General features: G+C 34.7%; 1 protein-coding gene across 1 annotated transcript; it reads left to right on the top strand.

Moving 5' to 3' along the window:
* Positions 1 to 27,816: 27,816 nt before the first annotated feature.
* On the top strand, positions 27,817 to 62,734 carry PPP1R3A (protein phosphatase 1 regulatory subunit 3A). The gene is made up of 4 exons (XM_061197954.1): positions 27,817 to 28,604; positions 58,153 to 58,211; positions 58,308 to 58,432; positions 60,353 to 62,734. The coding sequence occupies exons 1-4, from the start codon at positions 27,817 to 27,819 to the stop codon at positions 62,732 to 62,734; spliced, it is 3,354 nt and encodes a 1,117-aa protein (XP_061053937.1).
* Positions 62,735 to 72,089: the final 9,355 nt, after the last annotated feature.

The following is a 72,089-nucleotide window of genomic DNA, read 5'->3' as shown; positions in this document are numbered from 1 at the left end:
GTTGGTGGGAATGTAAATTGATACAGCCACTATGGAGAACAGTATGGAGGTTCCTTAAAAAACTAAAAGTAGAACTACCATATGACCCAGCAATCCCACTACTGGGCATATACCCTGAGAAAGCCATAATTCAAAAAGAGTCATGTACCCCAATGTTCATTGCAGCACTATTTACAATAGCCAGGACATGGATACAACCTAAATGTCCAATGACAGATGAATGGATAAAGAAGATGTGGTACATATATACAATGGAATATTACTCAGCCATAAAAAGGAACAAAATTGGGTCATTTGTAGAGATGTGGATGGACCTAGAGTCTGTCATACAGAGTGAAGTCAGAAAGAGAAAAACAAATATTGTATATTAATGCATATATGTGAAATCTAGAAAAATGGTACAGATTAACCTATTTGTAGGGCAGGAATAGAGACACAGACATAGAGAATGGACATGTGGACATGTGGGGGGGAGGGGAGGGTGGAATGAATTGGAAGATTAAATTTGACATAAATACACTACCGTGTGTAAAATAGATAGCTAGTGGGAACCTGCGGTGTAGCACAGGAAGCTCAGCTCTGTGACGACCAAGATGGGTGGGATGGGGGGGGGGTGTGTGGGAGGGAGGTCCAAGGGGGAGGGGATATATGTATACATAGAGCTGATTCACTTCATTGTACAGGAGAAACTAACACAACATTGTAAAGCAGTTTTACTCCAATAAAAAAAAAAAAAAAAAAAGACCTGGGTTTGAGAGTTGAATGTGACTTTCTTTGCAAACTGAGGCAGGTCATCTGAATTTTCTGTAACTTAGTTTCCCGCCTCACAGTGATATTGTGCAGAGACTCATACAAGTATGTTATGATATACTTTCTGTTTTTTGTTTTAGGGAATCTTCCTCAAGAGACAACTCTATTTTCTCAAAATACTGCTCATGGTTTTAATGTTGTTTGAGGTAAAATAAGGAAATATAGAAGCCAGTTAGTGCCACAAGTTACCTACTCTAAGAACAAGCTTATTCTGCAAATTGCTGTCCTTCCATTGGCAAAATCACACATTTGTTTCTGTTGTGGGGTTGAGGTTAATCCAAGAACCAGTAAATTTTGACTGTGGCTGCCACTTACTGCCAGCCTTCATCTCTTACTGCCTCCTAAACACATGCTTCACTCACAGTAAGGTTATTTAACACCGGTTCTTAGTTCTGCCTAGTGATCTTCAGTGACAAAATTCCTGACAATAAAATAAAATAGAAGCCAAAAGACAAAACCAGCATGAAATCTGTAGGTAGCACGATACAACACTAGGACAATGGGGATGGGACTGGTAAAGGTCATTCTCTGGCTACACTATCAGTAGAAAAAACATGGCAACGGTAATAGTAAATAACAGCTGGAGAGGAGTTGGCCTTCACTTATTCTATGTCGTGGTGGGAAATGGGGTGGGAATTGACAGGTGAGTAGTAAGTAGAGGGAGGGGAAGAACAGTAAAGGAGACTAGAGAGACTGGGCAGAACATGAGGAATGGGAGGACAAACAGTATCGGCATCCAAGCACAACTGAGTTTTAATTAGATTCTAGTTTAGATTATGTCAAATAACACTTTCACCCATGTAGCAATTGGGAACTGACATTTAATTAGTGAATGACAAGCAAGATATAGCAAGGTGACAAGGAACCACTAAAGAATAAAGCCATCATTATTTCTCTTGCAGTTTATACTTGCAAAAGTTTTGTATTGTCCTTTATTAAACCTTTGAAATATTACTGTGAGAAAGATGGATAACGAGAACTAGCTATTGACTCTCCCTTGTGGACTAAACAAAAGGAAGTTGGCTTAAATTGTAGTCAAGTAAAAATGTCGTGGCTAAAAAGCCCATATCTGTGCTAAAAAGTATTCCTAAATGAATTGCCCTTTCAGTAAACAGCTATTGAACCTACTAATTTTTATCTTTACAACACATCAGCTTTAAGCCAGGGTGATTACACTGGAAGACCCAGGGTTGAACACAGACGTAGAAGGCAAAGGCAGCTTTCTACACTGTATGTTTAACACTCGCTTGCCCTCAAATTTTTCCCAGAAGACTGTCACATTTCCTGAAATTTTCACATTTTTGACTCTTTGGGATGAGTCACTGAGAACCCCCACCGTGGAAAATTGTATTTGGATTACACTGCACTTAATTTTAGCCATCTGCGTTCACCTAGATAATTTTTTTTAAGAATAATTCCCAATCACCTAAAAAAATTCCAAGAGAATGGAACATGGGAGTGGGGAAGTGAATCAAGAATCGCTTAAGACAAAAGTTACCAGGTAAAATTCCCCGGTGGTGGCTTGTGAGCATGAAAATCCCTAGAGAAGAAGGCCATCCATTTGAGATTACAAAGAACATGTCCAGTAATTGAATTATTCACTCAACAAATATTTATTGAGCCCATATAATAATGCAGAAGACACTGTCCTTGGTGTTGGGGCTAGGGTAGTTAATAAAACAGACAAAAATCCCTGTCTTCATGGACCTTGAATTCTAATGGGGAAGACAGACAAACAACAATGATAAATGAGCCAACTATATATAGAGAGAGAGACAGAGTGACAGAGAGAGACACAGAGACACAGAGACAGAGAGAGAATGTGTGTTAAATATTGACATGGGTTAAGGAGAAAAAGAAAGCAGGGAAAGGGGACAAGAAGTTTGTGTGTATGTGTGTGTGTGTGCTTCCCAGAGAGGAGCTTGTAATTTTAGAGAAGAAAGTTGTTTTATAGTTAAGGTTAAAGGAAACCAAGGAATGAGCCATCAGATATCTGGGGAGAAGATCCTTCAAGCAGAGGAAACAGCCAAAGGCATTGGATAATCTCATGAGGGTAAAAGGAAAGAGGAATTCTAAAAGGAATCAGGAATGCTGAGTTAGGACTGGTTCCAGAATATGATACCTACCTGGGTGCAAACCCCTCAAAGGAAGGTAATCTTTCATTTTAAAATTCTCAAGTAATTTTTCCTTAGGTAATGGGCTGCTTGCCTGCTTTACTAAGGACGCTACCCACAGGGACTCCATGGTGACTTGTCCCCTAAGGGAGGTTCTAGGTAGGAGGGCTTGTTCAAGGATACAAAGGTCATTCTCTGGCTACACTATCAGCTGAAAAAATATGAGAAACATCCCCCTCATCACCCTCCAACAACGTATCAATTTCATCTCTCCTGGGGTGCCCAGCCTCACAACAGTAAAAAGGAGAATTGTTCTAAATTTTTAAGGAGTTTACAATCTAGTTGAGAAGACTAAGGTTAACTTACCTTAAGGTTAACTTACATAACCTTACCTTTTTTTTTTTTCTTTTTTTTTTTTTAAACTATGGAGACAGTAAAAAGATCAGTGGTTGCCAGGGGTTGGGGGGAGGGAGGGATGAATAGGCAGAGCACAGAGGATTTTCAGGGCAGTGGAACTTCTCCATATGATACTGTAAGGATGGACACGTCATTATACATTTGTCCAAACCCATAGAACATACAACACCAAGAATAAACTCTAACAAATTATGGACTTTGGGTGACCGTGTGCCAGTGCAGGTTCAACAGCTGTAACAAATGCACCATCTGGAGGGGATGTTGATAATGGAGGGTGCTGTGCAGGAATGGGGCAGGGGAGGAATGCTGTCTTTCTTCCCAGTCTCTTCACCCAAAGTTCTCAATTACTTGCTGAGGCTATTGCCACATAAAGTAAATGAGAGAAGATAATGTATTCAGTTTCAGATTTGTAAAATGTATCAAAGGCCATTCAAGTGGACACATCCAAATAAATAATGAAGATAAACAAGGCATAGGTGAGCTTTATGACCTGAAATGAGGACTAGAGTGTCATCACTATAGTGATGAGAGGAAAAAAGGAGTAGACTGTTATGCTAAAGGAAGTGAGTTCTAGTTAAATATTACACTGCAAGAGGTTTCAAGATGTAATAATAAAATCTGTTTATTTTCTCCCCTGGCGTTATCTCACTTAAACCTCTCAACAGTCTTATGGGGTAGATGGTATTATAATCCTTGTTTCACAGATGAAGCTCAGAGTATGTAGGTTACTTTTCCAAGACCATACAGTATATGGCAGAGAGTAAGCTAGAACCTAAGAATTTGAGCTTCAGAGCTGCACTGAAAAAGACTAATGACTTGATGGCTTCTGCAGTTTTGTATATTGCCATATACTGTGAATTTTTTTGTTTTATATTTATGTGTATGTATGTGTATATGTATGGATGTATAGGTGTTTGTTTGGTTCTGCCTCTGATCCTTAAACTAATCTTGTCTCTAATCAGAGGAAATGTATAAGATCCTAGCCTCGTAGCACAGAGCCTTAAACTTGTCTTCTATTCTTGACTCCTTCAGGTCTTATACCTAATTTTAGGGATGGAGTTTTTGTCTCGTGATCTACTTCCAGGACCTTCTTGTCCCTTTTTATTTCCATTTTGGCTACATGGGCAGCATTCCAGTTCTGCCTTTTGCATACTCTTCTGCTATGAAATTAAAGTATTCAAGTGTGTGAACTCGATTCTTAAATACGTGAATCTTCCAAGTATTCAAGTTTACACAGAGCTCAGTTTGATCAACCCCTCTACCATGTGAGAGAATAAATCTAAGCAAATTTTCCGATGGTAAGATCTACCAGCTTTGGTGACTGATTGCACTGGGTGGGGAGAAAGTACTATCTACATTGCTGCTATCACTTTCTCTCTAGCTAGATAGATGGGATATTGACATGAGCCTGCTCCATATTTCTGGCCTGAATTGTTGGATGAATGTTGATGCCTCCATCTGAGATACAGAAGGAGTGAATAATAGAAGATGAGGCCAAGAAAAGTACTAAGAATGAAGCCAGTCTGCTGACTGGCTGGCTGGTGGTGCCATCAACTAACTAAAATAGAAAATCTGAAAGAGAAAAATGTTTGGGGAGACTGTAGTAAATTATGAACATAATTTTGGATATAAGTTTAATATGCCTTTGAGAATGAAGGTAAATATATAACTCTTGACTTTAGGAGAGGGTTAGTATTAGAAAGATATGGGAGTTATTCACACATGATTTTATGTGTCTACAGTGGCAGTACCACTGAATGGCTTGAGGGAGGGAGAACATATTATTTCCCAATAATATTTTAAACTATATCTTACATAAAAATATGGTTGACCCTCTGCATCCATGAGATGCAGAAACTGTTGATACATAAGGCCGACTCTAGTATGCCAAAAGAAACTCCAGTATCGTTGGATTTTGGTGTCTTTGAGGTGGTCCTGGAACCAATCCCTTGCAGATATCGAGGGACAACTGTAATGATAATATTTTTCATGTGAAGATTTGTGTTTTCTTAAACTTATGTAAAAGCCAAATAAAAATTTATAAAATATTGATGTTTTTATCCACTATAATTAACAACCTAAATAAAAGTAGTGTACTTGTTCTGCAAATGTAATTTCAACACAAGACCCTTGGCTTAACCAGATTTCTGTCCTAAAGCCTCACTTATGTAGAATTTCGAAGCCACTATTGATTGTGTTACATATAAATTTCTGGGCTTCACTTTCATCAAGATATTCAAGACTTTGCTGGTTACAAATTCAGTATATTTTAAGAGGAGGTTCTACTTTTATTTGCTGTTGAACAGTGTATGAGATAATTCATGAGGACAATAAGTAATTTCTCCCTAAAAGTATGGAGTCAATAGAAGCAGAATACAAGTACAGCATTATTTGTTTCTGAAACCCAATCTTGTCCCCACCAGTTGCAGTAATGATGAAAGTTATAGAATGTCATTGATTTAAAAATACTTATAGATGATAATTTTAATACTTTATTGGTTGGTTAATCAGACAATATTTGTTTTCAGTCATAATACTATTATTCTATAAGCTAGTTTTTCTACCTGCCTCATTTCCACTTATATCCTGTTACTTTGTATTCAATAAAATACATTTTACATAAAAAATAGTATTATAGGTTAAGAGAAAGAATTTTTACTCAATAAATGGAAAATGATTATTTACATATTATACCTTTAGAATTGTATTTTGTGAACTTTTCTTACAATGTTATGAAATTAAAGAATAATGAGTATAAACTTATAAACTTAAAAATACCTATTGGACAGGTGATTAAAAGTCTTAGTGATTATTGTAAATAGAATTTCAATAATAAACATGTGTGCCAAAATATACCCTATTCTACTTATAATCTTTCAATAAACTTTCCTGTACTGGTCATAATCTTTCAGCATGTTTCTTCTCATGGAATGCAAGGGAGGTTCCATCTGTGACTCTCTGAACAACTGGATAGATGGGACTCTAATAAAAGGATTAGTCCTGATTTTACTATGAAATACTTGACTTTCATCATTTGGAAAATTATTTTTTAACCCTACTCAATGATTACAACTCTTCTTCCCTTCTAAAATGTGTGTGCTGCACTGCAAGCTAAGCATTTTCAATAGTATGCTTGTATGTTGCCTGATAATAGGGATTGTGTCTTTTCCATTTTTGGTAACACCTGGCACAATTCATAGCATGTAATAGGTGCCTTATAGTGTCTGTCAACTAATGGAAGAGGTTTTTTTTTCAGATTTATTGAGTTTGATCCATAATTGTCAAGTGTTCTTGTTGCTGTTGCTGCCTATTCTCTGGTGATACAAAAATGTGCCCAGTTTAGACAAAACCCATGGCTGTGCATTTTTAAACTGAGCCGATCCTAAAAATATTTTAACAAATATTCTTTTCTTCCTTCTAGATTCAGCGCAAAGGTTATCTCTTCTGGGAAGCATTTTTAAGTCAGAATCAATCATTCACCTCTAGCTACTCAGCAAGAGTATAACAGGATCTATATGTTGAACATTATTTACGTGGCTTACTCTCTTGCCTTTCTGAACTACATTCCATCAAAGAGATCCTTCTGCTTTGATTTGGTTAAGGTTTCTTCCAAAAGGAATGAAAAGATAAACTTTGAGGTAGTAATTAGTATTCAAGAATAGAATTTGCAGCACGGCCATAGTCTGCAGCTCAGTGATTGAGAATTGGACTTTCCAAATTTCATTATTTATTATTAGCATAGACTTAGGAACTTAGTCCATAGATATTTACATAAGCATTCTAGACAGGAAGAGGATGGAAAAGAAGCCTGTCCCTTTCAAATCTTAGAGAAATGTGTCAAGAAAAGAGAGATGTGGGAGAATATGACGAACAGATCTATCCTTTCTATGAGTAAATATCACTGGGAGCAGAGTGAGGCCTCGCCCCCATCCCCATTTGGGACTTTGGGTGGAGGTCCCCTCATACTTTTCTTTGTACCATCCTGTCTGGGACTCAGCCATAACAGAATTATTTTAAAGGCACAACTTGATATTTTATTTTTCCAATTCACTCTTACTCTTTCCTGTGTAGCACAGGCCCTTGGGTGGCTAAGAGTCTGATTGGCGATGTTTCAAGACTTGGCAGTGTGGTGTACTTCTGTGAGTGGACCACCTAGGCTTGTATTGAATGTAACATTCAGCTTACTGTTTATATCAGCAATATGGACAAAACCGAGGCTGAACCCACTAGGGGAGCAATCTGTACATTGTAGAGGCCAAAAGAATGGTTCACAATTTTCTTGCTCACATTTTAGCACTGGAGGCCCATAGAGCATCCAGAAACTGGGCACTCAAGGAACACCACCAGGAGGCTGGAAGAGCCAGACTACTTCACCAAAAGAACTTCCCACCCCTGCCACCCTTACGCCACACCCAGATGCCCTGTTGGAGATGAACCTGAGAGGCAGAACAAAGAGTAAGAAGTCTGAGAGACTGATAACAGCTTCTTGGAGTTCCTGAACAGTACCCCACTATATTACTTCAATTGTTGGATTAAGTTTTAGACTGGATTAGACAATTAGTTAACACTTCTCTCAATAAACCAGAGGGGGGCCTCTTGAAGAAGACCATATCAGCTATAGACAAAAGTAAAAAACTGCATCCTCTCTAGGGATTAAATTTTGTAACCCATCTTCATATTTTTATTAGAAAAAAATTAAATTTATTCTTTCCAGATATTTGATTTGTACATCTATTCTTTTCATATTCTTTTATAGAAAATGATATATGTATCTGTCTTTGTACTAGTCTTCAAAGCTGCCCTAAAGAATACCACAGACTGGGTGCCTTCGACAACAGAAATTTACTTTTGCACAGTGCTGGAGCCTGGAAATCCAAGATCAAGGTGTTAGCAGAATTGGTTTCTGGTGAGACCTCTCTCCTTGGTTCCTTCTCACTGTATTCTCAGATGACCTTTTCTCCATGCATGGACACTCCTGGTGTCTCTTCCTTTCCTAATAAGGACACCAGTTGTATTGGATGAGGGCCCCACCCTTATGATCTCATTTAACCTTAATTACCTCCTTAAAGACCCTATCTCCAATACAATCACACTGAAGAATAGGGCTTCAGCATAGGAATTTGGCAGGGGGTGGGGGGAACACATTCAGTCCACAGCAGTCTCCATTACTATATTAGTTATCTGAAGACAGGAACCTTATCATTATATCCCTAATCCCTAGCTGACACATTTTAAGTGCTTAATAAATAATGAATAGACACAAAGGAAAGTAATACATGCAAAATGCAGTATAATGTGGTGATTAAGGACAGACTTTTGAGGCTTTTCTTCAAGTTCCAGCTATACCTCTTATACAAACCCAGTTTTTAAATCTGTAAAATAGGCATATATAATGCCTCTCTTTTTTAATTGTAGAAGATTAAAGGAGTGTGTCTGGTAAATTATAAGTGCTCAATAAATGTTAGTTGTGATTGTTATCATTTAACTGTGCTTCATTTGATCAGCCTATTTTCATTTGCATGTCAGCTAAAACCAACATCGTTCTTGTCTGATAAGCAGGATCAGAGCACCCTAGGTTGTAATCAAGGGCTGCAGACAGGAGAGTAGAGTGAGCATGTCACAGAGCCATCATCCTGGGCAGTCATTCTCCAGGGATTGTTTCTGTCTGCTTGGGGGCGATACTTCGGCTCTTGTGATGGGTAATATTCTTAGTGTTTTCAGGCAAAGTTAGGCTGCATTAATTTTAGAACTGACCCACTTACATATTTTTAAACTTTGGGCTACGGCAGCTGAACAGCTAAGTTGGACAATTTACAAACTGTATTATGGCTTATATGGGGCAGGCCACTCTCAAAATAGGACCAAGAGGCTCGGGAGTCCAAGTGAGTGGTTCTTGACCAATTCAAAATATCAATTAAGTACTTAGCTCTTAGTTGTCTGCTGGAAATCTAACACTTTGGAGGAGGAAGTAAAGAAAACATGCTATAGGCTGTTTGAGGAATAAAAAACAAAAACAAAAAACATCAAATCTAGAATGTCACAGAATTGTTATCAAATAAATATAAATTTGGGCAAGTTTCAATTACACAGAACTATATTCACTTGCCAAATTTTGATTTTAAAATTTGAATTAACTTTGTAAACCTGCAGGCTCTTCAAGTGTTCAGGGAATGATATAAGACTGATTGTCAATGTGAAAATAGTACTATTTCTTCAAAGAGCTGAGACTTACATAGAAAGTTTTATCCATTTTTCTTAGAAGATATATTACAAAACACATAACCATACAAACTTTACATGTCTAATATCACAAAGGAATACTATATTTAGAAGGAAATTTAAAGATATTAGAATTTTGTCTCATCAATCAAACTAAAGAATAAATTTACCTCATATGCTAGGATTTATTTAATGGCAAATAGTTTCTTCCTGTCAACATTCTATTAGGATCTGATTTTCTAAGCCTATTAAAAATAATAGGTAAATCAATAATAATTTAGTGAACTTCTTTCCACTTCAACATTCTTCACATAAAATGAATAAGAACATTCCATTTGACCACTTATTGAAAGAGGAATAAAATCATAATCTATTGACATAGAATCAATGTCTCCTGTTTGCCTTGGCCTTGTTATTTTATCTAAAGCAAGGAGATATTACCTTGTGAAAATATTTTGGTTTAAGTACATGCACTTTTAAATTAATTGGTAAGCCATTCTAGTCAACTAAAGAAAGTCATAAAAGGGACACTTTAATGATGCCAACATTTTGCTAATAGTGAATACTGTTGTCAAAATTCCTGAAGTTCTCAGTGTTTATCAATGGCATTGGATTAATATCTGATTATGGATCACATTTTGATAGTATGTTACTATACTAGTAACAGCTGTACATAGTTCTTCTAATACAGGGAAAGAACAAATTGCTTCAAAGACATGTTCATAGTTCTTGGAATTTATTGATAGGTATTATCTATATCGTGTGAGAAACACTTCCAAAATACTTACCAATATAGACTAAAACCATTAATCACTAATGACTAATGGAGCAGATTGCCTAAAAGCATTTTTCAGTGACAATACAAAAAGTCTATAATTAATAAATGGAAGTATAAATGCCATTCAAATTTAAAATTACTGACAAAGTAATACAAACCCTTCTGCATGTGGTGGCTGTTTTCATTCTTAATGGAGAAATCATGGGATAATAATTCACTTCTTCATTAAAATATCAGTACACCACAACTTTTATCTCCTTTAGAAAAATAACTTTGAAAACTAAAATCACATTGGTTCTCAACTTTGTGTTTTTATTACTGTTAAAAAGGAAAAGTGCTATATTACTTGGAAGCCTGATGAAAATTTTAATCTATACCAGCTGTAAAGTTGTGGATGATATTTTTATATTTTTTTTAGGTAAATGAATTAAGTGTATAAAAGACAGAAAGATACCAAAGGACTCTAGAGCATCAACATTCAACTCTCCTCTGCCTTGAGCCCTGCCTTGTTTTTAGTTCCAAATCTGTTTTCAGTTCTTTCTTTGCTCTTAGGACGTATTTTGAACTCCATATGAAGACCTTACAGGGAGTCCAGGCATGGATCATGACTGCCACATGCTGGGCAAATAGAACCCACTGTAATTATCCCTGTTTTACAACGGATGAAACTGAGATGCAGAAAGGTTAAGCCATTTGTGAGAAACCACATATAAGTAAGCATTCTTTGAGATAGAGATAGAAACCTTTAATCAAGAAGAGGTTAAAATGTCACGATTCCAAATCTGAAATAGATGGTCTGAAATGGCAGATTCTTAAGAGAGAATAATTAAAGGAGTTGACGCCTCATTGTCTTTAACGATATTCCTTGCTGTTCCATCAAACCATTGAACAGATAAGAGGTGAGCAATAAGTTTCAAGCTGATCTTTTGTGTCGCTAGATAATTTAGACAAAAGCTCATAGGGATGGTGTAGAAAGTAAATTCATCTGCCTGGCCTCCAAACTCCTCAACTTTCAGTAGAGGGTGAATGAGTGACACCTGGACACATAGAGTAGACTAAAATGACTCTAGATTTTTATTTCCTTTTTGGTATTTGCAGTGTCAGGCCACAGACCATGTATGCTGATTGTAGTAATTTGAATCTTGGAAACCGAGATTGCTATGCCACTTCTGAATTTTAGACTGGGCAAATGAACTTTATTCATATTCTATTTTCACTTCACCTATGCTCAGAAGACTTAACCTATAGTTATATAAGATGGTTAATCCTTATTCTTTGCTGCAGTAATTATAATTTCTGGTGTTTAAGGATGGAAAAAAATATTGCCTTCCAAGTAAGCTAGGACATTTTTTTTTTTTACCCTTCATGTCTGGGAAAGTTCTGGATCAGAAACCTTGTAAACCTTCCCACCTCCAATTTAAGTTTTGATTAGTCTCCTGGGGAAAGGAAATAGGCCAGACCTAAATTTAAAACTTTTACAATCAGGTGGAAGTAGTGACGGTATGTATTTATCACATCTTCTATAACGATTCTAATTCCTTAATATCAGTTTTTAATGGATCATTTCCCTCACATCTTTATATTTTATTTAAAACTATACTTGAAAATGATCTAATGTTAGTCTGCTTGTCCATGTATTCATAACTCTGTTTTCTTTTCTACTCTATTGTTCTTTAAAGTTTCTTTTATCTTTTGCGAAGCCTATATAATACATGATGCAAATTTATCCCATAGGGCTTCTTATATAAATGAGTATGGTAAATAGCTTCATATTACATTAACACATGCTTATTGTTCTTTTAAAAGGATTTCTTCAGAAAGATAAAAAGCACTGTCCTTTAGACTCCAGACAGGCAGTGAAGAAATTGCCTCCAAGTGGGGATAAGCAGAAGAATGATGACATATCAGTGTTGTAGGAATCCTTTATCAATTGAGGAATCATCTTTGTACTTTCTCACTGCAATGGAATATGAAAATTATCCCAGTGTGGTTTACTTCGATTAAGAGGATAGATACCACTTCCATTAAGGGGACTTGATTGATTCTCAGAGTTGCATTTTATAGACCATCCCTGTCTTAAGTATGGATACAATAAAAATATCTAGAAAAGAAGGGTTCAGCTGCTACTGATCTGGAGGACTCCTTCAGGAAAGGCACAGGGACACATTTCAAGCAGTCCTCTTAATTATTAAACAAGATCTGCTTAATGAGTTTGAGGGAAAGACCAGTGAATTGTGAGCCAGCTGACGAAGTGCTGGCTTTGCCTATGCTGCTAGAGCACTCATAATAGGAGGGGGGAAATTCCCTTCTTTCCTATAGACCTGCTTCTTTTCACAATAAAACGAAGCAGAGGATCAAAATGCTCTCTAGAATCCCTTCCAGTTTAAACATGTTCTAGTACACAAACATCTTCTAGTAAGGCTGTGTACCTGGAGCTGTGGGAGACATGATATCATACAAATGCTTTTCCAGCCCTTCAATAGTTAGCTCTCACTTCATCATACATGAAAATGATGGAGATGAACTGAAATTTTGAGCCAATCCTATAATACTATGCAAGTAATGGAAAAGAGCTCATAATGTCTGATCTGAGCCTAGTGACAACTATGATACTATCTTCATGGTCTGTTGCTCGGATATGCAGATTTCCTAATAAGAATAAAACACCATTCACCACAGCAATCCAGTGTGCTTCAACCTGATGCATATTTGATGTAGGCAACTTACCTAAATAACATGTGGAAAGCTATGCACTAACATTTTAAAAATTAAAAGAAAGTCACAGGCTGATAAACTTTTAAGGAAGTAAAAGCATGAACTCTAATCATTGAATACAAAAATATTTGTCTAATTCACAATGGAGAAGTTATTTAAGTTACATTTTCTGTGATAAATTGTGGTGCCCTTGAAGGCAAGGGCATGTTCTTATTCACCCTTTCACAAGGTTAGAGTATCAATAAATATTTACTGACATGAATCTTATAAAATGGAAGTTCTGGGGGTCAATCAATAGTGCCTGTCCCAGCACATACATGTACACACACAATGAACAAATTGGCAAAATTCAATATACAAGTCTAAGCACATTGCCATAAATTTCATGGGGCATAGAGTCAGAATCAGAAAATTAAAAAGGACCTTGGAGATCAACTAATTGTTTTATGATAGTGAAATTTTGTTTTAATGAGAGAACATGACGAGGAATCACATTCACTTTCTGTGGGAGCTGGGGATGAGAAAGAATTTATATTTATCCTTTCTGAGGGAATTATCAAATTGAAATAAGTTTAAATTCCAGAAGCGTAAAAAGGGTTGTATCAGAGCCTTCCCATCCCCACCTCTTTACACTTTAGGCCTGTAGGAAGTTCTTGTGTTCTGTTAGGCTATTTTGGTGTGGTTTGGGAGTATAGGTGGGTGTTTTTCAGATGGGCTGATGGGATTTGGGGGTGGAGATAGGAAGATTGGGACTTAACATCTTCAATGAAACAAGATACAATAATTAGGACTCTTCTTCTATGGTTGTTCAAGTGCAAACTAAGCACTACAAGTTACTGTCTTTAAACGAAAGTTACACAGACAGAAACAGAATAAAATGTTATAAAATTGATAATATCTAATGCATATTGTGCTTTAAAAATGTAATATTTTTACACAAGTTTAAGGCAATAAACTACCTTATTTTTAATTTCCTGTACGTTATTGCTAACTGAACACCTGCTATGTGCTAAGCACTGTGCTTGACCTTTAAAAAAAATCACCTCATTCAACATTCATAACAGTATAGTTATCATCTTTGTTTTACATATGTAAAGAAAATGAGAATCTTTAGAAAAGTTAAATACTTGCCCAAGGTCACATGACTGGTAATATATGAAACATAGTTTGAACAGAACTTTCCAGACTCTAATGCTCTTTTCATAATATGCTGCTCTCTCCCCAGTGGATTTCAGCTGAATTGAATTTATTGTAAAGCGGTGAGCAGATAAAAAGTACTAGCTCTGGGACTAATGCCATCCTTTTACTAACTAGCTGTGATGGGGTCAAGATATGCCGTGTACCTGCCCTTTAATATCTACATCTCTAAAAAAGAACGGTTTTAGCTAAAGTTCTTTATTGCTCTAGAAATATGTTCTATTTAATTTTTTTCAAAAACTTTCTTGCTGGAGACTATCTAAAAAACATGGAAATAGCTTTTAAGTTTTTTCTTTTTATCAGAACAATCTCATAGATCATCATTACTAGTTTACTGGAAGTTTGTACTTGTATGGGTGAGGAAATTTGGAAATATTGCACCTATAAATCTATAGAGAATATAGATGTTAGAAAATTATATCCTACCTAGGAATGCTTGTTGTAACAAAGCTGAGTGCTATAACTAATACGAAAGCTGGATGCTATAGCAGATGAAAGAAGCTGACAAGAATAATATTATTTACATTTAGGTTCATAAAATCAATTACACTAATACACATTGAGGGAGAATTGGTATATTTAAAAGACAGAAAAATTAACTTCCCTTTCTGTTACGATGCCGTATCTTGTGGCAGACTAATTATCCTGCCAAGACCAATGAGAAAGAAAGAAAAATGGTTATCAGACATGGACTTTAAAATCGTTGTGAAAATAGTGCGAGAAAATAGGGCAAGATGGAGAATTTCACCAGAGAATTGTATCTTTAAAAATTGAGACATAATTCACATATCTTAAAATTCACTCTTTAAAGTATACAGTTTAGCAAGTTTTTAGTATTTTCACAGATATGTGCAACATCAGTATTATGTAATATTTTCATCACTGCAAAAAGAAACCCAGTACCCATGAGCGGTAACTTCCCATTCCCCTTACCCTCAGCCTCTGACAACCACTAATCTACTTTCTCTCTCAACGGATTTGCCTATTCTGGGCATTTCGTATAAATGGAATTATGCAATATGTGGTCTTTTCTGTCTGGCTTCTTTCACTTAGCATAATGTTTTCAAGGTTCATCCATGTTGTAACATGAACTTCATTATTTTCTATTGCTGAATGGCATTTCATTGTATATACCACAGTTTCATAGTATATACCACATTTCATTGATACACCGCAGTTTGTTTATCCATTCATCTGCTGATGAACATTTGGGTTTTTTTTTTTTTCACTTTTGGGCTATCACGTATGAGTTTTTGTGTACATAGATGTTTTCATTTCTCTTGGGCATGTACCTAGGAGTGAAATTGCTGGTTCATATGGCAACTCATATTTAACCATGTGAGAAACTGCCAAGCTATTTTCCAAAATGGCTATAGCATTTTACATTCCCACTAGAAATGCATGAGACTTCGTATTTCTCCAAATCCTCAACAACACTTGTTACTGTCTGCTTTCTGATTATAGCCATGCTTGTGGGTATGAAGTGGAATCACATCGTGGTTTTGATCCATATTTCCTTAATTACTAAGGAGGTTGAGCATATTTTCATGTGCTTATTGGCCATTCATAAATCTTCTTTGGATAAATGCCTATTCAAATCCTTTGCCCATTTTTGAATGGGGTTATTTGTCTTTATTGTTGAGTTGTAAGGGCTCTTTATATATTTTGCATATGAGATCTTTATCATATATTATTTGCAAATATTTTTCTCTCATTCTGTAGGTAGTCTTTGCATTTTCTTAGTGTCTTTTGGACACAAAAGTCTTTAATTTTGATGAAGTCCAATTTATTTTTTTCTTCTATCATTTGTGCTTTTGGTATCATGTCTAAGAAATTATTGTCTAATCCAAGCTCATAAATATTTATGCCTATGCTTTTGTGTAAAAGTTTTCTAGTCTAAGCTCTTAAAATGTAAGTCTTTTTGAATTAATTTTTGTTTATTGGGAGGTGGGGGTCCAACTTAATTCTTCTGCATGTGGATATCCAGTTTAACCAAGGTTAAATTTCATAGTTGATGGTGAAATATTGTAATCTTTACTATATAGATGAGACTTACACAAGGATGCTAGTTACAGCCACTACTATTGAACACTGTACTAGATTTTTCTTTTTTGCTAGTGCAATAAATCAAGAAAGTAAAGCAACAGATAAAAATATAAGAAACTAAGAAATAAACTTCCAGTATTCACAGATGATGTGACATTGTATACATAAAACACAAAATAAACTAAATAAACTACTACAATTAATAAATGAATTTAGTGAGGTCACTAGCTACAAGGTCAGCTTACCAAAGTCAACTGCATTTCTATACACCAACAAAAGGGAAAATAGAAAATAGAAATGGAAAAATAGAAAATTAAATGTTTAGAATGACAGTATATACACTAGCACAGCAAATTAAATACCAAGAAATGAATCTAATGATACATGTGAAAGGACTCCCCACTGAAAACTATAAAGTATTATTAAGAGAAATTTTAAAAGAGCTAAAAACATAGGCCATACAATGTTTACAGTTTGGAAAACTCAGTACTGTAAAAGTGTCATTTCTCTTCAAATTCTCTTCAAGTAATCTATAGGCTCAATGCATTCCAAATAAAATCCTAGTAGAATTTTTTGTAGAAATTAACAAACTGATTCTAAGGTTTAAATGGAGTTGCAAAGGGTCAAGAAAATTTTGAAAAAGAACAAGTTTGGATTCATTTTAGAGAATATGAAGACATTATGAAGCTACAATAATTAAAATGTGATATCAGCACAAAAATAGTAAGATAGAACAATTTTCTTTTTTTAAAGATTTATTTATTTATTATTTATTTATTTATTTAATTTATTTTTGGCTGCATCAGGTCTTAGTTGCGGCACTCAGGATCTTCGTTGAGGTATGCGGGCTCTTCTCTGTGGCGTGCGGGCTTCTCTCTAGTTGTGGCATGTGGGTTTTCTCTTTCTAGTTGTGGTGCACAGGCTCCAGGGCACATGGACTCTGTAGTTGTAGCGCGCGGGGTCCAGAGGCAGTGGGCTCTGTAGTTTGTGACACACGGGCTCTAGTTGAGGCACACGAGCTCAGTAGTTGTGGTGCACGGGCTTAGTTGCCCCACGGCATATGGGATCTTAGTTCTCTGACCAGGGGTGGAACCCGCGTGCCCTGCATTGGAAGGTGGATTCCTTACCACTGGACCACCAGGGAAGTCCCTAGAACAATTTTCTAGATCAGAGAGCCATATGGTCACTAATTTTATTACAAAAGTGACACCATGGTGTAGGGAGAAAGAACAATCTTTTCAATAAGTTATGCTGCACACACTGGATATTTTTATGCAACAAAAATAAATCTTGATTCTCCTACCTCATATTGTATCCATAAATCAATTCCAGATGGACTGTGGATTTAAATGTGAAAGGTAAATCATAAAGAATTCACCTCAAGGACTAGCAAATGAATTCTACTTAAAATAAATTCTATGTATCAAAAGACACCATTAAGAGTGAAAAGACAGGTCACATAACGGGAGAAATAATACACATATAGACATGCACACATGTATTTATGACAAAAAACATATTAATATCTATCTATCGATCGATCGATCTATTTATCTGACTTGAACAGTCACTTCACAAAAGAAGACATCCAAATGTTCAAAAAATGAAAAGATGCTTTACTTCATTAGACATCAGGGAACAACAGTAAGATACCATTTTATAACTACCAGGGTGACAAAGAAAACTGTTGACAATACCAAGGGCTTGCAAGGACTTCAAGTAACTCAAACCCTCATACACTGCTGTTGGGAGTGTATATTTGTCCCACTGCTTTGATAAACTGCTTGGTAGTAGCTATTAAAGGTAAATGTACACATACCTTAAGATCCAGCAAATGCACTCCTGGGTATATACCTAACAGGGATGTATACACCTGTGCACCAAATGACATATACAAGAATGTTTACAGGATAACTGTCTTTAGTGGTTCATCTATTAACAAACCCATGTCTTTCAACAGTAGAATGAATAATAAGTTATGATCTATTCATAAAATAGAAGAGTATACAACAGAGAGAATGGATGAATCTCAAACATATAATATTAAGCAAAAGACACTAGGCCAAAGAGTTTGGTCCCAGAAAAATTAAGGTTAAAAACAAGAAAAACTCATCAGTGGTGATTGGAAGTCAAGATAGTGGTTACCTTTAGAGGCAGCTATTGGGAGTAAGTATGAGATAGATTTCTTGCTGGAGTTGGTAATCTATTTTTCAAACTAGTTGGTTAAATGGCTAAGATCACTCTAGGAAAAATTCAGTGGGCTGTACACTAATGATTTGTGAAGTTTTAGAATAAATGTAGTACTTTTAAAAGTTTTGTTTCAGTTGACACAAATTTTTATGAAGACTTTGGTTAAGGCAGTAAGTTCTTATGAAGATATCAAATCCTGCTTCTGAGACAAAAATAAAAATAAAACACAAAAACTAATATAAATTAAACTGTAGCACAAAATAATAGAACTTTTATTAATTTTTTAAAGTAGAATGTGATGCCTCATGAAGCAGTGAGTTTGTTATCACTGGATTTATACAGGGTAAAGATAGAAGCATTCCTATTAAATAATCTTAAAACGGAGTCTTTAAAGGGTGGACTTTGGATAAAATGATTTCCAAGGAGCTTTTCAACTCTAAGACAAAATAATGTCAACCTTACAATGAACAAACACAACCTCCCAAGTGGGTCATACCAAACAATTTGCCAAACACTGTTCATCAGTGAGCAAATCATTTAAACTATCAAGCTGATTCCACTTAAAAGAAAATATATTTCTCACTTCCTTATGTTTGACAACTTTTAGTTACATAATTTTAAAAATATATATTATTAAACTACTGAGTTAAGCAATATATTAGATTATGCCTAGATTTTTTAATATTCTTAACAAAAACCTAAAATAATCTAGTGACAGTTGACTGCTCTATTGGTCAAAGATGTTTTGCCATGGGAAAATTTAGAATGATGCTAACTATATCTATTCACTGTACCAGGACTGCCTTATGAAAAATTAAGCAAGTTCTATTTATTGCTCACCTAAATAGTCAGATTAGATATGCATAATGTGTGTATGTGTCGATATAAACACCATCGTGTATTTTTCATACTACATAGCAAAGAGATTTTTATAATGGATACTGATTCAGTTTGGGCTGAACTTTAGGTGCATGAAAGGCAGAGACTGGCACATATTCTACTTTTAATTCACAGGACCAACTCCTCCTGGTTGTCAAATAATTATTTGCAGATATCAATAATTCTTAAATTTTTTGGTTCAGGACCTGGAATAAAAATTGTGTGTGGTCAACACAGTAAAATGTAGACATGAATAAATTTAAAATATAATTTTAGAGACTTTTCAGACCCTTTGTTTTCTACCCACATATCTGGCAGTGTCCTGTACACGTATATCACAGGTCCTGGCCTGGTTAACTAAAATAATGTATAGTTGACACAAACACTGACAATGTTGCTGGCTTTGTTATAATATTAAACACTATTAGGCATCCTACCCTGCATGGTAAATTCAGTTTGAGATTCTTTAAGTTGTTGTGGAAGCATTAAGTATTTATCATCACCCAAAACTGTGCCAAGCATTGAATAAAGCATTTACCTGTCTTTGAAATTTTGAGAGAAATCCACAGTTCATGCTGAATTTTTGCCTATATTAACCAACTCAAATGACATAAGACATAAAAAAGTAAGTCACATATATTACAATACTACCCTGTAAGTAGACTGGAAAAAAATGTAGTTACCTACATGCTTACTTATGTAGGCTCCCATAGTAAAATCCCAGAAACTCTTAATTTCCTTCCATGCCCTATGTTGTTTCATTCTATCTTAAACAATTTATTGAATTCAACGACTACAAGGAAGGACTAGTATGAAGTAGAGAGGAAGGCAAAAGTCTTCTAGTGGTCTGAACCTATGGTGACTCAGTGGAAAGAAAATATATACCTCTAAAATAGTGTAGTAGAAAATGAATCTGAAACAACTAATGCAATTCTTTCTTCTGCTTTTATCTGGATGTGCACATAATAAAACGTCACCAACCACATGCACTGGTATTTACATTCTGTTTACTATGGGAAATATCCAGCCTGAACAAAGAATAGAGTACTCTGCTTAACAAATTATTTTGGCAGATGGAGAATTGCCACATATTCCACATATGAATAATTATTTTTAATAATTTAGAAGTTACTTCAGGATCTTACATTATAAACATTGATTTTTACTATATTGCAGAAGTACAGAAATAGTAATAAAAGGGATACTTGAATTCCAGGAAGATGATGGCTTATGTTGAAGTCATTCATTCTACCTACCACTCATCCACCCACTCATCCAGCTATCCATCTATCTTTCTATCCATCCATGCATACACCCACTCATCCATTTTACATAATATGGGATATATGGAAATACAGTGGTACACAAAATGGATAATTTTTCTCATGAAACTGTCATGAAGAAAAATGTAAGAAAAATACACAATGACTATACTAGATGATTGGATTTTTAAAAATTTAGTGAGATATAATTGACATATAACATTGTTCAAGTTTAAGGTGTACAACATGTTGATTTGATAAATTTATATTTTGCAATATGATTACCACCATAGCGTTAGCTAACACTTATATCATGTCACATAATTTAGATGATGAGGTTTCAAGTGATCTTTTTCCTTGTAAATTTTAACCACCATAATTGTATATTTTTTATTGCTTCATAGGCTTTCCATTCATTAACTATTTGATCCTTGTAACAACCCTTGGAGGTAGGAACTATTAGTATTACTTACAGCACAGATGCAGAAATAAAAGCACAGAAAGGTAAATAATTACCTAAAGTCACTCAGCTAATAAATAGAAGCAGGATTTGAACATATGCAGTGCATCTCCATACACTGTGTTCTCAAATCCCACAGCTGTATTATCTCTCAAGAATGGAGGTATGTTAATATGATCAAAAATATTGCAATGTTAGCATCAGCAAGAATAACAATAATGATATACACAATTTTTATTGTTTATATAGACTTGTCACTGTTGACAACTGCTTATACACAAGTTCTAGTTTAATCTTTACAACAACCCAATGACTTAAGCATTATTGTGCTCCATTCATAGAATGAAAAATGAGGCACAGAGTAGTTAAACATCCTGCCCCAAAGCAAAAAGCTTATAAGAAAAACAGCAGGCATTTGAACCAGGTCTGTTTGACTCCAAAACTTACTCTTAACCACTTTATTAAACTTCCACCATTAAATATGTTTAATGAAATAAACATTTGTGTCTGAAAAATATGACAAATGTGTCAGAGTGAATCTAGATAAACATTATCTAAAATTTAACTACTAGAATTTATAACTTTAAGTATTAGGTTAATATTTAAAATAATTTTTTGATAATTCACATTAACATAATTAGGGGAAAAAAACCCTTGAATTTGCTTTTCTTAATTGTGTAAAGCAGCAATTCTAGGCTAGGGCTATCTATATCATACCAAGGGATATTGCGCTCTCAGGTGGACTCCTAAGTATTTCTTAGCTGATTCCCTCACCTACAGGAAAAATGTGAGGTGAAAATTGAGCAGAGCAGTTTTGGTTAACATTCTAACACTAGAGTCCCTGAAAAAATAGTCAATAAAATTAACAAATAGCAGCCACAAGAATCAGTATTTTGTAGCATGTGGAGTCTGAACTTCTTTAAAAAAAGGGATAGATCGGTCCTGGCTGCAGATAAAAGAATTTAAAAACCTGACTACGAGACAAGAGTCCAATTCTAACACAATATACGTCTAACACAATAAAGAGAAGAATATTGTAAACCAATTCCCCAAATTTTCCAATCAATGACTAAGGATGTTAGGGCAAGAAAGTGAGCTATATTATGATGAAGGGTATCTATTGTTGCCTATCTCTCCACTAGATGCTAGGCTATTGAGAAAAGATTGCATATTTTATATTTAACTTTGTAGCCTTAGGTTCTAGCACAGTATGTGGCACAGAGAAGGAAGTCAGTGTATGTTTGCTTCACATACAAATGGCAACTTTCAAAATAAAAGGCTCAAGGGTTTGCAGATTCCCAAGTTTTGAGGAGATCTTAAATAAATATCTGAGCATTTATACAAAGCAGGTAAATAATTTCCAATGTCATACAATTTCCTAGTGATAAACGTGACTCCAGAATTCAGGCCTACTTACTCCTAGTGCAATGTGCTTAGCTGTACTTTTTAATATCAGAACACATACACTATGAGCATGCTTTTTATGGGTCAATCAACAATTTACTAAGATATTATCAGATGGTATCTGTCTTTCAGAAGTTTACAATATGCTTTCCTTCCAAGGTTAATGCTGAAATCACCCACAACCCAAGGTAAGAATCCAGTTGACCACTTAGATTTCAATTTTCTCATATGTAAAATGAAGGGGGTAGCCCTGATGCTTGCTTGCTAACTGTCCTTAAAACTCTAGATTTCTAAAACTACTCTATACTTATATGCCTTTATTTTGATCAAAGGAGATTAAAGCACATTATACAATCCATATAAAATAAGCACTTGGTGCTTGAGTATGTTACTAGTTTTTCTTTTATAAATTAAGCTAAAGAATCTAGATGCTGCCTTTGGTGGCAAACCCTTCTGCTATAACATGATCAATTAACTATACTGAATTATTCACCTCTCCATGGAACAAATGACAGATCCCTTTAAAAATTTACCTTCATCTGGCAAAGTTTTCATTTTCTGCTGACTTATCTGGGTATGCTTTATTGGTAGATGTGAACATTTTCAAAGGATTTTTTTTCCAATGACTGGGATCTGATGAACAAATCTGCATCTCAAGCTATGTTTGAAGTAGGACCCTTTAACACTCCTTTAAAATAATAAATATCAATATTAGTTCTAAAGAGATCATATAATTCATTTTTATAACTGAGACCAGTAATTCCCAAATAGGAGTATAGCAAAGTCTCTGAGGGAGCAAGAGAAAACAGTGTAAGATATTATATTTACCAAAGGAGCATAGGTTAAAAAAGGTTGAGAGACTCTGCCACAAATAAAAATTATCTGGACACCTCTGGAGCTATTTCAACAAATGGAAAAAAGAAAGTTCACAAAAGTTAATTGATTAAAAAAATAAACTAGATCTAGAACAAACGAATTTTAATGACTATTTTTCAAAGAATGATTAATTTGTTAATTACGAATTGGTGTATGGATGGTATAATATGGAGACTATAGGACTGAAAGCACGAGAGAGCTGAGTTCAAGTCCCAGCTCTGTTATCAAATGATGGGGTCCTTCATTGCTCTGGATTTCAGTTTCCTTATGTGAAAATGAAGGGACTAGACTAGATGATTGCTAAATGCCTTAAAGTTCTGATACTCTGAAACTCAACTAAATTTTTACGTCATTTTTTTTGTAAAAGTGTCTTATAGCCTCTGTATAAAAAAAAGCATGTGGTACTTGAGGTATGATAGCTACATCTCTTTCGAACTAGAACCTAAGTCCTGGACCCTATGGGGATCATGCCTTGTAACCAGTCTGTATACCAGAATCACTTGCAGGGCATCATCAACCTGGAAGCTCACATTCAGTAGACCTGATAGTGCACCTGAGCCTGTGGAGTCTGAACATCTCACTCAGTGATTTTTACTATGTATCTCTTGTTAAGAATCACTGTTCCAGGTTCTCTTTTGACAAAATTTTCTTGAGTTTAGGTTGCAGACAAAGACATGCTAACAAGGGAAACAAATGCAACGTTATAATTAATCTCAAAAATATCATTTCTTTCTTAGTCATCCATGGATAAGCTCAATATTTCTTATGCGGCTTCCACTGGATCAGAGCTTAAAGATCTTAGATATTTGAACTTTTTTGCTAGGATAATAAAAGATCAGGTAATAGAAACTCAGTTGGCATTGAGATGGAATATGTATGAAGAAAGAGCAACACATACGTATGCTTAAATATAGCACATAAGCACATAAAGGTAAGTAAATACAAAATCTTAATCTCCAATATCTTTTGTTTGCTCTTCCAAACCCACTCACCACTTTTTTCACCCTTTTCCACCCTGCTCTCTGCTCTGGGAGACTGACCTGAATGAACTGTAATAGAACCCATAGCCTCTGGCCAATGGGTAGCCCAGGCAGGATAGTGTAGGAAAGGAGAAAAGTGAATTCAGTGTATTTTTGCCCATGGATCACTCCTGGCAAGGTCATCTTCAGCTGGCTGCGCCCCTTGACCAAAGATCACTGATCCCCTTCAGGCCGGTATATAGTTTATGGCACTCTGTGCTTTCAAGTTTTGATGATTGCCCCCTTTCCTCTTCCCTTGAGGAATGTAACAGCTCTGATGCGATTGGCACCAGTTTACTGCACTAACCCTTGTGGCTTTTCTGCATTTACACGTTATAAATAGACCCTTGTAAATAAGCCCTCCTGGGATTATCTTATTTTGAGCATGACATCTACTTCTTATTTACAGGGATCCTGATTGAGAGAGCCTTTTATGTTAAAGGTAACGTTGAGAATGTTTGATTAATACAAAGGAAGTGGAATGTGTGGAAACTTGAGCTGCCGTTTGGTAAATGAACAAATAAATAAATTTTTTAAAAAGTCATAACTCTGATAAAACCGGTATACCTAAGGTATTGAGGAAGAGTGTGGTAAAAGTCATGTTAAAATTGAGGTAGTAGTGAGTATGAGAAAATGAGATATTGGTCTGATCTATGATATGGAAAAAAAGCAAGGAGATGTGAATTTTAACTGATACAAACACCAAGTCACAAGGCTGAAATTGGTAGTTTCTTTACATGCCCCAGAGACACTCGATCTGTGCTACTGCATTCATCTGGGGGCAGCTCATTAACAGAATAATATAGGCGAGCTGGAAGGAGTTCACAGAGGAGTAACAAAACGATAAGAAGTGCCAAAGGACTGACATGTGAGAAGAGACTGAAAAGATGAAATCACTCTGCTTTAGCTAAGTGGTGACTAAGGCGGAACATGTCAACCGTCTACAATTACGCAAAGGTTATACACTCCAAAAGATAGGCAGTGATTATTACAAATCAAGGGAGTATTGCTCTGTGGGAAGAGAAATTAAGAACAGGAAAGTTAAGCTCAAATACAGGACCATTTTCTAATGTAGAGCTATTTTATGTCTTGTAAAGGTAAATGTTATACACTATAGCCTTTAAAAAAAGACAAAAATGAAGCAAATTATAAACCATTACTTAATATTGTATAGGTAGATTCTCTATGTCCGTCTATCTATCTGTCTACCTATCTGATCTATCGGTGTATCTTAAAATCAACCTTTCACAAACATACATAGAAATAAAAATAATGATTGCTTCTATTACTATAAGTTTTGTGCTAAACATTTTAGCAAGCATCTCATTTAATTGTTAACATTGCATTTTAGCAATCAGGGAAACTTAGGGTAAGAAAATTTGAGCAACGTTCTGAAGGTCACCCAGCTAGTAAGTGTCACAGCCAGTGTACAAACCAAGGGGTCTTTATCTCCATGTCTCTGCTTATAATCCCTGGATGTACTACTTTAGTACATTATTATATTTGCAAATTTTCATTATTCTATTGTTATATGACTGTATGGATTATTTACAAATTCTATGGAGTATTTTGTTATGAATTTCCTTGACTAGCTAATGACATATTTTAAGTACCTTGGAATATGGCTACTCATGGCTCATGGTCATTACATTTGCAAGGGATAGTCATTTCCACAGCCATTTTCCATTCTTGAACAATCCATGTGGTCATCACCCATTCTAGCTATGTGGTAAAGCCTAAATAATTTTATTCCCTTATCCTAGACACTATTTATTTTTAATTTCAAAAATAATTTCTTGATCCACTATTGTATGCAATTCAAATTATTCAGTAAGTTATAATGTATTTATAAAGCTGTAATTTTAAAGAAATTATGCTATTGAGTTCTCTTTTTAAAAAAAATAATCACCTCTCATACTTATTAATTTGAGTTGAAGATATATTGAAAGAAAACCTTTCTCATGGCTAATATTTCAAACAGTACAGAGACCATAAACTGAAATGAATGAGTCCTTTTCCCTTAGAACCTTCAACCTCTGTGGTTAGAGGTAACCACTGCTAATAGTTTCTTTTGTGTCTTTCCAGAAATTTTCTATGCACATATTTGTGCACACTTTCCTTTCTTCACTTAGCCATTTATTTTGGTTGCCTTTCCATATCAACACATAAAGTGGTACTTTATCCTTTGTAATGACTATAAAACATTCTATTGAATGGGTGTAACATTATTTGTCCATTTCCCTGTTGATGGATATTTAGATAGTTTCTAGAATTTTAAAAATAATCCAATCCTATTATGAACATATATCTATATTTATCTTTGCATACTTATCCCTACTGATAGGGCAAATTCATAGCTGGAGCATTTTCTGGGTCAAAGCATATGTATGTTTAAATTTTTTAAGGTTTTTCCCAATTGCCAATTCCAAAGTGGGTTTTACATTAATACAAAAAATATGAGAGTCTAAACAGGCTGCTCACGCTTTAAAACTCACATAGAACCCCAACATGTCATGGTGTTAACTTCTGCTCTGTGGGCATAAAATGGCAATTTGCCAAAGATGAACATTTTATTCTACATAAATATTTTACTCCTGGGCCAGGTTTACCATTGCCCACTTATATTTTCAAGTTAATAAAACATTACTTGTCTGTATTTTTCCATGGCTTAATTGAAAGAAACAATAATGTTTAAAATAACAGATTTGACTAATTATTTGTTCTAGGCCTTGGCTTAGGCTATTTCTTCCACCTGGAAAATCCACCTCATTCCAACCCTGCATGTATACATTCTACCTACCCTTCATGGTTTATTTCAAATGATACCTTCTCCATCTAAATCATGTTTCTTTCCTCAGAACTCCCAGCACCTCTATTTAACCCTTTAGAGTTCACATTATATATAAGCCCATGATAAATGGTAGCTATCATTATTACTAGACACTGGATCTTTCCAGTTCTATAAATGTTCTCATTCTCTCCTGTCTTCCTTTGCCTGCTCCAATGGATGGTTTTAGCTCAAACTACGTATTTAGTATTGTGATACTAATTTTATTGTCTTTTAAAATAAATGGTTCAAGTTTTCATTTTTAATATCAACTGGTTAAAATAATACTTTTATTCTAAAGTTTCAGATTGTTGAACCCAGCAGAAAATGATTTAAGGTGTCTCTTTGGAACTCATAAACATATGCAACTTTAAAAACTGAGAGTTGAACCTGAAACATGCTGGTGAGAGTAACAAGGATGCTATCATATTAAAGGCCTTTGGAGGCAAGCGAGCATAGTTTACACGCCATCGGACCTATTTATAGAGCTGACTCCTTTCTGCAATGTCAGCTGTAACCTTATACTTATTTTAAGCCTCAGTGTCTCAAGTATCAGCCTCTACTAGTTGTACAGTTCTCTCTTATTTGATATCAGAGAGCCCAATGGAGCCTTCTGAAGAACCTAGTCAGATTAGCAAAGATAACCATTTAGAAGTTCCTAATTTATCTGATTCTCTTTCTGAAGATGAAGAAGTTAAAGCTACCTTCAGACCTGGTTTTTCCCCTCAACCTAGCAGACGAGGTTCTGATTCATCTGAAGACATTTACCTGGACACTCCACCTTCAGGTGCAAGAAGAGTTTCATTTGCTGACAACTTTGGGTTCAATCTTGTGTCTGTTAAAGAATTTGATTCCTGGGAATTTCCGAGTGGTTCAACTGATTTTGACTTAATGAAGGACATTTTCCACACAGAAGAATATGTTTTATCTCCACTATTTGACTTGCCTTCTTCAAAAGAAGACCTTATGCAACAACTTCAAGTACAGAAAGCGATACTGGAATCAACTGAGTATCTTCCTGGATCTACAAGTATGAAGGGCATTATTCGAGTTTTGAATATTTCTTTTGAGAAGTTAGTATATGTGAGAATGTCCTTAGATGACTGGCAGACATATTATGACATATTAGCAGAATATGTCCCAAATTCATATGATGGTGAAACTGACCAATTCTCCTTTAAGATTTCATTGGTTCCCCCTTATCAAAAAGATGGCAGTAAAGTTGAGTTTTGTATACGTTATGAAACTTCTGTTGGTACATTTTGGTCAAATAATAATGGCACAAATTATATACTGGTTTGTCAAAAGAAAGAACAAGAGCTGGAGCCTGGAAAACTACCGGAAGAAGTTCCTAACAGACAAATAAAAGGCTGCTTAAAGGTAAAATCAAGGTGAGGATATATCTTACATTCCTTACTTTTTTATAATCTTAAGGTTATTTAAGGTCATTATTTCACTGGTTGTAAGAAATAGCCATTCTGTTTAAAAATATATTTTTGTTATGTATAAAACAATGGTGCTAGGCTTTAATAAGGTCAGTGCTATTCAAATAAAAGCACTGTGTTATCTCTCTTCCAAATGTAAGGAAAATATGGGTATAATGTAACAGATGGCAGGGGGACTGCAATGTGTATATTGCCTACCTAGCGAGTTATAAATTGCTTAAATTCAAACCATGGAATCTAGATTCTTAACATATAAAACTATTTATTTTGTCATTTAATGTATATTTATTTTCAGTGGTTTTTAAATACTTTTGCCATACTTCAAAACATTTCTGATTAACATAAAACTGTATTTCCGTATGTGTCTAGTGCTCAGAAATTCACAGACTTCCCCTCAAAGCTGTAATGAACTTTTTAACGACTGATTGAGTCATACAGGGATGTTTGGAGTGATACATATTAAGTTAAATCGGAAGAGCTATGACTTTAATTATAAGCTAAGAGAAAGACAGAAGTGTATGAGTGATGCATGAATTACACATAAAAATTTATAATTATAACCAAATGTAACATTATAGAACACAAAGTAGTATAATTTAGTAAAAGTAAATGGAGCAGAATAAAAAAATGACCCAAATAGAAATAAGGATATTAGCTTTATAGATTAGAGATTTGGGATATGACCCCTCATTAGTAACCTTGCTCTCCTGTTAATGTAAAAAATAAAGAAAACTGAGGATTCAATTCTCTCTCTTGTAGAGTTGGCTAATTTCCATGACAGTAGGTGAGTAGATAAAACATCCAAGAGCAGACTGATGTCTCCTGCTCCTCAGAGTGTCCCAAGGGAAAAATCCACATTGCTCTACCAGCCACAGGCAAATGTTTGATTATCCTCTGGATGGTCCACCATAACTGTCACTAGACCCAAGGATTCTAGTAACTGCACCAGAAATAGTGTAAGATGATGAAAAGGGAACTGTATTAAGAATCAAGACACCCAGATTCTAAGTGGAATTAAATAAAAACATAAAGAATTACATTGGGAAGTTTTTAACCTCTTATGCTTTAATGCCTTGATCTCTTATATGGCAATAAATAATAACTACTAAATGTGTTATTCTAATGCATTAAGGAACTAAATATAATGTAGGTGAAGCAATTCAATCATATAAAATATTTCTGTTTTCATTATCCTTTAAAGTCATCTGAAAGATTGGTTTATCTGACTTTGTGAGATATGCTACATTTCTTAGTCCAAACAAAAGTTTCTCAGGTTTTAACTGATGCTATTGAGAGATAATATAATCATAATCTCTACGTGCTAAAGTAATAGTTTATTAGTTTATGAAATTACTCAGCAACATGTTAGCTATATAGATAAAATAAGTTCTTTTAATAAACTAATTTATATACATAAACATACACATATTAAATACTTTACAAATAAGATCATCATCTGTGAATATCTAATATACATGCTGCAAGTTGCCCTATATATTAGAGAAAAGTGAAACTTAAAAAAGGCATAGCCTTATTGTCAAAGACCTCATAAAAGAAGCAGCGTTTAACTCCGGATTTTTCTGCAAGTTAAGAAAAGCAGCTTTAAAATTACAAGCATTACATGCTGAACTATGGTAAAGATAGAGGATTCCTTTGATAGAGCAAACTTGACTTGATAGCAAGAACAAAAAAGGATAACTGCTAGGCCTAATCTATCCCAGTCATGATATTATTGAAACTTCTCCTAGTCTAAGATATGTATAACTGGATATATATCAATACCCACATTTGTATTCAGAACAGTAACCATTGGATTCATAGCCGACACCATTCAAGTTTTAATATTGCTTTGGGGAAAAACTTGAGAAGAGCTAAACCACAAAATGGTCTGAAGGCCTGTAAAGTTTCCTAATGAGTTATAAAAATGGAAAAAATCTCTCTCCTTCAAAACCACAAACACATTTTCTGTACTTCTATAACTTAAAAATGACCAACATAATTCAAACCACATTTTGAAAAAAAGCATTTGCCTCTGGAGGAGGCCTTTTGTGCTGAATTTCAGTCCAACATGAATTTTTACATCTGATTTATATACCACTCAAAATGGAGTGTATAAAGGAAATCCTGACAGATCCTTAGAACAGCATGTGCCATAACAGAATATTTATACAGCTTTTCCATGATATAATTTATATGCAATGGGGTTTCAAATATTCCTAAAAATCACACAAGAGAGCATTATCAAATTTCTAAATGAATATTGCAGTTGGATTTCATTGTGAAGAATTTGGTTAGGGAAAAACAGCACACCTTATTAGTGTTCTTTTACAAAATGTGTACTTGGCTAAAGCAAAAATGGACTAATATTTATTTGATCAAAAAAGTTATAGCTTCTAAAATATCTTCCTCCCTTCAAAAGTTACAGAATCTAAATGGGTCTGTTTTGAGCATTTCCACACTTCCTATGTAACTTAATTTGGAGGTCACTTCTTTGAGAAAATAAATGCAGAAGAGAAATGTATGTGAATTTTTACTTTGTACATGCAAGTAGATTAATAATAGTGTGTAACAAAAGTCAGAGTTAAACTGAAAATAAGTCTGTCTTAATGTAGAGAGTAACAACTAACTTGAATTCCTCTTGATACCAAAGTTAATTTGCTATCAGGGTCTCAGAGATTGTATCTTCTAAAAGTGTCAATAATCCCTTCTAATAAGTACAGAATGAATTGTGGGAACACATTGAGTGAGGTAGGATTTCTGTTATGTTTTCTCTATGGAGATTTTTTTCAGGTCAGAGTTTGCAAACCTCCACATCGATGTGGTTGTCTGTTTTCTTTGATTCTTATTACTCTATCCACTTTGGACAGAAAGAAATATCTAGAGGGAGAGGGAAACAGAGTTTGTAACTCATAGGCATATGACTGAGAGTGACCCAAAGGTATTTAATTGCACTGAAAGGCATGCATCATGAAATACTTGGTAAGTGTCACCACATATGTGGCACTGGTGTATGTGTTAGCAAACAAACTAAGCAGATTTCTGATCTACATCTCAGGGGCATTATTTCAAAATAAATGACCAAAAGAATTAAACGACATTGATATAAGTAATATTAAATGTACATAGATAAATAAACTAAAAATAGCACGCATAAGTAGTATAACTTCAAAGTCAAAATTTGGGGCTTCAGAGTTAAACATATCTGGGTTTGAGTCCAAGCTGCACCACATGCTAGCTGTGTGAACTTATGCAAGTTAAACTTGGTACCCCTTCTGTTAATTGTGAATAACAATGTACTATCTCGTAGACATTGTTAGAGATTTCCATAAAATAATACATTCAAGTTTTGGCATAGTGTCTGGAACATAGTAAGTTATCAGTAAATAATAACTCCTGTAAAAAGACAAGGCTAACTCTAGCTTTAGGTGGATCTGAAAAACCCTAGAAAAGCCCAAACTGCCCCAAAGTTCCTTTCCTCTTTCCTTTCACGGGTTCTAAATTTTTAGCTTTAGAGAGCCATTTCTTTGTCTTTTGCAGGATTTTAATCAACAAGGGAAACTCATTGAATTCTAAATTTTCTTGAGATGTAGTCACCTGATATCTAGAACATCTTAAAGTTGGAAGAGATCTTAATGACTATTAAAATTTCCATGTTTAATAGATGAAAAAATGGAGGACCAGATCAAAAGGGTTAAAAAAGGCATTGATTATGGCATTCAACAGACACACATATTAATCCGAGTTAATATACACTTAACTATGTGGCCATGGACATACTACTTTACGTCTCAAAGCCTCAGTTTATTCATCTGTAAATAGGGGTAATAGTGCCTGCCCAATGTTGTGATGATTAGGCTAAAATAAAATGAGATTATATTTTAAAAACTTCTAGTAAAGTGTTGGGCACATATAAAGTAGTCATTAAAACCCAAATATAATTGCCGTCATTATTATCAAATTGTGTTCAGCTAACTAATCTCTTGGTTCTTGGACTTGTGTTTTTTCTCCTGACATCATAGTCTTCCTTGTTCAGGTTTCAAAATTCATTCCACAGGTGTTTATTAAGGGCCTGTGTGTCAGGTACTGTGTTGTTAGGCATAAGGCTGGAAACATGACCCCGTGAAGACCAGAGGCCCCGAGGGAACAGGCCTCACAGGGGCTGAGAGCAGAGGGGGTGGGGCGGAAAGAACACCAAAACAAAGCTCAGATTCTTTGGGTATACCAGGGAAGCCATTGATGAAAAAGAACTACTTACATTACATTTCAGGTTTTCTCGGATCTGTGATCTATAACTGATCTTGTGTTCTGGACAGCGGACTGACCTTTTCAGCTTCTCTTTTTTCCTCCCAACAGCTGCTAAATGTTCCTAACCATTGGGTACACAGACTGACTTCATATGGTTTTGTATTCTGTTAAGTGAAACCAATTTATTATTTTAAGTAATGAAATGGCATGATATAGGTGTTGGATGGTATTTATAACTTGGCCAAGTGAATGCAAATAAATTCCCAAAAGATTTCAATGCCAAAGGAAAAAAATTGATCAGTCTTCAATTTTTGTCCCTGAGGAACAGACCCAGGTACATTCAAGAATGGGAAAGAGAGAGATACTTTCTAAAGCATGACTTTAAGATTAGAGAGAGTTTATCTTTCAGGGTGGGAAAATCATTAAAATGAACCCAAGAAAAGCATTGGAAAATGGTGCCTAAGATATGGTCATGTTGCATGTTCCAGTCAGAGCTTGAGGATTGTGAGACTTCCTTAATTTACACTTACAGTATAACCTGGGTTCCTGGAAGTAGTGCAAAGAAGTGTCAATAGCCCCAAGAGGCCTTTAGGACTTAATGTATTCCATAACTAACCTGTTTTGAGTGCACGCTAATCGTGGAAGCCAGGTCTGTTTAAGGGAGGGACCTCTGGCAGGGCCATATGGAAACCCAGAACACAGCTGCACAGGACCCGTCAGGAGGACTGTTTGGAAGCTGCCAGCTGGTTGACAGCAAGGAACCAACTAGTTTAGAGTTTCCTTGGAGATCTACCAGGGCTTTGTGGCTTCCTGGTCTTGTGGGAAATCCATACCCCTATAAGCCTAGACTTTCACTAGAGTAGTTTTGAATCTTTTCTGAGAGAAGAGGAAGAAGAGGGTCTCACCACTCAGGGTTTCTCTCAAGCCCTAGCTGAAGGGAATCACTATGGATGCCAGGCCTCACATGGATCCTCTGGGATCTCTACGAGCCTAACTTCCCACCTGAAGCTCACCTGCAGCCTGTAAAAATGGAGCAGGGCCCAAGAACTCTGAGCCAACAAAGCTCCAGGCAAAAGATGATTGTGAAGTGGGACACAAGTTTTTCACCTTCTTCCATTTCTGCTCACTGTGACTCTTGTCCTTGTTCCAAGGTTTTACCCCAGCACCCCAACAGGAATAGTATAAGAGAAGTAACCTCAGGGGCAGTCACCTGAAGTGGGCCTGATTGTCCACTGCATTGTCAGACTTAAAAGATCATAAATATATAAGTGTGTGTGTGTGTGTGTGTGTGTTTATATGTGTATGCACACATTTATATAATACACACACGCATGAAAATTCCTTTCCTTAAATGCAGACCTCTAGGCTGGCAGGGACTATCTCTGTCTTACACCCAATTAAGGTCAGCTGCACAAATGGGCTTTGAGTTTGGATTGAGACAGTGGAAATGGATAATTTTAGAGCAGGGAGCACTATGGTGTACAAGGCAGATTTGAATACAGAGTTTTGGTAGGGGCTCCACAGAAGCAGGAGGACCCTGGGGGTCTGGAGTGTGTGTGTGTATATTTGGGAGGGAAGGAGGATTCCAAAAACAACAAAGTATATTGGAAACAGCATGGGCTTTAAAGTAGGGCAGATTTGGGCTTTCATTCTAACTAATTAGTAGCTGTATGAACTTGGATAAATTATGCTTTGTATCCATTTTATTCAGGTATAAAATAGGGATAATAATCTCCACTTGGAAGAGTTGCTATGACAAATACATTAGCTAACATATATAAACATCTATCCCAGTTGCTGACACTTTGTAGATACTCAAAATGGCATTGGTGATAAATTCCATATTTTAAAATCTTGTACATGGCTAGTCCTATGCCCAAGATTAATGGAGAGATGATTTTTCCCCTCAGTATCATTCCTGCTGCCTGGATCCAGGTTAGTATAAATACATAGTTTCAAAATTATGGGTTCAATAAGCTTTTGGGCACTAACCAGGGAAGCTAATATTTTATGGCATTGCTACTATGGGGAAAAATGATTCCCAAATTCCAGCAACTTCTCGGTTACAAAAGAATTTTGGAACATTGACTGGATTTTTTAGGTATTTTTTTTTATAGAAGTACAACATGTTTTTTCTTAAGGTGGTTCTTCTTAAGATGGTTCTTTTGGACTAAAAAACTGAGTTGGCTATACACAGTTTCACCTTATCATCCCTGTATACATATGAATAGAAAATGAAATTGAATTTTTTTATTATATCTTTATTGGAGTATAACTGCTTTACAATGTTGTGTTAGTTTCTGCTGTACAACAAAGTGAATCAGCTATAAGTATACAAATATCCCCATATCCCCTCCCTCTTGAGCCTCCCTCCCACCCTCCATATCCCACCCCTCTAGGTCGTCACAAAGCATTGAGCTGATCTCCCTGTGCTATGCAGCAACTTCCCGCTAGCCATCCATTTTACATTTGGTAGTGCATGTATGTCAATGCTATGCTCTTACTTCGTCCCAGCTTCCCCTTCCCCTTCTGTGTCCTCAAGTCTGTTCTCTATGTCTGTGTCTTTATTCCTGCCCTGCCACTAAGTTCATCAGTACTGTTTTTTTAGACTCCATATATGTGTGTTAGCATATGGTATTTGTTTTTCTCTTTCTGACTTACTTCACTCTGTATGACAGACTCTAGGTCCATCTACCTCATTACAAATAACTCAGTTAATGAAACTGAATTTGATATAATTTTTTCCTCTAAGAAGATATATTATACACCATTGAATTTTGGTCATTTCTCTGCTTTTAAAGCATTTTCTGTACCCCACCACTATATAAAAAGAAAAAGCTCCTCAGGGCATAACTCTCAAATCTTTTCAGGTGTTTATTCTGCTTCTCTAATAGCTTTACTTGGGTAACTGGCATGGTAGTGTTATTATCTATTATATAAATAATAACTGGTTTTGAAACCTCAGTCATACTATCCTGCTGTTTAAAGATTTTATGACAAACAGAAATAGATTGCCAAATTGGACTGTTACACAGCATTGTTTAGTGACAGAGACCAATTGTACATTAAACAAACCTGTTTTAGGAAATTTTACTGTTCCCTCCCCCTCTAGTTATTCTGAAAATGGTCTGTCTGTGTTGTACATCAGTGTTATTCAAGTCGCAACTATAAATGGGATTCTAACATCGTAAGACAATGATTGTCCTGGGTGCGGTTGTGGATTTGAATTTCATTCACCCCTTTTGAAGTTTGCAGTAGTAAAAAAGATCAAAATATCCCGCAAATTTAAATCTGTAAAGCATGCCAAATTGTAGATGCTTTTCCTAATTATGTGAAACAGATTTTATAGCCCATTTAACACTGATGGTACTCTGCTTGTTTTACAGAATTAAACCATGATACAAAGCTAACCTATTGACTCTAAAGCTGTGATAAAAACCCTAAGCTGATTTTCATTCTTAAAAATTACTGTGGATGTATTCACACAATTACAAATTACATAGAACTGCTCAGGTAACTTTCAGCTTCATAAGCCACATATGATATAAAGCTGAGTATTTTCACATTTTACTAATATCTCCTCCTGAGGATTAATGTTTATAAATAATTTTATAATAATATATTGTTACAACTTAAATCTCTTGAGTATTTGCCAATGGAAAAAATCTCACCGAATTTTAAAATCACATTCAGGTACAAGCAGAAAAAAATATGATCTTCATATATAATCTTGAGTAAGTGTATAAGACTACTGTGCTTAGTGTAAATAAAGTTATAATCATTTTTTTCCAATGCTAATACAGCACTTGATTTCTGAACAGTCTTCCTTGAATTGTATTGTAGGAGAGACCATTCTAATTCTATCCTTTGCTTTCAGGCAGAATTATTCTGAAAACTACCCAAGCCAAATGCTTATAATATTCTCTTTTTAAACATCTCCTGGGAAGACTGTGTTCTTTAGTAAAGTATTCTATCAGGAAATTCTATGTTTTTCATGTAGCCATTCATGTTCTATATCTTTAATCTTGTCATTTGTTTACTCTGATTCTCAACCGAATTAAATGTTGGAGTTCCTATCCTTATACTTTAAAATTAAAGTATTTAATTTCTATTTTCCATGTCAAATAAGCTCAACAACTTTAGATTTCCCCCCTGAGTTCCTAATGATTAAACTAATAAACTAGTTTGTAGTATTTCAAGCAAAAGTCACAGAAGAAAAAAATCATCACCAACCAGTGAATGATAGCACTGTTACAAGGACCGTGCACTGCGGGAACCAAGGTATCGGGGCAGCTGGATAGGTTAATAGGCTAGCTAAGAAGCTTTCCCAATCCTGCCCTCTTTAGCTCTGAGTCCTGAGTATTGGACTCCTGTGGGAGTCAGAGAAGGGAAAGAGGCTTTATTTTACTAAATCACAAAATTAAAAGTACTTCAGAAGATCATGTCATTTATTTCTCAATCCTACCTAAAAAGATAGCTGTATTAGAATTGTTGAAACTCTCTCAGACAAATAATGAATAATTTTGAATAATGGCTACATCCTTTTCTAGAAATCTTATTTTTAATACAATTTCATTCAATAATATAATTTTGTAAGTACATTGAAAAGAAATTTTGAATAGATTTGTAAAAACCAAATGTAACATTGACCAGCTGAAATTTAAACTGTTGTAAGTGTACCTTTTTGTAGAAAGGTTAATACTGTGTTCACAAGCAGAAGTCATTTGAATATATGTTAAAATTATTGATTCTGTGTATATGTGTATATGTATGTGTACAATTCTGACTAAAAGGTATTGTTCGAAGCAATGAATATGTACAGAGGACTGGTACAGTCAATCCAGTTGATAATTTATTTAGTAAATTGAACATAGGGAGCAGTATAAGTAATTTTGCCCACCTACATTCAAGTTATCCTTGATGCATTGCTTTTTTGTGTGGAAAGCACACACGCATATGTGTATATGAGCTTTTCACTTTTCACAAAGATAGTTCATAATTTTCTAGTATTTTATACTGTTTGTATTAGTAATATCTCATTCAAAGTTACCTTTGGCAAACCAAGTTAAGCTTTAGACAATGGCAGTTATATGAACATTCAAGGCATTTGTTTACCAATCTCATAAAAGTCGTGTAGTTCACCAGGGCTACTCCTACTGTCGATTTATCCATGTTATGGAACTTGCTTTTGCCCTTACATACATTTACTATACTGCCTTAAAATTACCAGCGTTTCCCGCAATATTTTCCCATGGAGTAGCTACTCCTATGATGCAAAATAAAACAACTTTCCTTAAATGAAAGGGTTGCTGTTTGCCATGTTTGCATCTGATGCAATTTATAGGCAAAGAAATTAACATTCAGTGAAACTTACTGTTTATCAGATATTTTTATTTGGAAGAAGAGGACTTTTGTCATATGTCCCTCTATATCTGTTTAGCCAGAATTCTTCCAATGGTGGCCTTTCAAATGGTGGCCTTTTCCCGCACTTTTAAAAACTTTTATGTGTGTGCCATCTTCTCAACTGGACTGCAAGATCCTTGAGGTCAGCAGTGGTATGTTAGTTTAAGCGTTATTCCCCACTGTGACTAACAAAGGGTTTTGTGTGGAAAAGCTCTGAAAAAAAATTGATAAAACCTGATAACCGTAGAGCCTGGTAAAATCCTAAAGTATCCATTCTGAGTACTTAAAGAATGAATTATGCTTTTTACAATTTTAATGATGAGTGCTTTTATTGTTTTCACAATCTTTAAAAATCAGGGTCCTACTGGTCATCTCCATCTGGATATCCATGTGGCAAATTAATTCCCTTACGTCCCAAACCAAAGTTACATTTCCCCTTCAATCCTAATCCTTCTTCCTCTATCCTATACTTTGTTTAAAGTCATAGTCATCATTCCAGTCATGCAAATAAGAAACGTCAACATAAGAACCGATTTCTCTTTTGCCAACTCCTATTAATTCTACACTCATATTCGATTCCATTGCCACAGAAGTAATGATGGTTCATTTGATTAAAAATAAACATTGTTTTTGGGGCTTCCCTGCTGGCGCAGTGGTTAAGAATCCACCTGCCAATGCAGGGGACATGGGTTCGAGCCCTGGTCCAGGAAGATCCCACATGCCACAGAGCAACTGAGCCCGTGCGCCACAACTACTGAGCCTGCGTTCTGAAGCCCTCGAGCCACAACTACTGAGCCCGCATGCCACAACTACTGAAGCTCACGTGCCTACAGCCCATGTCCCGTAACAAGAGAAGCCACCACAACGAGAAGACCATGCACCGCAACAAAGAGTAGCCCCCGCTCGCCGCAGCTAGAGAAAGCCCGCACGTAGCAACGAAGACTCAATGCAGCCAAAAATAAATAAATTTATTTAAAAAAACACATTATTTTAAAAATAAAGAACAGAGTATACAAAAACCATATTACACATTATAAAAACAACAGCTAAGAGGGAAATTTATTTCTTCAATAACCACATTTGTTGTCTAAATTGACTCAAAATTAAATGTAGAATTGAACATATTAACCATATTAACATCTTGTAGTCAGTCTAAATTTACTTTCAGTTACCAGGGTATCAAAGAAAGATCAAATTGAGAAATAAGTTAATATAGTCTACTATAGGACACTTTATTTAGTCTTTCCTTCTTTCCTGTCTTCTAAAGAGCTGATTCATTGAGTCAGTACCATGTTACTATTCTGTAATGTCAAGTAATCTTAACAACCCAAATAAAAGAAATACTCATTGGTCAGCTTTTGGCTTCCTTCATATCACAATCCAGACCAGTGGGACAAGAGAAAAATCCAACAGGCTGAATAATAAAAGACCAAAGGCAGATGTTGTATGTCCACTGATGAGAATTGAGTCATTCACTCTTTCTCTTTGTCAGGGCTAGGACCCGGGCCAGTACTATGTTAGTGCTGCTGCTGCTGCGTGTGGCACTCAACTGATTCTGACACCTGTGGATTCTGGGTCTGGCTGTTGTTCTGTCTGCTTTTCTTTACCTTAATGACCTCCTTTGACTTGGCCTTTTGCCTCTCCCAGATTCCTCCCCTGTTCCTAAACCTAAACACCTAAACCACGTCCTCTCTGTCTTGAGATTGCAGATTCTTGGTCTTTGCTTATATGAAACCATAAAACAAAAACAATTAAAGAGAAATAATGCAGTACATGTAAATGTTTAACCTTAAAACCTACAAAAAGGTAGTATGATGAATCTGCTACATTCTGTTGAGTACTTTTTTAAAAAAATATTTATTTATTTAGCTGTGCTGGGTCTTAGCTGTGGCATGTGGGATCTAGTTCCCTGACCAGGGATCGAACCTGGGCCCCCTGCATTGGGAGCGCAGAGTCCTAGCCACTGCAGGGAAGTCCCTATTGAGTACTTTAAAAAAAAATTACTTTGGTATAATTTTAGATTTTAAAAAAATTTATAGGAATAATATGAAGACTTCCCATATTCTTGTATATAAATGTTTTAAAACTATATGAGGAGTCCAGTTACATTGATTCTTATAGGCAAGAGCTTTTACCTTTGAAAACCATAAGCAATGGTGACTTTCTAGTTTGTAGCTAATTGCTGATTTTTGCAGAATATAAACTACAATTAAAATGTTTTGTGAAAATATTAACAAACTCAGATGGAAATAGTACTGTTATTATATTATAATATTTAAATTTTAAAATTACATTATTTTTCTTTTTATGATATAAGAATTGGGAAACAAATATATGTTTTTAGGAAATTAGCATAAATAATTACATATTTTATATGGCAAAATAATAATATACCTCATGTATAATGACACATCAATTAACTCTTACATCATTACCCTCAACTATCATCTCGTAGTTTTCATTAAGAGTTTTACTATAATTTTCCTAATATCCTAAAGAGCTTTATTGTATAAAACCTGAAGTTTCCACCCGAAGTATAAATGTATTATTGAGGTAGGTAATGCATGGCATTTGTAAATAGTTACGTTTCACTTTCTCGGAAGAAGTGTTTTAATGAAACTTGCTGAAAATTAAAGTTTTATCGTTTACATTTGTTGTTGTCCAATTAACTTTTAGTATACAAATATGGATGGGTTCCTACTGAAAATGGCATTTGTGAGACTGCGTTAAACAATTTCTTGGGAAAGCTCAGCTATTGACTGAGCATCCTGGAGGGGTATTCTTATTAGTACAACAGAATACTCTTGTCTGTGACTAATTGTAAATTCTGAGGCAATTAATTTTTTTGAAAACCCTCAAAATTATGTTGGTGTGATTATAAGAGTCTTTCTTTTCTGTGTTATTTTTCAATTCCTGGGGAATTCCTTGACCACTTATGGTAATTTTGGACCAGTTTGCTTTCATTCTTTTAATTTTTATCTGAGCATCTGTAACATTTATTAGAACTTGTCTACGAAACCAGATGGGACTCTCATCTTGTGCATGGACTGTAGTCCATTGACAACTTTAAATTTATGATATTTTACTACTTTAACAAGTTAGCTGTTCTTTTGTTTAGAAATTTCTAATTATATAAACTTAAGGAATACATACTTTAAATGTCTCTATTATTATTTCTTAAGTGATATAAAATTATCTCCCACTAGATCACTTTTATACATTGTAGTCAACAGGCCAGTCCCATTTACATGAGAAGAAATTTAGGCAAAAGGGATTTATTTGATCAAGACCAGGAAATATATAAGAGGAAAAGCTCTTTTTGTGATTTAAGGTCTCTAATTCCCTGTGGCTTTGAACCATAGTGCCCCAATCAGCCAATTAACCAAAAAGAAATTACGGAGTCCTTAATTTATGTAGGATTCTTCTAGTTAGCTTCTATTTTCAAGCATTAATTTGATAAATGGATAATATTTATGCACATGAGAAGTTAGTTATCAACACAAATGGAATGACACAGACTTAGAGGAGAGCATAGGAGGCGCAGAGCAACAGGCTTTAGAGAAATGATTTACTGCAGGCGGACCTGATCAGAAACAGCATCACAGAGGAATTGAACTTGATCTGGAAATGGTAAAACTTGGGTAGGTGGAGAAGAGTTATGAGACTGTTTACACAGAATAAAAAATACTTGTGGACACGGCAGCAAAAAAGATAAGTCGGAGGTTTTGTTAGTCAATTTGACTGCCTGGAATGGAAAGAATTGTGAGAATCAAACTTGAAGAAAAAGGTTGAAAAAGAATTGCACAGTCTTGCTAGACCAAGGATTTTGAACTTTAGTTCCTATGCTCAAGGATAAAGTATTATTTTACTTATATCAATCCAGAAAGCGTATGCAGAATAGAGTGAAAAGTATGAACTAGGTCACTGTCCATAAAAAGGGATATTGATTTTCTATGTTCATAACTGTTTTTTACTTACTGTTTCTGTATGTTAGAATGTTTAAAACATAGGTTTTATCCTTTTCTCATTATCAATATTAATTGAATTCTGCTGTAGGTCATCTTTAACGTAAATAAACACATATATATTATGGCACTAATTTTTAGGTATTTCTATACTATTTCATGGGTGATTTATTTTACTACTCTGGCGACACTTAGGGGAAATTTATTTCTATAATTGTTTTTCGCCCAAATTCTTCCTTCAAAATTTAAGGTTTACGTTTTAATTTAGTGAAAAATATTAGTCCAGGCATCTCAGTCTTTATCCTCTTGGATGGATACATGGAAATTATACTAATATATTTTTTTCTATAGTACCAATGACCTCAAGATTAAGAGGGTATGAATCTTGGTTCACATGAAAAAAAAAATCAAAATATTAGTAGCAAAGTTCTTACTATGCTTTTCAGCTTGTGTATTAAAAGAGAGTAAAAAAAAGATCGATGACTAGAAGAAATGAATACAGGATCTTCATACATTCAACAAATCTTTGTTGAACACATACTATGTGCCAGGTACTGTTCTCAGTACTAGAGATATATCATGAAAGAAATGACAATCCCTGTCCTCATGTAGCTTACATTCTAATGGAAGGAAAACTAATAAGTAATAAACATAAAGAATAAGTAAGTTATTTTAGAAGATGACATATGCAATTAAGAATATAAAAAACAGAGCAGCATAAGAAGAATAAGGAATAAAGACTACTTCATTGAGAAGATGACAATTGATCAGAGACTTGAAGAAAGTCAGTCATGAAGAAATCTGGGAGAAGAAAGTTCCATTCAGAACAAAGCAACCAGTGCAAATATTCTAAGAAAGTTCAAGTGATGGATCTCCCCTTCTGTTTACATTAGGTTCTCGTGCTCCTTAGGTCGCCTATACATTCTTGGGCTTATTTCCCACAGGACCCATCACTACCCACAGGGTCTCTGAGAGAAAGGGGCAGTGTAGCAAAGGTACAGATGAAAATATGTCATCAGCAGTGTGTCTTTGACTCTAAAGTCTTTTAGGGTCCCTTTCTGCTTTCTCTGGCTGCCCAAATCCCTATATCCAATCTTTTAGATTCATCTTTGCAGCTGAAGGACTGAGTTGCAATTTTGTCTTGGTGAAGGTGCAGTTGTGTTACAGTTAATCTAATCAAAGAAGAAATTCCACATTTGAGTTATCTTAAAAAGCACTGACTAATTCTATCTATTATTATTTTATTTCAAAATTTTTTGATTATCCTGACAATAGACTGAGTATTGTAGATACTGGATAAGTTTATGTAAATTGATACCTGTAAGAAGAAAATATTTTTCATAAATTAACACTGTATACATATAATAAATCAAGCAAACCATCGTAAAATGATGATTTGGAAAGATAGCAAGTGTAATCTTGCAAGTGCCTTAACTTATGTAGCAAATGAGGAAAAAAGAAGACCGGAATATAAGCAGTTTTGATCTTTTTATATGAAACATTATTTTACATATTATAAACTCCAAACACATTAAACTATCAGCATTATCCACAACTTACATTTAAGCCATTACATTGCGTGTTCTGCTTTTTTAATAACTGTCACCTCATCTCTACCATTTTCATCTCAAGACTAATTGTCTCTTTTATGGGATCTAATCAACTAGTGTCCTTGGCAATACACTTTACGGTGCTTGCATTTACAATAATTGTTTGGGCAATTTGCCATAGTACAACTGGAAAACATTTTACCATCCCAGGTCTAAATCTTAACAAACAAGATCAGTGTTAGGGTAGAAAAGATTAATGTCTCTTACCCTAAACAGCATCTAGATTTCCTTTCAGTTAAAAGAATCAGTAAATTTAAATTCACTGATGTATGGATTGGTAATTCCCATGATGAATAAAAATTAATTGTTTAATAGACCTAACAGTAGCAGAAGTAAAATCCCTATAAAATTTACATTATTGCTAACCTGCTTGATTACGTATACCCTCTCCTCCCACCCCATAGAAAATCTTAGGAGCAGAGTATTTTCACTGAAGGATTTATTTTCCCACTAACCATACTTGGATATAGTAAAAGCCAGTGTAGAATAGTAGTGTAAACCAGTGTTTCTTAAACTTGGGTGCGCATAGGAAGGGTAAAAATAAGGCACCCACGACTAGATCCTCCTATAAGACCCCAATTTCATTGGTTGGGGGCAGGTTGCAGGCACTGGTATTTTTAAAATCTCCCCAGCTGATTCTGATATGCACCAGGGTTGAGAATGATATAAACAAAAGACTAAACACATGTGTTTTGAGTTGTAACTTTTTTTTTAATTTGAAAATCAGTTAGTCTCAGTATCCACCAAAAGAATAATGCTATTAAACAAAGAAAAATTAGCAAATAAAATAAAGCTTTTGCAAATATGGCCTGAGGGATTTTTAAGCATTAATAGAAACATTAAGTACTGTGGGAATTAAGATACAAAAGATAAGCTTTTTAAATAAGGCATCTATTAAAGAAATTTTGCCCCATCATTTGCGATGACTTGGGGAAGGCGAAAAAGGCACTTTAAATAGCATGGTAAAGTTAATTTCCATTTAGAATGAAGTAAACTTTCAGAAAGTATTTACTTTTCTTTTTGAAAAGTATATATTTTACAGTTCAGAAAAATCAAACTTTTAAATATGATTTGTAATCATAATAAAGGATATGATCTTCCTTCAGTCTGCTCTCTTTACAAGCCCATGTATATACACAGTTGCTACTGCCTTCCCTGAGTTTGACTTATGGATATTACAGTTGACCCTGTATGGATCCTGTATGGACCCTGTTATGGATCTTATTACAATGGGGATATCAGGAGTGCTGACCCTCTTTTGTAGTTGAAAATCTGAGTATAACTTATAGTTGGTCCTCCATATACTCAGTTCCTCTGTATCCATGGTTCTGCATCATCAGATTTAACCAACTGCAGGCCACGTAGTACTGTAGTATTTACTATTGAAAAAAAATCTGCATGTAAGTGGACCCACGCAGTTCAAACCTGTGTTTTTCAAGAGTCGACTGTATTTTCTTCTATAGCACTCCATGCTTCCCCAATCATGAAAGGTATAGCTGTGATTTTATACTGCTAGTTTTCATTTATCATTCTTTAGACTGTAAGCTCTATGAAGTTAGAGTTGGTTCAATCTCAGCTTGTGCTAGTAGTTTAACGTCTAGCATGATGCCTAGCACAGATTAACTACTTGCTGAATGAATACACATTAAATTTTGTCCAACATTATTCTGACTTAGCATGATGTCCAGTAGAAGGACTGAATCCTTTTAAAGCCACTTGATAGCTGTATTCTTCAGAATGTTGACTGTAAAGTCTTGTGCTGCCTTGTTAAAAGTGTGGCAGAGATCCCCATCTTTGGCAACATAACTGCATCCCTTCAGGATTCAGCCCTTGCATTTGACTCCTTCAGCAATCCCAGCCTGTGGCCCAACTTCTTCAGTCACCTGTTCCTTGCCTTTTAGTTCATACTGGTTCTCAACTTGTCCTTCCCAAGCACCATATTGCTCTTCTATTAATCTCTAACCATAGTCTGTCTTAGTGAGACCTTCACACTTCATCTTCTTAGGTTTGCTGGCAATGAATTTTGCTTTACTTAATCAGGGATCCAAAAGCCTTCAACTGAGAGAGCCATCTTGGCACTGATGAGCTCCTCCTGCCTATTCCATCTCTTCCAGTGAAAGGCACCAACCAGAGGAGTAAGGTGGTGTTTGTACTGTAAGCTTCTTAAATCAGTTGCACTTCTTTTCTTGACTCTATAGGTCATTTGCATCATCCCTGAATCTGCTTACATCTACTCCAGTCTAGAACTTGGCTAGGACCAATAACTGGTGGACATTTTCTAGCACTGAAATTAACATGAGCAAGAATATGAAATGTAGTTGGTTGCATGTGATAACTACACTAATAAAGGTTATGTATGTTAAAAATAATATTGCCTCTTATTTAAAGAGTTTTAATCAAATAGATTCTATGAAGGATCTCTGCAAGTTAGCAAAGACCTTAAAGCTAATTTAAAAATTCTATTACTTGGACATCATCCAAATTAAGAACTCTTGCACCCAAAGACACAGTCAAGACAGTGAAAATGGGAGAAAACATTTACAAATATATCTAATAAGTGACTTATCCAGAAGAACTCTTACAACTCAATAATAAAAAGACAGCCTAATTTTAAAATGAGCAAAGGATTTAAATAGATATTTCTCCAGAGAAGATATATTAATGACAAATAAGCACATGAAAAAGTATTCAATATCATTAGTTACTATGAAAACGCTAATCAAAACCACAATGAGATGTCACTTCACGCCCACTATAATGACAACAATCAATAAGACAGATAATAACAAGTGTCGGTGAGGATGTGGAGAAACAAATTATAGAATTATCATAAACCCAGCAATTTCACTTCTAGGTATCTACCCAGGGGAAATGAAAACATATGTCCATGCAAACACTGGTATGTAAATGTTCATAGAAGCACTGTCCACAAGAGCCAAAAGGTGGAAACAACTCAAATACCCATCAACTGGAAAATGAGTAAAGTGAGTGTATCTATACAATGGAATACTATTCATCAACAAAAATGAAACATTGATACATCCTACAACACTGATGAACCTCAGAAACATTTTCCTCCATGAAAGAGGCCAGACACAAAGAACACATATTGTATGATTCTCCTTATATGAAATATCTAGAATAGGCAAATATCTCAAAACAGAAAGAAGATTAGTGGTTGCCTAGGACTGGGGATGGGAGTAAAGAGTGACTCTAACAGGCTTATTCTTTTGGGGGTGCTGGAAATGTTCTAAAATTAGATTTGGTGATAATTGCACAACTCTGTAAATATATTAAATATACTAAATGTCACTGAATTGAACACTGAATATGGGTGGATTTTGGTATGTAAATGATACCTCAGTAAAGCTGTTAACTTAAAAAATTATATTACTAATTTTGTATGGGGATACTAATATTTTATGATAAACAGATATAGATTTCTATAGACAGACTGCAGAATTTAGGGTTTATAAGTTTAGAAATAAGGGTCTGTTTCTCCTGAAATTTAGTAGAGAAATAGTAGTAAAAGATTGTATTGTATTTTAGATGAGGCTAGAATAAAATGGCAAGAAAATGAATATAGGCTGCATACATAGTCCCAGATGAAAAATTATATTTCCCATACCTGGTATGTGTATAAGCTTTGAAAGATACTTGAGTACCTTTCCATGAATTCTGTAGATATTTCTGCTGCAGGAATAAGGACTATAAGTTTGATCCTCTTCTTCAGAGTATGTTAATTCAAGGACTCAACAACTTTCACTCCATAACATTTTTCTTACTGTTTCAACAGGGAATGTGGATATTAATTTTATCTTTTTGCAAAGTGCAAAGTGTTGATGTAATAATAATAGCTAATGTTTATTGATTGCTTGCTGTATGCCAGACACTGAGCAGTTTAAATCCATTTCCTCATTTAATGTGTTACATTGGTAGGAACACTTACTCGTCTTAGTTTAATTGCACTTTTCTTTCTTGTGTCCTCTTTCATGGCCTTTCTCTGCTCTCTTTTTCTTTTTTCTATTCCACTACTCTTTCCCTACCCACCTTCAGAGCAAATTATTCAACTGCTGGTTACACTGTTCATGTTTCAGAGTCTCATTTTTTAAAAACAAGTGCTTCGTTCACATTGTTCTGCCTTTAGCCAAAAACCAATTTGACATTGCAGAAAAATATCAAATCAGATTTTGTGCTGAATTTTGACTGATTTAGTCAAAATGTTCAAGTGGTTTGTATATATAAACCTGCCTTAAATCAAAGAAATGTGGGCTGAAGGGGAGGAGGTCTTTGAATATGAAGTGGTAGATTCCACAGGAGTGCAGAATCTTTTGTGAAGAAATCTGCAAGAGGACAGAAAGAAAATACTAATTTACAAAAGGTGTGGGTGAAGGGCTGGCAAAGAAAACCTGTAACACAAGATGTGGACATTTGTGAGTATGCCTCAGTGCATTGCATTAATAATTTGCATATTAAGAATTCACGAGTGTTCACGTTAATGAATTCCTAACTAGTCTCTGACACAATAGAATGAGTGTCCCTGGAGGAGTCATTATGGCCTATCATGTCAATGATCCGCATATTAATGACTCTCTTACAGGCTCATCAACAGGTAGCCTAATAGGCTTCCATTGAGTTCTTTTTCATTTGCTTTTTAAATGTATCCTCTCCTCCCTTCCTTTTGTAATCTTATTGTGAAGATTTGACAAAAAGGTGCATTAAGATGATTTTAATGTGTGACGTAAGTTCACAAAAGCATTAAATTTAGAAATAATGCTTTAAGACTTCCTGAGTCTGCCTAGAAAACTTTTCAGATGCAGTTAAATACAAATCCAGTTTGATAATAGGGTTCTTATTTGGAATTTAACACAAACCATCCAACCCAATTTACCATATTTCTCTTTCCCCTGATATATCAATTTATGCTGTGATTAGCATAAGTAGAGTAGCTAGTTTAAAAATGTTTGTGAAACTGAATTTCTTGAAAATGGAAATGAATTCCAATGGATTTCATATGATAGAGGTTACTAAACACTTATTAAAACTAAAAAGCAGTAGCTGATAATATAAAAAAATTTTAAATGTAAAAGAATTTTAAATTTAGAGAAAATACAAGACGTTTATTAATTGCATAGCCATAAATAAAAGGTCCTAGGATTTTTAAAAAATGATTTCATAACTTTTAAATTTAACATTTAATTAAAAGCAATAACAGGAAGGCAGTACTTTAACATTTCTAATTTGATTTGGCATGCCCTGACTTTTGTTGGCCCTATTATTATATTTAAGATATTTGGTGATTTTTCTTACGAACATAAAACCTACCATCTCCTATACGAAATACTGAAGAACTGTTTTACCAATATTTTACTGAATTATACATCATTTCACCTGATTTACTCTCCAGATAAAGGGAAGAGTATTGATACATGCTTGAAATTCTCTGTCAAGAGCCAGGAATAGGAGAAAAGCTGGGGAAAGGGTTGGAGAAGTTTGGCACTTTGTTCCCCATTAAACAAAAAACAAAACAAACAACCCCATGTAAACTTTACTACCTTGGGGAACAATAGAGGGCACAGATGCTCAGGGGAGTGGCTGCCACCCTCAGCTGGGCAACAGATCCTTTTGAGAAGTGTCACTTCCAAATGATTTGATTTCAGTCTGGAAGTCTCATGCTCCTTTGTTTTCCTTCTCGCTCCTAGCCCTTCCAAATACAACCTTTCCACACATACACTGGGAATATCAATTTACATTTTAAATTACCTTTTCTTAAAACAGTTTTCAAAACAATATTTAATACAAATTCTGTAGAGCTTGGATGTCAAATCTCAGTATTTAACAGACCAAATATCTTAAGTGATACTTATATGTAGATTTCACAGAGCAAACATGTTTAATCAGGATTTCCTTAATTGCATTAGTTAGCTCATAGTCATGATTTTGTGATAATGACTTTTTACACAAACACAAACAAATCAGTATCTTTATGAAGGAATAATGCCTGAAAATTAGTATCCTTAGGAAAAAATAGATATTAACAATACTCTGATAATTTTCAAAAGATGGATGCTGCATAAAGTTCTTAGAAATCACTTTGTAGGTGAATTGTGGAGAATCAGAATGTCAGAATTCTGAAGTAGTAAGAGTCTCAGCCGGACAATGACTAATTTTTTTGTCACCCACATGCTCCACTGGTAACAATTACTTCCATTAAGAACTCAGGTAAAATAAGGACTTTAGACCAATAAAGTTAAGAATTTTTTTCTGATATCTGTCTGATGTATATTCTTTAGTTTTTCCAGTATCCATCACTTAAAAACATTTACATTTCTCTCTTGGTAGAATATAATTGGCAGATTGTGGCAGAGAAGTCCCTTGGGCCAGGTTTACCTATAACTCTTCTTCCACTGAAAATTCATGGATTCTGCTTGTAATTACATCTCTCCCAAAGCAACCTACAATTTTTGTTGTTGTTGTTCACACGTGAACCTCCAAGGTATGACTTAATTAAGCACTAGATTCTCGCAATTTAGTACTCCTTTAGAAGACATTCTAAGGAGATCCCATCCTCTACAAAATTGCACATGATGCCCAGATTCAATCACAGAATTAAATCCAAATAATTTTTTCTCCCTGATTTCTGTGGGGTGGGTGAGCAAGAAAAAATAGCACCCACTGCTTTGACGTGACAAAGCAGATTTGAAAACAGCAATCCTTGGCAGAAGACAAAGAGTTAGGAAATGAAGCAACTTTGGAAAAGAAACTTACCAAAGAATTCTTCAACAAGGTTATGTTTTTTAGTTGCTTCTTTCTCTGCTATTGAAATTTCCTGCATCAAGAAGGCATCATACCATCGTTTTCAATATATTTTCAAGATCAAGCACTGAGGCAATAGGCAATGTTCTAATTTAGTAAAAGAAATAGAGAAGATTTTTAGGAACATAGCAATTCAGGTTTGTGGAAAACAGGAAAGTGACTTGATAAAACTATCTGGTCACTAATGTGGTGATATGTTCTTAGTTACTTGAATACTTGAGCAGTTCACTAGACTTTACTCAAGGGGCTTGTGGTTTGCCGTGGTTTATGCTTACACTTTAAAAGTAATAAATTAGCTTATATGTATTATCCAATATATTCGTTTATGCCAATCATTTGTAGATATTGATAATGTTCCACTATTTGAAAAGTTTTACCTGGACATAGTAAAATAATTTGGGAATAAATCATTGTATAATCTGCATTATAAATAATGTAAGTCTAGCTCACAAACTGTGTGGGTAGGATTTCTGTAGGTATTAAATTTGAAATGCTGACCATAAGATTTAATTGAGAATTTATCTTTGTATTGCAAAGTTAATGGTTATTTCTATTGATCCTACTAGCATTTATATCTTTTGAAAACAAATTTAAGAAATTTCCAAATTACATTTCAAAATTATATTTGTGGAATACTATTAGCTACATAAATATGGAACTCCTAAAACTGGAAAGCATGTTATTTAATGTCAAAATTGAGAAAGGCAAATTGTTTCCATTTTGAGCGATAAAGGGGTTGAGAAATAAAGGGGTAGTGGCTGCCTGGTTGTATAGAGAAGGATCACGGGGCTCAATCTGGTCTCAGCTAGGAAGTCCCTTGACCTGTTATCAGTGCTTGCCATGGGTGCGAGAGAAGGAGGCCAGCATGAGAGTATTGTATTTGATATCCCTAATCTAATCCAGAGCTTTCACTTTGAATATGAGGAATCCCACAAAAACCATGTTCTTTACCATATTAGTTATTAGTCTCCAGATTCAGCATCTAAAGGAAACAGAAGCCATTTAAAATTTTTGATGTTTTTTTCTTTGAGATTATTTCTTGCTTCTTTCAATCCCCATTATTAATGCAGAACTGTCTTCATTTTGTTTTTCTCTGTGGAATTATCATCAAGGAACTGAATTTTAATTCATCTTTTCATCCTAAATTCCTTCTTGCATTATGCCTTTAAACTTTTTCCTTAGACACTTCTGTTCACAATTAGACATTTATTGCTCTAATTGTCTCTCTTTTGATCAAATATTTCTCTTCTGTTCTGGTTTTATTCCTGATCAAAAGAAGACTATCGGTACTGTAACACCAAAGGAATAGATACTAAGCCCTAGTAGTTGGTTAATGTATTATGAACTTTACCTCTCATTAAGTACAAGTTTCTGCTTTCCTCCCTCCTCCAATTCATGGCTATAAAATGTCAGAATACTAGAAAGTCAATTTTTAGAGAACTATCACCATAAAATTATGAAAATAAACAGTACACAATATGTAATTATTTATTCCAGGAAAACCTTTTCAGTATTTCTGTAAGTATCCACTTATCAATGCCAATCCTGATATATTCTTCTTAAATGTCTTTAAAAAAATTTCAAGTGAGGTACATAATATTTCTAACTTAAAATCTCTCCATTCATTTAGGGAGAGTGGGTAGAGAAAATCAAATGAGAGCACAAGCTTCGAACAAAGAAGGCACACTTACGTCTTCTTGAAGAGTTCAATATTGACTTTTTAGCTGTTTATCAGAGTGAGACTTGATGCCTAAGAATTCCAAGTTGGTTTTCTTTAGGCAGTGCTGAGTACTTTCAAGCAGAGTGTTAAAGAGACACAAATGCAACATTCATGACTCATTTTGGAAATGATCCTTTTTTTATGCCAACTTTTTGATTCCTCTTGGAACAGAGTTACATTTCTGCTTCCTACAACCTAATCCTGACATTTACCCTGACTGGTTGGGTAATTCCATCACTTCAGACTTAGACTGGGTGGAACAGGTTTTACTCATATTTTAAGAGACATATGGGCTTTTAGCACAATAGCATTACAGAAACTCAGGAAAAATGATATTATTACTTATACTAAAACTACTACATTTTGACAGTGTTAAAATTAACCATAACTCCAAAAGAATAAGTGCCACATACCCAGAAACTGCAGGAATATTAACAGGGTGACTAAATTCTGACAGTGAATAAATCAATTGGGTAATAGCAGAAAGTGTGAGTTAGCATTCCCATGCACACTGTATTTGTATTTTAAATAAAAAGTTACTTTCACTGATGATCTAATGATCTTTCTTTGGAGGGTGGTCCTCTGATAATAAGAGTATACTTTAGAAAGACTAAGCAAGTATGTCATCATGGGCTGCAAATTTTACTCTTGAAAGTAACTTCTGGAAAAAAATGTAACTTGTGAATTAAAGATATGAGAGAATGGAGTAAACTTTAAAAAATATACATAATTCCAAGTAAAAAGAGAAGCACGGGAATCGGGTACCGTGGCAGTATAGAACTAATGATCAGTGTGGTATTTACTACATGTCACTAATAATAATGGTAATAACAGTAGTGATAATACATTTATTAAACACTTCCGCATATTGAGAATTATGATAAATAACTGCCCTGTGTAAGGACTAGGCAATATTTTGGAGAAAAACGAGATACAGAGAGGTTAAGTATCTTGTTGGAGGTCGCATGGCTAGTAAGTGACTTAGTAAGGTAAATAACAGGAAAGACTATGATTTAAATCCAGGTCTTTCTGCTCTTTTTCGCTATGAATTGACTAGAATAAAAGCCAGGAAACTAGGCATAACTTGTTGATGCACTGTCCAGGAACACGTACCAGAGATTAGAGAAAAAGGCTGAAAGGTGTCTACATGAGCACCTGAGAAGCAGATTACCCAGTGTGCAAGACACCAGAAACCAGCCAGCAGACTAATTCAAGACCTTACCAACTTAACAGTGCAGGAGCCCCGGTTAACCACCAGACTTAACTCTCCCTTGCTTAGGTCTTGGAAAGAGCAATACTTGACTTCTAAATCTCATGAACACAGCCAAGGTCAGGCAGAAAGAAAGCATTTTTAAAATCTACATTCAGGGAATTGATCAACAAATCGCATTGATGCTACATCAAAAGTTTAACTCAAATTTGATTCCTTTTCTCTTTCCTCATGGCCATCACCTTTAACAGTCATAATTTGTGCCTGAAATATTGAAGGAGCCTCCTGACTTGTCTTCCTGCTTCACTATGGCTCATCCCATCCAGGATCTCCTAAGATAGATCCTTAAATGTACTTCCAGAGATTGGTCCCTAAATGTAAATCTGATGGTGTCTCTCTCCCATTTAACTCCTCCACTCCCCTCCCCAGAAACCGGAGCACTGGTTTAAAAGTACAGAAAAAATTCAGTCCCACATTTCCTGGCATGTTAAGCCATTTAAACCTGGCTCAAACCAACCCCAGTTCTATTCCTTGGCATTCTTTCCTCAAAACACAGTCCAAACCCTCTGAACATCTCATTGTTCCTGGATGGTTCTCTTCTTTTTGTGCTTTCTTACCTGTACTTCTTTGACCACTTATTCTCTCTGCCTGAAATGACCTTACCATTTTTCTCTATTTGAGGAAATCCTACTTCCCCTAAAACCTAATTAGAATGTCACTTCCTTTGTGAAAAATTCCCTGATTCTTCCAACTGAGTGCTCTCCTCATTTCTGTTTTTTTTTTTTTTCTCTAGAGAATATCATATCCCATTATTTATTATAATATTTATCACATTATAATAATTGCCTGTTGATGTGTCTATTTCCATCATTACATTATAGCTTCCTTGAGGTAAGAGGCTACATATATATTATTCATCTTTGATTTCCCAGTGTTTATTAGAACTTATGGCATATAGTGGATTTTCAAAATAGAAGAGTAGAAGAGTAGAAAGGACACTGTGCATTTATTCAGCAGCATTTATTATGCCACTATTATGTGTCAGGTAATGTATTAGCCACTGGGAATACAGATCAATAAGAAACTCCCCTGCTCCAAAAGGACTCAGGGAATATAAAGGGGAGACTAGAAATATTCACTAACATATTTCACTTATAGCACAATTGTATATAGTTGTGGGTCCTATCTTCATCAACCATCAAGTTCTTTGCCTTTTTCCTCTAATTTTTTGAAGTGGTTTTAATTAAATGTAATTGGTCATATAACAGACACTTTGGATTTTGGAGTGGGATTTTATCTATAAACATCCTGTAATTTTAGCCAGACAGCAACCCATTTGTCTTAATAAATTATCTAAAACTAGAATTTAACCATTTAGATATTTTAAATAATATAATAAACACCTGCAAAACTACCACTCAAAACAATCGACTTCTCACCATTTCCTTTGCTCATCCCTTTCCTCTGACTCACCCCACTTGATGTAACCATAATCTTGAAAATCAACCTTTCTTGTTATATTCTATGTATTATATTATATGTATTCCTTGATAAATATATTTAAATTATTTTAGTAGGTTTTAGCTCAATAAAAAAGAACCTCCTCTGATGTAATGTTTTAGCACTGTTCATTCAATATTATGTTGCTAAGATTTATCCATATTGTTGTATGTTTCTGTAGTTTATTAATTTTGAGTGCTTTATAATATTTCTTTTGTGGTATTCCAAGTTTTGTATCTACTCTTCTGTTGATAGGCATTTGGATTGGTTCAATTTATGCAATTGACAGCAATTTTTACCAATTAAATAAGTATAAAATAGCATCTCCTTGTGGTCTTGATTTGCATTTCTCTGTTTTCTAATAATGCTGACCATCCTTTATGTGCTTATGGGCCATATGTATTTTCTCTTCTGTGAAATGTCTGCTCCTCTCCCCTGATTCTATTGAAATGTTTGTGCTTTCTTATTGATTTGTAGAAGTTCTTTATATATTCTTGATATTTATTTTGCATTGATTTTGTATAACATAAGCATCTTCTCCCAGTTTATTTATATTTTTCTATTATAAAGATGTCTTTCAATGAACAAAAATTTTTAATTTTAATAGAGCTAAACTGACAATCTTTTTTTACAGTCACTTTTTTTTTTTCTTATTTAAGAAAACATTTTCTACTCTGAGGTCTGAAAGATATTTACATATTCTACTAAGAATTTCAAGGTTTTTGACATTTAAGATCTTAATCCATGTGGAATTGATTATCGAATATATGTTTTGCCTATTTCATCTTTTTTCCATGAGGGTAGCCACTTTCCCCATCTCCATTTACTGAAAAGTCCCTTATTTCCCTGCTTGGTGACATGCTATATTTGTCATATACCAAAGTTCTAGATAAGTAGGGATCTGTTACTAAGCTCTCAATACTTGCCTGTCTCTGTACCAATATAACTGTCTTAATAACTATATCCTCATAAGAACTATTGAAACTAGGTAGAGCAGGTTCCTCTACCCTGCTATTTCTCAGTAGTCTAGCTATTTTCAGTCCTTTATTCTTCTCTTTAGAGTTATATTTTCAAATTTTGTGAAAACCTGTTTTGAAATTTTGATTAGAATTGAATTGAATCTGTAGATCAAATTGGGAGATAATATCTTCACAATCTTCTTCCTATCTATGAACATGGTATATCTCTCAATAATTTCTAGGTCTTTAATATTTATTGATACAATTTTATTCTTTTCCCTGTAGAAGTCTTACACATTTTCTATTCGTTTTTTAATAGATATTTGATATAACATTTAAATTTCATCTATTTCAGGTTCTCTTTCTTGTATTTACCCCTGAATCTAAGATTTCCTTCCTATATTTCTGTATTTATATGTTTTTGTAAGAAGTCAATATAGTAATACACGGTTTGATACCTAATTATTTGTCCCCAAAGTGAGCTAAAAGCAGGTTTCTTTCCTTTTGATGCAATCATTTAAAAAATTAAAGCATTTTAGAGAATTTAATAAGAAAAATGATTAATAGCATTTTGCTTAGGCAAAAACAAAAAGCTTTAAATGGTTATGATCTTTCCCTCTACAAATGAGATTTTCAGCATTGTTATGGGACTAAAGATAAAGAAGGGATAATTAAATGTTGTTCAATGGTTTATATATTTTTAAGAGTACATAGATTTTCTATGTACTCTATGAAAGAAAAATGTGTCAGCTTGCAGTTGGATTCCACAAAAATCGAATCTTTGCATAATTATAGGCCTCATAAAACAATATAGATTTATAGACTAAAGCAGTATCACTTATTGGAAATACAATATTTTTCTAATAAAATTATACTTAGGTAAAAACATTATTTTCATTTCTGGGTCCACTTCAAGGTACCAAATAGTTTTGGTAAAGCTAAAATTAAGCATCATAAAATGTATACAAAGCTGAATTACTTCGTACATGGTCAAGATGGAAGAATTTGCAATTTTCTTGTGATTTGTTGAAACAAGATCAGCCTTCCGGGGATTTGAATCAACATTGTCCATGCAACGAAAACTAGGCTCTATTACACAAATTTATCAGCCATTGTGAACTCTCTGTATTTCTTTTATTGCAGAAAAAAGTCATTGAGAAAAGTCACTAGGAGAAAATTCAGCTGAGACAGTACAAGAAAATGTGGAGACTGGGCCAATCATTTCTGATAGACTGACTTGTGACATAACTATACACAAAGTGAGCTTTTCACTAACTCATTTCTTGCTGAGTGTCATGGACAAATCTAAATTCTTATAATTCCACAAATATACCTACAAACAGATTACATTTGAAAGAAAAAAGTATTTATCTTTCTCAATAAGCATGCAGAATATGAGAGAAAAGCTAGTATAACCTGAATTATTTTAAAGAAAGAAAATGTATGCTTCCATATGAATGATCTAAAGTCTTGGTTGTAAAATTGGCCTTTGGCAATACACACATGAAGTCTTTAAACTGGGTATAAATTTAGCTGCCTTTCAGTTTCTAGTAAGTTTGTTTTTTTTCTCCTTTTCTAGAGAGAGAGAGTTAATAATATGTCAGTTCAACTGGAAGAATTTTGAGTAAAATGGAACACAAAAAAATAATTGGAACGTTAGAAAGTAATTTCAATGACCACAAATGGACTGTCAGTTCATAAAACTTCATCATTTAAAACAAGAGAAAAATGTTTTCACTTGCAAAGATTAAATTCATGAATGATGGAATAATCTACACTTACATATATTTTTCCTTTGGTTATGTGTTTTAATATGAGTAAAATAATTTTATTTAGAATTATGGAATTGTGTAAATAATTTTTACATTTTTCTACAACTAATATATATTATTGCATCATTCTAAGAGATCAATTTAATTTAAAAATATACAAAGTAATGCAAGAAAATGTGAAAGGTTATATAATATTTGTTTGGCTTGTAATTGGTTTGAATTTCCTCCTCTATAAAAATACTTAGAAATATAGTCCCAGAAAAAAAGTATAACATTTTGTTTTAAACTTAACAGTAAAGAAGAATCACTGGTAACATCAGATGAGAATAACTCTGAGAATTCAAAGATTACAGGTAATATTTCTTTAATTTTTAAACAGAATATATTGATTTTGTTAAAGCCTACCATTATAACAATCTTACATAGGTGCAATTATCTTAACTTTTCAGATACCTATATCCCAACAATTGTTTTTTCTCATGAGGACAAGGAAGACTTGGAAACCAGTAATCAGAATGTAAAAGATGTAAACACGGAACATGATGAACATAATGAAAAAGAATTAGATTTGATGGTAAGTGTTCTGGTTGCCTCGGTATTAGAGAAGATGAATCCATTTATGCTTCAAAGATGCTGCAATGCCTGCCTTTCAATAGCTTCAACTAATAAATAATTTGCAAATGTGAAAGCGCAGCCTATTCTGTCCTTGCATCTCTAGCTTGATCAACAAGGCACTTTGATTTCAGTATGTTGCTTCTGGTCTCTGCATTGGTAAATTAATGACATTCATTTCTTACCTATTTACCAGTGGCTCTGAGTAATAGTTTGTAGGAATTACAGAAGAGGTAGTACTATCCTGATGTGCATTTCTAATCTTTGCGACAAGTGTACACTTATCATAAACTCGTCTGTAAAATGAGAGGGCTGGACTAGATGATTGTTAGGGTTCTGTCCAGCTCTACAAGTCTGATTCTTGCAGTTAGCAGCCTTTTTTTTTTTTTTTTACTTACTTCCATCCGTGAGAATCTCTAAGTTCTATATCATTGGAAAGTATTAAATTACCAAATGAGGATAAAATAGCCTGTGCCATATTTTTCAAACAGGAAACAAATTCAGAACTGTACAATTTAGTATTAAATTTGTTATCATAAATTTCACACTTGGTGAACATTCAATCCATTTGGGATTTTTAGGGGGATGGTTTAGATAGCATTTTTATCACAAAGGAAGAAATAGGAGTAAATGAGTCACATAATGCAATTTATCCTTTACTGTATTTGGTTGGAGCTCATATCATTAGGATACATGGATTCATAATCATCTAAGATTAAAATGACATTTGCCTCTTCAAGTGTCAGTGCTGAAACAGAAAAGAAATGGAGCTCACCTCTTTCCCCACACATTCCACCCTTTCTATAGTGATATGGAAGCTGCATCACTAAAGTATGCAATTTACTTTGCTCCAACTTTAAGAAACTACAAAGTTGTCACCCACTGTGAGAATTCTCACCAGCTGAAAGTTAACATTGCCATCTTTTTCAAACCACAGAATATAATGAAAGGGCCCTGAAAAATCACATACTTCACCAATATACCTCATTACAATCAGCAGGCTCAAATATAAAAGTTTGTTTAGAAGTTACTGAGATTGTACATCCAATAAATGAATAGGGAGCTGTAATTTAGATGCTAATTTGCTCCATGCTGATGTTAATGCATAAAACAATGAAGCTCTATAATAGATGGAAATACAACCAAATCTGTGGAACCCACAGGCATTGGCTTACAAGACAGCTGTGCAGTTGACAAGTAACATGAGCCTTATGTGAGAAGAAGGGGAAAATGTAAGATTTGCATATAATTATTGAGATCATGCAAATGTCAGTTATGAGGAAAAAAAAAAAAAAACACAGGCATCTCACTGTTAAATCCTGACAGTTGGCATCACTGAAGAGCTCAAATACATTTGAGTACCAGTTGGCAGAGGGTCATTAAAACAGAATTTGCAGAGACATTAACTCCCTCACTTTTCTTTGAGTGACGTTTTGCTATTAATAGTTTGCAGAGGCTTTGCAGAAAACATAATAATAAGAGAAACTGTAATAGGGGCACCTACAGCAAGTGTAAATGCAGAAAGGGGCATCTAGGAAGCTGCTCTCTAATTGATTAGCATGGAGCTATCAATGTGTATATCCTAAGTGAGGAGAAAGTGCAATGACAAGCAAGAATAGTTGAATAATACAATGTGATATTTGGAAGCTAGGAAAGAGAGTGATTAATTTTGGCCCCTTTTCTTATTAATCTCATTCCCAAGTCATAGCCTACAAGGATCCCCCCAAAACATCCAGCTTCCACAATTTGTGCAAAATCCACAAATGAAATGAATCAAGGAAATATACCAGATAATTACTAGCCAAGTTAATGAAACCTATCTAATTTGCTTTGTATATTTAAAATCATTTGATCATTATTTTTTGTGTTTTTATCCCTTAAGATAAATCAGCATTTAATAAGAAGTACTGCTTCCAGAGATGAAAAGAATACAGTCAATTTTCCAAATAAAGCTGAGGGGTTACAGAAGGAGCAAATCCATGATGAAGTATACACTGACTTGTTTAAAAGGCCTTTGTCTTCAAGTTCATCAGCAGAAAGATCCTTAAAGGGAGAGTTTTACCACAATGAAAAATATTCCTCAGGAAATAAGTGTAGTTATCAATCTTCAGAGGAAATTACTTCAGATATGGGAGAAATCAAGCCATCATTGGGAAATACTAGTAGTGATGAATTAGTGCAAGTACATATTGGTAGCAAAGAAGTACTGGATAACAATGCTAATCCAGCCCAAGGGAGGGGCAGAGTGCAAATATCTTGTCCTTCTGCAGATCAACTAATGGCAGACAACCTTAATCAAAAACGTGAAGGAGAAGCTAAAAAAACTGAAGTAAAAGATTGGGAATGTTTAAGAAGTGATTTCCGTTCAGATTTCCATTCAGAAGAATCTATAGAAAAAGGATCTTCCAAGAAAGCTTATGGCAATGGTAAGAATGAGGAGGAGGAGCAAAGAATATGTTTAGGTGTTAATGAAAAACACAGCAAAAATTTTCAGTCAATCTTACATGACCAAGAAAGGAAGATGAGCCACTCTGAAGTAAGTGTGGAAGGGATGGGAGCCAGTAACAGAGACCTAACTGCTCTGCCGAGTAAGGATACCCCAATTCATGACCAGTCAATCAGAGCAGATACATTTCATTCACCAAGGACAAATCTAAGCTGGGAGGAAGCTGTGTTAACAACCTCAGACCTTGATCTCTCGACTAGTGAAGGCACTATTTTAGGAGGGATGCCTGGTCAAGCTTGTTTACCAAGAAATAGAAATGTTTTGAGGAATGAGTATCTTTTCCAAGTTGAAGAAGAAAAATCAGCTTGGATTAATCCCGAAGATCAAAATAAGAACACCCAGCATAAACAAAGTTGGAATGTTCTGGAAAGTCAGGGAAGAGCAAGAGAGAGTAAGACAAATATAACAGAGCCGACCAAAGAACAAGCAGATTGTGGAGACGTGTGGGAAAAAAGAGATAATACAAGGAGTTTGAAAGCTAATCCTACAGAAGAATTGTTTACCTGCCAAGAAACAGCGAGCTGTGAACTGTCTTCTCTAGCTGATCATGGTATTACTGAGAAAGCAGAAACAGGTACAGCTTATATAATTAAGACAACATCAGAAACTACTCTAGAAAGCATGTCTGCTAGAGAAAAAGCAATAATTGCTAAGCTACCTCAAGAGACAGCACGAAGTGACAGGCCCATCGAGGTAAAGGAAACAGCGTTTGATCCACATGAAGGGAGAAATGATGATTCACATGATACCCTTTGTCAACGAGATACAGTAGGTGTAATCCATGACAATGATTTTGAAAAGGAATCACGTTTAGGTATTTGTAATGTACATGTAGATGAAATGGAGAAGGAAGAAACCATATCTATTTACAATCCTGGGAAGACACATGACAGGAAGAAATGTGTCACTGGAAATACAACACCTGTAGAAGAATCCTCACAGGTCATTACAGACTATCAAAAAGCAGCCTCAAAACTAGATTTACATTTGGGAATGTTACCAACAGACAAAAAAATATTTCCAGAAAATAGAGATCATGGGCAGATCCAAGAATTATCACAGAAAACGAATATAGATGCCATTATTCATTCTGCTTTAAACTCAGACACTAATAGAGCTTCTCAGAATGGCTCTCACATTTCTAATCACCATGTTAAAACTTCAATGCCATCTCATGAACAGGCCACTGCTATAGAGAATGCAATTACTACCATGACTCTCCAATCTATTTCTTCTAAATCAAAATATAATTGTAATACAACAAGTGAAATCCAGGGTGCTGAGAATCACCATCATCCTGCGTCTACACCTGAAGAAGTTTCCAAAAGTTCAAGAATAGTGACATCAGGTAGTAGGAGGGAAAGATGTATGGGCCAGACTGTCCAACAAGGAGAATGCAGTGTGGAGAAATCTCTAGGGTCAACAGTTTTAATCAGTGAAGCTTTTGAGAACATGGAAGAGGCAAGGAATGAAAAAGAAGGATTAATAAACTCTGGACAATCACTGTGCTCTTCAGGAGACAAGGAATCTGAGAGCCCTGCTTCTGGCAGTCTCCCTGCCCAGGAAAGTCAAGCTCAAAGGGAATCTCTGCTTTCGAAATACACCAACTCTAAAATACCTTATTTCCTTTTGTTTCTGATATTTCTTGTAACCATCTATCAGTATGACTTAATGACCGGCTTGGCATTCTACGTTTTTTCATTGTACTGGCTGTGCTGGGAAGGGGGAAGACAAAAAGAGTCTGTCAAAAAGAAGTAACCTCAGCACTATTATTATTCTCTCTTAAAAGATAAGCTATTTAGCCCCAAACATTTGGATTGGTGAAAGAGACTATTCGTTGTTCAAAGAGCCAGCGCAGTTTTTCTCTTGAAGGATCATTTAGAAAGGAATGCGTATGAAGTTTGCTCCTTCATATAAGTAATTATTCTATATAGGACCATTATGTTTGGATCATTAAATACCTATATGAATATGAGATCTGAAGCACATCAAGTTGAAATTAGGTACAGCTGTTGCTCCTTAGCAGGCCATGAAGTTTCAATGCTTCATGTCTCTTCACTACTTAAAGTGCCATTTCTTGAATTCATTTTTGCAGTAAAGCTTCATTTTTTTTTTTTCCTGAGTGTATTTTTCCCTCTACTGTTTTTAAAAATAGATAAAACATGGACAATGGCAGAGGACTTTTTTTTTGGTCTTTTAATACTGACCATGAAATTTGCATTTACCACTGTATCATTTATCAGCCCATTTTGATAAATCGAATCTTTCAACTTTGATTACATATTTTTAAGAACAACACCCATGCATACTGAAATGTGTAGATTTAACCTGAAGAAACACATTGTGTACTTGAATAACACTTAATACACATACACATGTTTTATATCCTGCATACCTACAAAGTCAGGGCATTCGTAAGCCAAATTTGACAAAGACTGAAACAATCAAGAGATGATCTTTCAGTTCTACAAAATTTGGGGGATGGCCTGTCTTTAAGCAATATTATTCTCTTTTAAAGGGAGACTGTATAACACAGCTGAACAATTTTGACATCAACTATTATTCAGAGTTGGAAATTTAAATTAAAAGTTCCAGAAGCATTGCTTCAGAATGAATTTGTACATATAAAGCATAAAGCATTAAATGATAACAATAATTTAAAAAAGATTTCCTAATGAACTATTTTACTTGGTAGTATTTTTTGTCTTCAAACAAATTTTTAACTTTTCTCATTATAAAACAATAAATTATTCCCCAAGGTGCATTTAGAGAACAAACAACTAATCATTGGTGATATTTATTATATAGTTATCAGGTTGTTAAATGATAACTCAAATTTTTAAGGAGACAAATAAGTAGATATGGAGATCTACTGAGAGAGAAATGAATATCCAGTAGAGTAGTGACTTCAGTTACTGTTATTATCTATGGCTAAGTATGTGAAATAATGGAACTAATCATTTTAGCCACATAGTGGTAATGCAAATAGGCTTATACAATTGATTTCAACAACTATTTATTGAATGACTAATATATGCAAAACCTTGTGCTCTGTTCTATGGCAGAGCACTTCCTTTGATACCCGGAATGGCTAGTCCTCAGGGAGGAGGCATCGATATGTATTTTGATGCTTTTGACTTGGCCAGACATATGGGAGAAAGTCACATTGAGGGAGCCCACTTGGGTGATTTCTTTTTAACAGGAACTTCTTTTATGGAGAATATAACATTGATCTTCAGAGAGAAAAAGTAATCTGTTTATTAACCTGTAAAGGTAAATTCAATGACTAACACTTGTATATATCATCCTACACTCCTAAGAAACATGCATGTATGGGAAGACAACATGAGAATGAAGCATTTAAACTGACTTTCATGTGGTAGTAAATGATTTCCTTAATTTTCATTAGGTACACAACTATTTCCAAATCCCCTAATTGCATGCTTGTCTTAAGTCCCATTGAAATTGAATGCTTGACTTTAACTTTTTAGTTGAACAAATACAAACATCTTGAAGTAGAACTTAGGGCAAATATTTGATTGTTTGAGAGAGCATATTTTCATTAAATACAAGTGGGATACTGTAGGCTGTACCTAGAATATTATCTCTAAAATTGCTATCTTGATAATTTTGTTGACAGGTCTAGATTACAACGAAGTTAGGGTTAGCATTTCTTCAGTTCCTAATGGCTTGGTTTTTGCATTCTACCTCTAAGAGTTTCAGTCAATATGCCATATCTTATTAATGCAAAGAACACTATATTACTTTATGAACACAGGTGCCCAAACTGTAATTGTTCCCTTATACATAAAAGAATGTAACTTTTTTTATCTCTTTTATTTGACTTTTGGTAACATTAACTTACTATACCTTCTCATGCATATTTGTAATATGACAATAGAAGTTTCAAAGGATTTAAAATACTCCATTGTGTACTTCTCTGCAGGCAAAGAAGAAATAATTGGTGATTTAACTGACTTTCCAAACATTACTTATGAAGAATTAGAAATAAAGTCATAAGAACTATGAAACTATTGCCAGGTGGAGAGGTAGATTTTTGCAACCTGTTTTGGTCACATCACTATGTTGAACAAGAAAAGTGGATCTCAGGAAGAACTGGCAGCCCCTGGTTAATAAAGATTTGACTGTGAATCGTCATGACAAGCGTCAACTTTATAAGCATAGCTGCCTCCATCGTGTCCCCTCAAGTATTGGTTAAGGGCCAAAAGGGTGTGGCATGATAATAAACAAAAAGAAGTATATTGTACATCTGCTTCCATAGTGGGTAAGAAATGTGATGTAATAACCATCACCTTTTTATCTTGCTGGGCTTCTGACTATTAGAAACAAAGTTCTAAAAATTAACTGGCGAGTCAAGCAAGTGTAGGTAGTAAAATCAACTATCTCAGAAAATCACATCTGTGTAAGCCACCAATATCTCAATAGATTTTTCAATGTAAGAGTAAATAGGTCAATGAGATGACATTCACCTCTCAATATTCAAGAACATTGGCTTAATGCAATTGTGTTTCCCTGCTGAGTTCCAATATTTTGATAGTGAATTTTTTCAAAGAATATATATATATTCTGCACCATTTTGTGAGAGAAACAGGATCATCTTTTATTTGTCATCTTAAACCAGTCTTCTGGTTAAATGGAAAACTTAAAAATATCCAGACCAAATTTGGGGAAATAAGTATTTTTCCCAAATAGCATTCATGATACTTAATAATTTTTTTCAGTCATGAATATTATTTTATCTCACCAGACCTGTTGTCTTCTTTATTAGTCTCAATTTTTGCATATAAATTTTTGCAAAAAAGCAAACAAAGCAAAACAAAAAACTAGCAGGAAAACTAGTAAAGATGCAGGCAGGAAAGCTGTCATCCCCAGGGCCAGTTCATCTACTGATTTCTGATGTCATGATCTCTGACCTTTTAAAATTTCACTGAGTGAATACAGAAATTGAACGATGCAATAAAGATCGTGGTTTGTTAATTTAAGTCCTGTCTTAGCCAGTTCTGTGGAACTGAGGAATAGGACTGACTCTGATCCTGCAACAAGGTATGAAAGGACTATGACAGGCCATGCACCTCCAGCATCTCCATAGTTGTACTCCTACATAAAGAGAACAACTAAAAAAGTTACTTTTATTTATTGGATTAAATTAATTTGCTTAATTTTTTTCTACTTAATTTTTTTCTACTTAATTTTTTTTTACTTAATTTTTTTCTACTTTCAGAAATAATTCATAATAAAACTCATGGCAACATAAGTTACTTTTCATCTTTTAAAAATAGATTCAGTCATTAATACAATACATTTCCATAATTTTACCCAAACCTCTTTAAATAGCTAATCAAATTTTCACTAGACTTTCAGCCTAGCTTGAACATGTTTTACAAGAAATATTATTACAGTGTGTTAAAACCTTAATAAACAAACAACTCTTTAAAAAGTTCAGCATTTTTATTTTGTGTCATTTCTATATTTGTTAGATGCATACATATTACCTTCATTCGTCAAATATGAAGCAATGTAGTATGTGAAAATTTAGGGAAAAATTCCCTAATTCTTTTCCTAATATATTCAGCTCTTTATATTCATAATAATAAAGTAAAGAGTATCATGGGTAAATCAATAGTGGATTACCAAGAAATCACTTTTATTTGTCTGAGACGATGCAAAGATCTGATTTTGCGGCATATTTCAATGCCTAATTAAGTTACTGGTCTTGGTTGGAATCAGTGCATCGTCCTTCTTATCACCCCATCTGAACCACGCAGCCCTAATTCCCACTGCTCTTTGCGTCAAGTCCTCTGTCAGTCAAGCAAGTCACGCTGTCCCTAGAACATGCCATGCTCATCCATTCCTCTGTGACTGCTCGTGTACGCCCCTCTGTCTAGAAATCGCTTTCAGTTATCTTTCCTCCTCTCTTCCTACACAACTCTGTACATTTTTCTATGTACTGTTTTAGTCCCCATCCTTTTGAAGTCTCCTAATATTTCTGTTGGTGAGATCTCTCCGTTTTCAGGTCTCTTATGACACTAACCGTCTTGCATGCGCTAGGTATTTGACATTATACTAACTGGACCATCTGCTTGTTCAAGACAGGAACGTGGCTTCTTCCCTCCAATCGCCTCACAAGGTCTAGTTTATAGGAATCCTCAGTCAATACTTGTGGATAGAATTGAATTGCAGTGATGTCTCCTTCCTATCTTGTCCCTGAAACGTGGACAGGATACTTTGAGGTCTGATTTTAAAATGAATAAACTTAATCAAAGCAAAGCTGGAATGTTTTCATAAACTACCAAAGACAATGTAGAAAAAGGCAAAGAGAATGTAGCTACAAGACAGAGTGATGCAGTGGATCTGCGATGTGGCAAAGAAAGAAAAAAATCCTTTCTCTCCATTCTTCTTAACAATTAAATTAGTTTTCTATATTTATCAATCATTCCTAGAACAGGAAACATTCCCTTCATTCTATTTCATGGGAAATACTATACAGATTATATATTAAAAGAATAATAACGCATAACTTAATTTGCTGGCTAATGTGAAAATTAAGAGAACAAGGCATGTCTTCAGATAAAGAAGCTTAGTAGATTAACAACCAACAAACATCACAAGATATAAAGTGTAAGAAACTCAATCTTCCCAACTGCTGCCATGCCCTTTGAAAATGGCTGATCTCTGAATTTCACACCTGTTCTGCATGTCAACTTTTAGGATAAGCAAACAGAACAACTAGCAAAAATAGTAAGTGGATTTTTAAAAAGGAAACATTTGCCTGATTAGCATATGAGAGTACCTATATATACTGAAACACACACACATATACATGCACACATACACACAAAGGCACACACATACATACATGTATTCCAAGATCTGATAAATGACAATATGGCAGTAAACAGTCTACTAATACTATGCATAGTGAATATATATAATATAATATATAAAGGGTTTATCCTTTCTTTGAAGAGATTCATTCTATCATATTTAGATATGAAATTAAAATGATAACACAAAGATACGCCTGTTTGGGGGGCAGAGTCTAAAGGAAAGCAGTATATGGCTTAGAAATGTAGTAGCATGCCATATAACAGCTTAAGACCATTAGCAATTAGTCTCTTAAGACTTAAAGAAAAGCCAGATACATGTCTAGTCTATTGTAGAATTCATCAGTATCATGCATCGGTTGAGCTGGTTCTGAGTGGAAACATTTAAAATTTCCTAAAGACACACTCTATAAAACATAATAGCAGAGAGAGAGTTTAAAAATCACTATACGAGGTTAGAAATTCTCTTTGTAAACACTTAAATAACCCACAACCTACTTTTAATAATTCTATGTACGTTTTAATGTACAGTTTATAAAATTTTTTAGTGTGGTGTATTTATGAATATATCACACATGTAAATCATTTTTACACATACATTCTACAAATGATATTGATATTTTGTTACTACACATTAAGTGACTCTTCCCAGTTAATCCATAAATCTTTGGGAAAATTCAATTGTCTTTTTTCATTATGCACATAAACTTTCCCCGTGTTTCTCAATTCTCAGTCCTGCCTAAGAAAGAGAATAAAGGTTAAAGAAAAGATAATTTATTTCCTACCTTCACAGATATGAGTGGGTATATTTTAAATACATTTCTACACTTTGAAAGTTGGAAAGGAAAATGAGATAAGAGATTATAAATGTCCTTCATATTTATTTCATAGTCTTTAATATTTGGGATCAGGCATATAGTCTTCAATTTAAGTCAGTTGTCTTCTCCCATATGAATTCTTTGGCCTACATGATCTTACTCCCATGCTTAAATTAATATTTAAGTGCAACATGTTGATTTTTCATTATGTGAATAAGTAAGGAAACCAGTTGCAGCCTGAATCTTTGAGTATAACATCTACATCTGTATCTTTATTGATCTACGCATGTGAGGTTCAACCTTTAATAATAATAATAGTAGTTGTAATAATTATTATTATTATAATAACACAATAGCCAACTTTTGAGTGTTTACAATAATTGGGCACTGTTTTAAACTCTTTATGTGAAAAACTCATTTATGTTTTATGACTTCATGAGAGAAGTGTTATTACTTTCCCATTTTACAGATAGATGCACAAAGGCTGGTTTTCCCAAGGTCACATGCTAGTCTAGATTCAGACTCCACCAGTCTTTCCCCAGAGCTGATCCTCTTAAATATTGTACCATGTTGTTCCTTCAGTTCAGATATACTAAGTTATCTTACAAATTGCAGTTATATGTTAGCATGCTGCATGGTGCTATACTAATATATAAGTACATTACATACTATGAGATATGAGTATACCATGTATCTTGCACACATAATCCTATCTTTATTAATGCTCCTAAAAAAAGAAAGTTCCTAAAAGTATTCTGTTCTTTTCAGTTTATTCAAATGACCTCAAAAAATATACTTTGACTTCCTTCCAGGACACAAACATTGCACTAGTCCCAAATCTTGCCTAGCTTGAGTATAGCGAAGGAGTTAGAGACCAGTAATTGCAATATCTTGTGACCAGTTCAACAATAGAGGTAAGATCTAAGCACGGAAGTGGCACAAAGAAAGGAATGTTTGGTCCTGTATTCTTATATTTCATAAATGTGCCATCTTTTTAGCACAATAATTTTAGGTATCAAGGAAATCAGAATAAAACCCTCCAAATGCCTCATTACAACTGGCGTTTTACAAACATAATAACTACAATGAGAATACATCTTGATGTGACTGGTATAGTGTTTATTTATGCCCGATGTCCCAGTGTAATTATTAATAGCACTCCTTTCACTTTCAAAAGTAAAATGATTTGGATGAAAAATGCTAAGGTCAGCCTAAAAGTCCAAGAAAATATCTTAGCCAGCAGGTGTATATCACTCTGTGTCACAAGAATAAAAGGGGAAACTTCCAGTGTGAATGCCATCTATAACCTACCCGCAGAATTCTTGTCCTTAGGGTTGTAGAATATAACTCAGATGTACCAGTCCCTGGTCAGCCTAAGTAAAGAAGAGCAACATTTTTGCAGATTCAGTATTGCAGAGGGCAATCATTTTTTAAAAAGTAGGGACATTTTGTAAAGAATGTGCTGGTCAAAATCCATTAGGAAGAAGTCATTTACATTACTGACACTGGATAACCATAACTTTGTGGAACCTGATACTATAGCCTATAGCCTATTCAGAGGGCACAGGACATGATACTTCCACCATCCAGGATAGTCAAAGTGGAACAAGATGGAAGAAACTTTAGCAAAAGTTGTGGAAGCCACTGTGTGTTACTCAAAATTATAATGGCGTTATGTTGCTGGAAGCTGTGTTATGAGTGTACATGCTGCTCATCATTTGTAAGAGAAACAAAATTTTTTGGAAATTAAGCTACATATTACTGGCATTTAACAATCATGAGACAAGCTAGTAGTATTTCAGTAGCAAAAATAAATTAACATATAAACAAATGACCCAAGATATTCAATAAGAGACAAGGACATTTTAAGGCAGAACCAGTGTCACTCCATCTAGTTTTGGTCTTTGCAATAACCATCACTTTTGGCCTCACTTCACACAGGTGTGCTGTGCTGACACTGTGAATGACGATGGATCAGCATTCCCTTCATTTCTGCTTAAGGGATATGTGCATTGGAACCTTATCCAAAGAACTACTACCATAATTTAAGACCACAAAATATGTTCATACTGAATGAATGGCAAAAGGCTAGCATAGTTGCCCTAAAAGCGTTGTGCCTCTGGTGACTTCAGCCCAGCCTTACACTTTTACAGGGCATAGAGGAACAGTTTTTAAATAGTGGTCTTTATGTACTCTTTGTTCATTTTTAAAATGTCACTGGGGTCACTTTTATGTATCTATAAAGCTGTTCTATCACTGAAGGTGTAGATCTCATGATATTTTATAAAGTTGGATATTATCATTTTTAATTGTTAGGGACAAGGGAATTTTGATAATAGTCAATGTGCATTACTCAAAGCCCTTTGGTTGGAAATAACCAAAACCTTTCAAAGTAGTTTAAGCAAAACAAAACAAAACACACAGAAAAAAAACATATCTTAAGGAAACAAGACCACTACCCCAGGGCTAGATGTGAAAACAGGCATCAGTAGGGACAGAAGCCGGGGCATGAAAAGCCATCAGAAATGGAATCTCTCCTGACTTTCCTGTTTTCCCATCTTTTTTTCCCTTTTCTGAGTCTACTTTATTTTTCTGTTTTTTGCCTGTGGATTTTCTCTTTCAACTTGCTCTTCAAGATGCATGGTCCCTAAAGTAGAATTTTCCAATGGTAATCTTGCATCCTGATTATATATGTCCAAAGGTTAACTGCTTAGAGTTACCTGGATCTCAGTTCTAAACTCCTAGAAGAGAGAAATTTATTCAGTTGTTTGTTCTACATGCAATCCATTGTTTCCCAGTAACTGGAGGCACAGGGTGGTAGAGGGACTCACTGTAAAGGAAATGTTTGTAGGTTCTTGAAGGGTAGGTGGGAATATGGAATTTGTAATGTGTATCTCTAACGTGCCAATTGTCATATATTTATGGATATATTTCTGCTTCTCTTTTTCCTCCTGTAGATCTACATGGCCCAAATTTCTATAGATTTATAGTAGATCTTGATATTAGGTGAGTCAAGTTCCTATAAATTTTTCTTTAAAACTCTGTAACTCTTGGCCCCTTGCTGTTCCATATGAATTGTAGGATCAGCTTACCAAGTTTCATAAAAAACTTGATTTTTAATGGAATTTTACTGAATGTGTACATTAATTTGAGGAGAATTGACATTTAAAAATATTGAGTCTTTCCACCCATGAGAATAGTATATTTCTTATTCATTTTTTGTTCCTTCAATTATGATTTATAACATTCTCCATGAATACACTGCATTTTTACTATCAGATATACTCCTAAGTACCTCATGGATTTTGTTACTATTTTGAATGAATCACTTTTTCCTATTATTTTTTCTTTAGGGAAATTATTGATATTTCATAACACTTGATTTTTATTTGTCACTTATTCAACTATTTTGCCAAAGTTTCTCATTAGTCCTACTAGTTATTAGTTTGA

Source organism: Eubalaena glacialis, chromosome 8 (assembly GCF_028564815.1).
Source record: "Eubalaena glacialis isolate mEubGla1 chromosome 8, mEubGla1.1.hap2.+ XY, whole genome shotgun sequence".
Lineage (NCBI taxonomy): Eukaryota > Metazoa > Chordata > Mammalia > Artiodactyla > Balaenidae > Eubalaena > Eubalaena glacialis.
Note: the sequence above shows the minus strand (reverse complement) of the source record. Positions and strands in the feature narration are given on the sequence as shown.

Bases quoted from the DNA above. Each gene is read 5' to 3' on its own strand.
- PPP1R3A (XM_061197954.1), top strand. From the start codon at position 27,817: ATGGAGCCTTCTGAAGAACCTAGTCAGATTAGCAAAGATAACCATTTA. The intron at 58,212-58,307 runs GTAATATTTCTT...TTAACTTTTCAG, and splicing joins TGAGAATTCAAAGATTACAG to ATACCTATATCCCAACAATT. The intron at 58,433-60,352 runs GTAAGTGTTCTG...TTATCCCTTAAG, and splicing joins AAAAAGAATTAGATTTGATG to ATAAATCAGCATTTAATAAG.